Source organism: Lycium barbarum, chromosome 11 (assembly GCF_019175385.1).
Source record: "Lycium barbarum isolate Lr01 chromosome 11, ASM1917538v2, whole genome shotgun sequence".
In the NCBI taxonomy this organism is placed as follows: domain Eukaryota; kingdom Viridiplantae; phylum Streptophyta; class Magnoliopsida; order Solanales; family Solanaceae; genus Lycium; species Lycium barbarum.
Genome location: NC_083347.1, coordinates 39116539 through 39188627, shown reverse-complemented (window position 1 = coordinate 39188627; position 72089 = coordinate 39116539). Strand labels below are relative to the sequence as shown.

The 72089-nt window shown below is 35.7% G+C and overlaps 3 protein-coding genes and 1 pseudogene across 21 annotated transcripts; 2 read left to right on the top strand and 2 right to left on the bottom strand.

The window, feature by feature from the left end:
- Positions 1 to 29195: 29195 nt before the first annotated feature.
- On the bottom strand, positions 29196 to 39916 carry LOC132619754 (bidirectional sugar transporter N3-like; annotated as a pseudogene).
- Positions 39917 to 41214: 1298 nt separating this feature from the next.
- On the top strand, positions 41215 to 47394 carry LOC132619945 (uncharacterized). 19 transcript variants are annotated; one of them, XM_060334691.1, is made up of 18 exons: positions 41215 to 41381; positions 42061 to 42134; positions 43012 to 43165; positions 43286 to 43589; positions 43660 to 43750; positions 43836 to 43963; positions 44058 to 44136; positions 44221 to 44347; positions 44433 to 44562; positions 44702 to 44825; positions 44906 to 45219; positions 45315 to 45358; positions 45471 to 45567; positions 45704 to 45742; positions 46169 to 46288; positions 46378 to 46571; positions 46711 to 46824; positions 47179 to 47394. In XM_060334691.1, the coding sequence occupies exons 2-10, from the start codon at positions 42070 to 42072 to the stop codon at positions 44716 to 44718; spliced, it is 1095 nt and encodes a 364-aa protein (XP_060190674.1). In that variant the 5' UTR covers positions 41215 to 41381; positions 42061 to 42069; the 3' UTR covers positions 44719 to 44825; positions 44906 to 45219; positions 45315 to 45358; positions 45471 to 45567; positions 45704 to 45742; positions 46169 to 46288; positions 46378 to 46571; positions 46711 to 46824; positions 47179 to 47394. The 19 variants fall into 19 exon arrangements, with proteins under 19 accessions (XP_060190674.1, XP_060190680.1, XP_060190675.1 ...); XM_060334697.1 differs by having other exon boundaries at positions 44906 to 45358; positions 46190 to 46288; positions 46471 to 46571; XM_060334692.1 differs by having other exon boundaries at positions 44906 to 45358; positions 46190 to 46288.
- Positions 47395 to 47435: 41 nt separating this feature from the next.
- Positions 47436 to 50081, bottom strand: LOC132619948 (uncharacterized). The gene is made up of 2 exons (XM_060334708.1): positions 49884 to 50081; positions 47436 to 48822 (listed from the first exon to the last, which is right to left on the bottom strand). The coding sequence occupies exon 2, from the start codon at positions 48247 to 48249 to the stop codon at positions 47575 to 47577; it is 675 nt and encodes a 224-aa protein (XP_060190691.1). The 5' UTR covers positions 48250 to 48822; positions 49884 to 50081; the 3' UTR covers positions 47436 to 47574.
- A 120-nt stretch (positions 50082 to 50201) lies between these two features.
- On the top strand, positions 50202 to 53370 carry LOC132619949 (uncharacterized). The gene is made up of 2 exons (XM_060334709.1): positions 50202 to 50405; positions 52812 to 53370. Exons 1-2 carry the CDS (start codon positions 50300 to 50302, stop codon positions 53051 to 53053), a joined length of 348 nt encoding a protein of 115 aa, XP_060190692.1. The 5' UTR covers positions 50202 to 50299; the 3' UTR covers positions 53054 to 53370.
- The last annotated feature ends 18719 nt before the right edge of the window (positions 53371 to 72089 follow it).

The window sequence follows — 72089 nt, the reverse complement described above, 5'->3', positions numbered from 1 at the left end:
GTCTCATTTTTTTATAATGTCGGCAAAGGATTTTCGTTTGTGAATTTGGCTATCGAAAAATAATACTTTGATTGCCACGATATCCTAAATTATATTTTGAGCCATAATTACCATTTTGGAAATACTTTTGTGAAATGAACCCCGTTTTGATTAATTGTTCGAACTATTTTGACTAATGAGTCAACATATGATTTTATCAAGTTTGCAAAAGTATTTTGATATATATAAATTGCATTGTTTGCTCACGACTCCGCTCGTGCCCTTATTATGATTTCGTCCACCGGTTCCCGGGCCGGTTATGGTTCGTGCGCCCTATGATAAATTCGGCCGTATGCTGTGTTACGGTTCCCGAGGCCTCGCCATAGGGCCGAGTTCCGTTTGGAGTTATGTTGTGATATGGCTGGTGATATGTTATGATGATATGTGTGTTCGGGGATGTACGGAGATTTGAACCTTCAGGTGTTATGCTGTGTGTGGCACCTGCGTCGGAGGGGTGACCACGTTCCTGAGCTTTGCATGATTTTTATCTGCATTATGTACATACGTTTTTGGTATAGATTTTGATATACTGGTCAGTATTCCCATTTTTGTATCCTGTTTGTTTTCAGTTGTGGTTTACACTTCTGCACTCTTTGCTTTACATACTCAGTACATCTTTCGTACTGACCCCCTTTCTTCGGGGGCTGCGTTTCATGCCCGCAGGTACAGACGTCGGTGATCCACCACTGTAGGCTCCACGTCCTGCTATTACAGAGTGCTCCTTCTGATTCGGAGCCCATATGTCGGAATATATCTTTTGTGATGTATATGCACCTGTATATTTGACTATTTGGGGTACGGCAGGGCCCTGTCCCGACATATGTTTTCGTTTTGTATTTGTAGAGGCCTGTAGTCATATTTGTGGGTCGAGGGTCCGGTATGTGTCTGTTTGATTACGATCTATGTCTTAATGTGGTCTGTTTGTTATGGTGGCCAAAATGGCCCTTATGTCTATATTTGTACATATGATCGGCGATGTGCATTCCGCCGCTTCTATCTGTTCCGATATTATATCTTGGTATGCACGACCGCTTAAGACCAGTTTTGATTTAAATTATGTTTAAAATAACTATTGTGAACTCTGAGCTAAGTTTGGATATGATAATTGGATAAGTAAGTCTAGCTGGGTGCCCAAGTAGGGTGCCAGTCGTGGCCCACGGGGTTGGGTCGTGACATATATATATATGTACTCATGTTCATGATCATTATTTCATTCAGTTGTCTTACATACCAGTACATTCAATGTGTTGACGTCCTCTTTTTATTTGCCCGGAGGCCTGCATTTCATGATGTAAATATGGATTTATAGGACGACGCATCTGCTCAGTAGGATTTGCTCATATCAGCATATTGGTGAGCCCCATCTCCTTCAAGGTTTATTCAGTCGTTTATCTCATAGTAGGTTATACCTTAAAGGTATGCTGGGGGCCTTGTCCCGGCAATTATGATTTCCATTACAGACTCATGATAAAGGTTTTATAAACTAAACCAATCAGTTATGTTATGTCAGATATTCAGAGTTGTTTAGCCATCTTTGGCTTGATTCACGGTATTTCTGCATTCATGTTTTAAACATGTATTTTACAAATTATTATGACTTTATGTGTTTTCTTAAAGCCCATCATGTTTCATGTTACATTCTGTTCATGTATGCCTCATGATGATTCAACAAACCATGTGGTTTGCTCGGTCACATGTAGTAAGGCACCGAGTACCGTAATTCGCCCAGGCCATAGCTCGGGGCGTGACAAAGCTTGGTATTAGAGCCTTAGGTTCAAGTGTCTTAGGGATTCTATGAAACCGTGTCCAGTGGGGTCACTTTTATATGCGTGAGTGCCCCACACATATAAACAATTGACCACCAAGACATTTAGGATTGTCTCAGTTCTTTCATACTCTAGATCGTGCAGTTAGAGCAGTACTCTCAGGATGCCTTTCTAATTCGTGTGTGTACGTATTTTCAGAATCATGCCTGCAAAGAGGAAGACTTATAATAGCCAAAGAGCAGTTGCTAATGCTGCAAGGACAGAGGTTGTCTGAGCCACTCGGGAACAGGCACCTTTGCTAGAGACTACGCCATCTACGACTACTACTCCAGCAGAGACTCTAGCTCCTCCACCCGGAACTAATGATACTGATGTTAGAAGCGTTATTAACATGCTCACTCAGTTGGTAGCAGCTCAGGCCCAACTTCAGGAATATGGGTCAAGTTCAGGGAATAATGGAGAGTCTTCTAAGATTAAGGACTTTCTCAGAATGAATCCCCCAGTATTCATGGGGATAAAGAAAGACGAGGACTCTCAGGATTACATTGATGCCATCTAGAAAATCTTTAGGGTTATGACTGTCATAGAGACTGAGGCAGCTACTTTTGGAGCTCATCAGCTGGAGGGCATTGCTAACACTTGGTATGAATTTTGGGAGTTTTTTCGAGGGGAGGATGTGCCTGATGCTACATGTGATGAATTTACAAGCACATTCCTAGACTACTTCATGCCAATAGAAGTTAAAGAAGTTAAGGCTGAGCAATTCCTGAAGCTTAAGCAGAATGGCATGTCAGTTTAGGACTACTATATGGAATTTGTTAGTCTATCTAAGCATGCTCCACTTATGATACCGAACATGAGGGAAAGAGTGAGGAGCTTTTTTTAGGGTCTTGATCCCCACTTGTACGATGGGGGCAATATTGCTTCACAAAACGGGGAGATCACTATCTCCAAGATGGTTACTTTCGTACAGGGGAATGAGACAAGGCTAAAAGAGGTGGAAGCCTTGCAGAAAGAGAAAGATAAAGAGTTCAAAAAAGGGGTCAAGTCTACTGGACAGTTCATCAGTAATGGGAGCAGGAAATTCTTTAAGAATAGGTCAGCAGGACCTGCTCCATCCACAGCAAGTGCCCCAGTCCCAAAATTCTGAAATGATAAGAGGCAGAGTTTCAGACCATCAAGTTCTTATTCTCAGGCTAGTGTGAGGCAGAAGACATATGATATTTCGAGTTGCAACAAGTGTGGTAAGAGACACCTAGGTGAGTGTCGTGTGGGTATGGATGTATGCTATGGTTGTGGCCAGAGAGGTCATTTTCAGAGAGATTGCCTGTCAGCTAGGCAAGGTAACGTGGCGCAGTCCACAAACTCAGCAGCTTCTCGTAACAATCAGGCCCAACGGGGGCACAGTGTAGCTAAGTCTGGAAACACAGGCGGAGGACGAAACCATTTGTATGCATTGACAGGTCGTCAGGATACAGAAGCTCGTGCAGACGTGGTCACGGGTACATTAACAGTCTTCAAATTCGATGTTTATGCCCTTATTAACCCAGGATCAACTTTATCTTATATAACCCTATTTATTGCTAAGAAATTTGGGATTGAACCAGAAAAATTGCATGAACCTTTTGAGGTGTCCACCTAGTGGGTGAGTCAGTCATAGCTAGGCGCATTTATAGGGGTTGTCCAGTTTTAGTCTACCACCATAAAACCATAGTTGACTTAGGAGTCCGGAACCAAAATGCCCCCCAAAAAAACATTTTGAACCGAAATACCCCAACAAAAAAAATGTTACCAAAATGCCTTTAGCGCAGTAATTTACTGCGCTAAAGAAGTTAACGGGGACGGCTCCGTTAACTGCTATAGTGCAGTAAATTACTGCGCTATAGTCCCTCCCTTTTTTTTCGGCCCTTTTGGTTAACCCTTCTTCCATTACACTTTTTAACGTACTTTGACCATAGATTAATCATGCTTCGGGACCCCGAAACTTCAATATTTTATATAGAACCCTACTTATTTTTGTGCGATTAATAAGGTAGGACCAATACATCAAGGATACACAAAAGTTCGGATGACCGTTTTAGTGGTTGAAAAGTGCTCGAACGCCATTTCCGTTTGAAGGCTCGGTGACATTATCTTGAAGTTCTTTACAAATACTTAAACTTGTTCAATAATAATTAATCAAAATTTAGTCAAAATGGCAGCATTCATACAAAAAAAAAAATTAAATTGCATCATTCATTCATAACCTTGAGTAGATGAAAATACTTAACATACTAATATTCTTCAAAATAACAGCATAATCATAAATTAAACTTAAAACTAAAATCACAACATTCTTAATCATTATCAGAGTACAAGTCCTCAATATCGTCCTCAGAAAAATATTGGCGGTTTCTTAAGACACATCTTTTTTCAGTAGCAGTTAGTTCTCTGCTGGTTGATGATGCTTGTTCTTCGGCCAACTTTAGCATGTAAAATCTACATCGTCTTGCCAACATTCTGTTATTTTATTTTCTAATCATTTGCACGGCAAGCTCGCAAGTTTCTGGACTTACTTGAGGCATGGTTAAGGAGTACCTTGTTGGGATTGGAGCGTTGAGGCTTTCCAAGTCACGAACAAGATGTTCTGATTCGGCAAGCCGATGTGACCATTCTCAGCGTAAACCGCAATAATATTCCCAGGGATCTGAATATTTCACACTGCAAAAATCATCATTACGCTCTATAAGAAGGTGGGGATTTAGCTCATCTAGTTTGAAATCACTGGTATCGCTTGAAAAACTGCTATGATTTGAACTCTCATCATCACTGCTATTTGGTTCTTTTGGAAGGAGTAAAGACCAAGCTGAGTTTCTACTACTCGACATTGAATATGGTGTAGTCTAATAACAAAATAAAGGGCTACTTATATAGTTGCAAACCCCCAAGTACCCTCGGAGGGGGGGGAGGGGGAGGGTCTTTATGACCCTACCTACTTATCTTATTGTAAGAAAAATATTAATCTTCATCGGACATTTCACAGTCCGAATCCCACTTGGATCTAAATCTTGTGCTACCATGTATACTATATTCTACCCTATGGTAACATATTTGCATCCGATTTTTCTCTTCGCGAAAACGACTAAGAGCCAAATTAAACTCTTGTGGAGTTCCGTGAGGCATTGACATAGCACATTTTTTTGGGAGTTTAAGCCCTACTGACGCTAACTTGTGCTCTAGTGCTGCAGCTTCCCTAACACGTCAATCCCACTCCTCTCTCATTTTATTATTGTATTCTCGATTGAATCTGTCGTTAGGGTTATTTGAGTAACGAAAATCATCATCACCTAGTTCCCAGGTCCTACCCATTGCTTCAAAGATGTTTGCTGGAGTGAACGATATAACACGATTAATATTTCTAAATTGGTCAAAAAATGACATCGTAACTCAATTTTGTGTGGAATGTTGTGTTGGTAACAGTTATTCGTCAAATTACGTTATATAAAGTTTGATTCGAATCATGGCTTTTTTTTGTTTGACAGTTGAGGTGACAATATGATGCAGCGGCATAGCGCAGTAAAATACTGCGTTATACTAGTATAACGCCTTAAATTAGTGTGTTATTCTGACATAACGCATTATTTTACTGCGTTGTGAGGCGCTGTGACAGAATAACACAGTAATTTACTGCGCTATTCTGACATAACACAGTTATTTCATGCGTTATGCAACACTCCATACTTAATTTGATTTGACGTAACACAGCAATACACTGTAATTGCATGCATGCGTGGTTCTATATTCAAACTTCAAATCCTATTAATACCGAGTTCATATAACGCAAAAAAAAAAGCTAAAAATTCTAAGTTTCAACTAGTTTTAGCATTTTGTATTCCTCCTCAATTATTCAAAATATAGCAGATGTTCCAAGAATTAGAGTTTCTTTATTCTGGGACGGACAAATTATATTCGAGGAAAATAATTTGCGTTGTGATTCTCCCCCAAAATACCATGTTAAGTTTCCACTTGACTTAAAATTCTCAAAACTACTCCAAGCCTCGTATATTAGACTACAAGTTAGTAGAAGTGATTTTGATCTAAATATAATTGGAAAATATCCAATGTCATTTACGCCGCAAGGTGTAACTAGTTGTGGACAGTGGTACATTCAAGACGATGATTCTTTGAATGATTATTTGAAGGAGCCTTATGATTATAGGCAATGCATAACTTTAAACGTCCTTGAAATGTATATAGAGAAAGTGCCCATTAATAGACTTGAATTCATGGCTAGGGCTCCTCAAGCGGAACCTACTTATCAACACAATTACCCTGACATGAGTACCTATGAAAGCATTTTGACTAGCCAAATGCCTCTGGATAGTTTAAGTTAGCAATTTGACGGGCAGTGGTAAATATTCATTTTTTACAATATTATTATTATTATTATTATTATTATTATTATTATTATTATTATTATTATTATTATTATTATTATTATTATTATGTGTAGTGGCACTTGAATGGTACTAATGATGTCGATTATACTATTTAAGGGTTATACACCTGATATGGATCATATCGGATGATCTCCTCAATCGAGATGGAGGAATCAGGTTGGAACATCCTCAGCCTATCCAACAACTCAAAGCGATGGTCCTTCCTCAAGTTTCGATGCAGTTGATTACTATCAGTACGTCTATTTTTTTAACATCAATAGTGTTATTTGATGTGTAGTAGTTAAAACGCCCTAATTTCTTATGTAGGGAGAATGTGGTGGTTGCACCAAATTATAGGCAAAGGCCTGCTATGGATGGTCCGGATTATCTGAATTATATAGTGACATCATCCAGCGATCGTGAGGAAATACCTAATACGGAGGAAAGTGACGATGAGCAAAGTGACGATGAGATTGAGGTTGGAACTAATCCTCAACATCAAGTAGAACTGTTGCAAGACATGATGGACAGTCTGGCATACGAGGAGGAACTGAATTCACAGCAACCATTTGAACAGCAAGAGTCGACTTCGGTTCAGTCGCAAAGCCAATTTCAACAGCAAGAGTCGACGCCGATTCAATGGCATTCCGATGAGATCCCCTATCTTGATCATCTTCAAGATCGCCCAGATGCCTTTGTCTTTATTAGGGATGATGATCATATTCGGCGAAGTTTGTGGAAAGAGCCAGTGGATCTTTTAAAACAAAAGGCTCATATTGAAAAAGGGATGATTTTCAGCTCGAAAAAATCATTGCAAAGGGCTGTTAAGATTTATTGCATCCAGGGGATGAGGGAGTTTAAAGTTGACGATTTCACACGAAAGCTTTGGCGAATTGTCTGCAAGCGAAAATATCAAGGCTGCGAATGGATGCTCCGTGGTAAGGAAACTGCTGAAAAGATGTGGACTATTTCAAAGTTATACACAAAGCACACTTGTGATATGGGTGACCTCCCAGATGATCATTACAATCTAGATACTAATTTGATTGCGCGTGTATTAGTTGGTGACATTGGAAAAAACCCAAGGTATCCCCTACGCCTAAGTTTATTTTATTTTTGGTGTTAATATAACGTTCCTCGTTGTTAAATGCTGATATTTTAACTTTTTTAGGTTCCCTATTAAAGATTGTATTACAGCCGTCCTGAAAGTATATAGCAAAACTGTTACAAGGAAGAAGGCATGTCTTGGGCGTAGGCGTTCACATGAGATAGTCTACGACAATTGGGAGGGCTCTTTCAAGAAGTTGCCGAGATACATGGTGGCTCTACAACACTTCAATCATGGTACTGTTGTTGAATGGAAGCTCAAATCAAAGCCTGGTGTGCCCGGTAATATTTTTGATTTTGTGTTTTGGGCATTCAAACCATGCATTGATGGTTTTGCTGATTGTCGGCCTGTAATATCAATAGATGGAACACATGTGTACGGGAAGTATGACATAAAGCTGCTAATAGCAGTTGGAATGGATGCAAATGGAGCTATATTCCCTCTAGCTTTTGCAATTGCAGGTAATGAGAGCATTAGTACGTGGGGTATGTTTTCGGACTACTTAAGGAAACACGTTATTAAGGATAGCATGGGAATATGTGTGATATCAGACAGAAATGCTGGCATATTGCACAATATGTTCAATTTTCAGGGGTAGCAGCCACCCTTTGCCTACCATCGTTATTGTTTAAGGCATTTGAAGGCAAACTTCCAAAAGGCATATCGAATCCCGGCACTTTGCAATTGGATGTGGGCGGCTGCAACAGAGCATCAGGAGAAGAAGTTTAACCTGCAGATGGACATTATTAGACGGGCGAATGAGGAAGCCTTCCACTGGTTGAATGCAATTGATAAAGACAAATGGACATTACACCAGGATGAAGGTAGGTGATGGGGTATGCTGACAACAAACAGCTCTGAGTCATTCAATGGCTTGTTGAAATATGCACGCAGACTACCCGTCACCGCAATGGTGAGAATGACAGCAGGTTGTGGAGCGGTTCGTCAGTAGATCAAAAGAGGCCAAAGCACATGCAACAGATGGTCTAAGATGGATGCCAAAACCGTCAAAACTGTTCGAGTACCACAAATATAAGGCTCAGAAACATGACCAGATGGAGTACAACCCTGCAGAGTGCATATTTGAACTCACAACAAGTGTGCACCAAGGTAAAGGAGGTAACGTCCACACAATTTGTGAGATTCCAAGAACATGCACATGCGGCAAGTGACAATCACATCACATGCCATGTTCTCATGCCTTCAAGTGTTTTATCATAATGGGAAAGAACGCCTCCTCGTACATAGCTGAGGAATATACAGTTGAAAATTATGCAAGAAAGTATGCTGGAAGATTCTACCCACTTGGCAGTGAGAGTTATTGGCCACCGGATCCATTTTCAATGGTTGCAAATAAAGCATTTATCCGTAAATTCAGAAAGAATGCATACTAGCGTATTCATAATGAAATGGATGTTCCACCGGGGAGATACACTCGAAAATGCTCATTTTGCAATTATGTTGGTCATGCTAAGCGCAAGTGTCCCTTACGGCATGGTGGTCAAACTACATCTCGCGGTGGAAGTACCTCTCGTGGTGGAGAAAATTTTCGTGGTGGAAGTACCTCTATTGGTGGTGGCACATCTCGCGGTGGTGGTGGAAGATCAACTCAAGGGCATTAATTGATGAATGTTTTTTAAGTTTTTTTCTTACTTTGATGATTGTATTTTAAAAAGTTTGGGTTTCTTATTAATTAGTATGTTAAGTATTTTCATCTACTCAAGGTTATGAACGAATGATGCAATTTAATTAAGTTTATTTTTTTTGTATGAATGCTGCCATTTTGACTAACTTTTGATTAATTATTAAAGAACAAGTTTAACTATTCATAAAGAACTTCAAGCTAATGTCATCGAGCTTTCAAACGAAAATGGCGTTCGAACACTTTTCAACCACTAAAACGGCCATCCGAACATTTGTGTATCCTTGATGTATTGATCCTACCTTATTAATCGCACAAAAATAAGTAGGGTTCTACATAAAATATTGAAGTTTCGGGGTCCCCAAGCATGATTAATCTATGGTCAAAGTACGTTAAAAAGTGTAATGGAAGAAGGGTTAACCAAAAGGGCCAAAAAAAAGGGGAGGGACTATAGCGCAGTAATTTATTGCGCTGTAGCAGTTAACGGAGCCGTCCCCGTTAACTGCTTTAGCGCAGTAAATTACTGCGCTAAAGGCATTTTGGTAACATTTTTTTGTTGGGGTATTTTCTTCAAAATGTTTTTTTGGGGGGCATTTTGGTTCCGGACCCCTGACTTAGCAGAGTTAGAGATGGTAGACTTTGATGTAATCATGGGTATGGATTGGTTGGCTACATGTTATGCCACAGTATGTTGTAGAACAAAAGTAGTGAAATTCGAGTTTCCTAATGAGCCAGTTATAGAGTGGAAGGGTAATTCAGTGGTACCCAGGGGTAGGTTTATTTCCTATTTAAAAGCTAGCAAAATGATTTCCAAGGGTTATATCTACCACTTAGTTCGAGTCAAGGATTCAGATGTCCAGACTCCAACTCTCCAGTCCGTTCCAGTTATAAATGAGTTTCTAGAAGTCTTTTCAGAAGATCTTCCCGGAGTCTCTCCTGACAGGGAGATTGACTTTGGAATTAATTTACTTCCCCAAACTCAACTGATATCTATTCCACCATACCAAATGGCTCCAGCAGAGTTGAAGGAATTAAAAGTCCAGTTAAAAGACCTTCTTGACAAGGGATTTATTAGGCCCAATGTTTCACCTTGGGGTGCACCAGTCTTGTTTGTCCGCAAGAAGGATGGATCTTTGCGCATGTGCTTTGACTATAGGCAGTTGAATAAGGTCACCATTAAGAACAAATACCCCCTTCCAGAATAGATGACTTATTTGACCAACTTCAGGGTGCCCAATGTTAATCCAAGATTGACCTCAGATCAGGCTACCATCAGTTAAAGGTTAAGGAAGTTGATATTTCGAAGACAGTTTTCAGAACCCGTTATGGTCACTTTGAATTTCTTGTTATGTCATTTGGGTTGATAAATGCACCAGCTGCTTTCATGGACCTTATGAACAGGGTTTTCAAGCCTTGCCTTGATCTATTCGTCATTGTCTTCATTGATGATATTTTGGTGTATTCCCGTAGTGAGGTTGATCATGCAGAACATCTCAGAATAGTGTTGCAGAATCTTAAAGATCGCAAGCTTTATGCAAAATTCTCAAAGTGCGAAGTTTAACTCAAGTCAGTGGCATTATTAGGCCATGTAATTTCGGGTGAAGGCGTGAAGGTTTACTCTCAGAAAATTGACGCTGTTAAAAGTTGCCCAGACCTATCTCGACATTAGATATCAGAAGTTTCTTGGGTATGGCAGGCTATTACAGACGTTTTGTAGAGGTTTTTTCCTCTATCTCAGCTCTGTTGACTAAGTTGACATAGAAAAAGGTTAAGTTTCAATGGTCAGATGCTTGTGAGAGAAGCTTTGAAGAGTTGAAGAAGAGATTAATGTTGAAGAAGAAATTAACTTTTGCTCCAGTTTTGTTGCTACCAGAAGGAACCGAAGGGTTTGTGGTTTATTGTGATGCTTTGGGAGTTGGTCGTGGATGTGTCTTAATGCAACATGGTAGGGTTATTGCTTATGCATCTAGATAGCTTAAGATTCATGAAAAGAATTATCCGACTCATGACTTAGCGTTGGCAGCTGTAGTTTTTGCACTTAAGATATGGAGTCATTATTTGTATGGAGTGCATGTTGATATATTCACAGATCATAAAAGCCTGCAGTATATCTTTAAGCAAAGAGAGCTGAATCTTAGGCAGAGAAGATGGCTCGAGTTTCTTAAGGACTATGATGTGGATATTCTTTACCACCCGGAGAAAGAGAATGTTGTAGCCGATGCTCTTAGTCGGCGCTCCATGAGAAGTTTGGCACACATTGATGCAGATAAGACAGCTATGACCAAGGAAGTCCATCGTTTGGCCAATCTTGGAGTTTGAATTTTGGACTCGAGGATGGTGGTGTAGTTGTTCAGAATAGAGCCCTTTCCTCCTTAGTCATTGAAGTTAAAAAGAAAAAATATAAGGATCCCTACTTGTTATAGCTGAGGGAGGGGATTCACAAGCATAAGACGACGGCTTTAAACAAGGGGGAGATGATGGTACCTTGATGTACCGAGGCTGATTATGTATCCCAAATGTAAATGGGCTCAGAGAGCGAATCATGTCAGAAGCTCTCACCTCTAAGTATTCCATTCACCTAGGTTCCACTAAGATGTATCATGATCTTAAACAGATTTACTGGTGGAATAAAATGAAGAAGAATATAGCAGATTTTGTTGCTAAGTGTTCGAATTGTCAGCAAGTGAAAGCCGAACACCAGAGGCCCGGTGGCTTGGCTCAAAATATTGATATTCCTGTATGGAAATGGGAAATGATCAATATGGACTTTGTATCAGGTTTACCTCGCTCAGCTAGGAAGCATGACTCTATTTAGGTAATCGTTGACCGACTCACTAAGTCGGCACACTTCTTGCCAGTCAAGACTACCGATTCAGCAGAAGACTACGCCAAGTTGTATGTTAATGAAATTGTCAGATTGCATGGGACCCCAGTGTCTATTATTTCAGATTGCGGTGTTTAGTTCACAGCGAACTTATGAAAATCCTTTCAGAAAGGATTGGGTACCAAGGTGAACCTCAGCACAGCCTTTTATCCATAGACAGATGGTCAGGCAGAGTGTACAATTCAGACTCTTGAGGACATATTGAGAGAATGTGTCCTATATTTCAAAGGTAACTAGGATGATCACTAACCTCTCATTGAGTTTGCTAATAATAACAATTATCATACTTGCATTAGGATGGCACCGTTCAAAGCTCTGTACCGGCGAAGGTGTAGGTCACCAATAGGTTGGTTTGAGGTTGGTGAAGCAGAGTTGTTAGGACCAGATTTGGTCTACCAGGCTATGGAGAAAGTCAAGTTAATTCAAGAAAATTTGAAGACGGCTCAGAGTCGCCAGAAGTCTTACACAGATGTCAGGTGAAGGGACTTAGAATTTCAAGTTAATGATTAGGTGTTCCTTAAAGTCTCACCCATAAAAGGTGTTATGAAATTTGGGAAGAAAGGGAAGCTTAGTCCTATATTGGACCTCACAGAATTTTGTGAAAGGTCAGTCAAGTAGCCTATGAACTTGGGATGCCACAAGATTTAGCTGCTATACACCCAGTGTTTCATGTATCCATGTTGAGAAAGTGTGTAGGAGACCCGCCCTTGGTTGTTCCTGCTGATACTATAACGGTTAAGGATGGCCTAACCTATGAAGAGGTTCCCGTAGCCATTCTTGATCGTCAGGTTTGCAAGTTGAGAACTAAGGAAGTTGCCTCAGTTAAAGTTTTATGGAGGAGTTAGAAAGCTGAAGAGGCTATATGGGAAGCCGAAGAAGATATGAAATCCAAGTATCCATACTTGTTTAACGAATCAGAGGAGAACGTCCAAGGTAACTAACCTCCGTACCAATGTCTTGTAGCTTATGTATCCATGTCTCATGTTTCACGTTCATGTTCAAGCGTTCACCAGTCATGCTTCATTATCCATGTTTCCATGTAACCATGTCATGATAATTCAGTCTCCATGTTTCATGTAATGTTTCCTTCACGCTTATGTACTCAAGCCATGTCCAGTTCTACTCTTAGCCATGTCCAGTTCTACTCTTAACCATGACCGATCATTCGAGGCGAATGATCCTAAGGGGGATATATTGTAACACCTCGTACCCCTAACTAGCTTACGTTCATGATTCGAGACTTAGAAACTATGATAGAAGTGTTGGAATCCAAAAATTTCCTTCATCACGATGAAGGTACGTGTTATGACCAAAGTACGGGCCGTACAATGATGTATGGGCCGTACAATGGTGGACGTACTTAGAGGGGAACTGGCAAAGAGCATTGAGACCTTTTTACCCAAGTACAGGTAGAAAATTACGGGACGTACCTTGAGCCCGTACTTCCCCCGTCGAAATTAAAATATCATTGGACAACTTACCCAATGTACGGCCACATTGTATGGGACGTACTTTGAAGTACGAGACGTACATTTAGGCCGTACTTCTCCCGCGTCGGCCAAAAACTTTAAAAAATGAGGGTTCCGTTCTATTTTTCACTTTTCACATTCCCTCCAGCCCTAGGACGAAATCTTCTCCTCCATCCATTGAAATTCACAAAGTTAAAGTCATTCTAAGCCACCCCAGTTAATTCTAACATGTATCCATGATTCCTAAACAAGAATTCATCTTTTTTAACTTAGGGTTTTCAAGAAAACTCATTTAAAGGATTCAAGACTGAAGCTTTGGAATTCTTCTACAAAGTTCAGATTTTTATTATGAGTTTGAACATTACCAGGTATGAAGGGTTGCTATCTATGTGTGGGAACATCATTGTGCTTCCCTACGCTTCTTTTTCCACAAAGTATGAAGCTTTACGTAGACTAGGATTTTTAACCGTGTTCATGATAACCCTAGGTCCATGCCTCATATTATATTATGTATTAAATTGCTATAAATTCTTCATTGTGTTCTTGATACATCATTATGATTATTGAGAATCTGTCTGTATACCTTGCATTCCATGGGTTCTTACATGCAAATTTATGAACTATTACGATATTTTCAAGAAAAGTTATATATGTTTTACAAGTTCATGCAAGAATAATACGAATAATATCCATGTACATGCAAGTTATGATTCATGAAAATCCATGGGCAGCAAGTGCCACTTATTTTCCATGTTCATGTTTTTGGGAGTTGCATTAATTACCAAGAAGGCTTCAAACAGCCTGAAACTACGTAGCCACCGTAGGATGAGGATCGCTCCACCCATGCTTAGGAGGATCTCTCATAATGACTGGATCCTTTCATAATATTATTAAATCTCATGTCCCTGGAAAGGTATGAGTATTCTGCTGGTAGGACGTAAGTACCAGACCATGTTATCGGTTATATTTACTACTCTCCCTACTCACGATACTTTACATATGTTATATATGCATATGTACTCATGTTCATGATCATGTTTCAGTTCATTCTCTATTATGTTATTTTCATGTCCCGTGTTATTTCATTCGGTTGCCTTACATACCAGTACATTCAATGTGCTGACGTCCCCTTTTTATTTGCTCGGGGGCTTGCATTTCATGATGCAGGTACGAATTTACAGGATGACGCATCTGCTCAATAGGATTTATAGTCGTTTATCTCATAGTAGGTTATACCTTAAAGGTATGATAGGGGCCTTGTCCCAGCAATTATGATTTCCATTACAGACTTATGATAGAGGTTTCATAGACTAAACCAGTCAGTTATGTTATGTCAAATGTTCAGAGTTGTTAGACATCTTTGGCTTGATTCATGGTATTTCTGCATTCATGTTTTAAACCAGTATTTTATAAATTATTATGACTTCATATGTTTTCTTAAAGTCCATCATGTTTCATGTTACATTCCGCTCATGTATGCCTTATGATGATTCAGCAAGCCATGTGGTTGGCTCGGTCACATACAGTAAGGCATCGAGTGCCGTGTTTCGCCCAGGCCATGATTCGGGGCGTGACATATGAGTTAGCCATGTGGCTCACCTAGATATGATTATGAGCGTATGGTAAGAGGTGCTCGGTAGATTAGCTCCGAGTGCCCGTCATGGCCCTCCGGTTGGGTCGTGACAAAAGTGGTATCAGAGCAGTTCGTCCTAGGATATGTCTACGAGCCATGTCCAGTAGAGTCTTGTTATGGGTGTGAAGCGTGCCACACTTATAAACAGGAGGCTGCGGGCATTTAGGAATGATTGACCTTATTCTCCATCATATATCATGCGATAGAGCCATGATATAAGAATTTTCCTTTTCTTAGCCGTGCATTATGCTTTCAGCGTTTCCTGTGAAGAGAAAAGCTACAGCAGCCCAGAAGGGCAAGACATTGACAGGTAGGAGGACTGAGGGGGTACCGCCGACAAATATAGAGAAGGGTGAGTCTCAGAATGAGGTTCCATCTCAATCCTCTCATCCATCGCCTACTTTAGAGGAGCATAAAGGAGCCTCAGCTCCAGCTCCAGTGCCCCCAGTTCCTCTACTAGATGCCTCAGGCCAGGAGATGAGAGAGGCCATCTCTTTGCTGACACAGTTAGTCACCGCACAGGCCCAGCGGCAAGGCACGGGTCATGGTGATAGAGCTGTCAATACCAGAGCCTGAGCCTGTAACTTTATTAGTCTTTAGTTTGAACCCTTCAGAATTCTTTGGGTCAAAATCGGATGAGGACCCACAGAGCTTCATAGATAGAATGTTGAGAACATTGCGGGTGATACATGCTTCGGATGTTGAGTTGGTAGAGTTGGCCTCTTATATATTACGGGATGTTGCGGTTCATTGGTATGCTGTCTAGATTTCTTCTAGAGGAGTTAACGCACCTCCAACGGTATGGCAAGAGTTTGTAGATGCTTTTCTCCGACACTATTCACCACCAGAGGTTCGACGGGCTAAAGCTGACAGGTTCTTGAATCTTAGACAAGGGAATATGAGTGCCCTAGAGTATAGCCGTCGTTTTAATTCTCTAGCCAGGTATGCTCCGGCCATCGTAGCTGATATGGGAGATCGCATTCACCGGTTTGTGAATGGTTTGGGGTCACGTTTGATGGATGAGTGTTTGACAGCCTCACTTCAAGAAGGTATGGATATTTCTCATATTCAGGCCCATGTCCAGAATTTAGAAGAGTGGCAGCGACAGCGGAAGAGCGAGGATGAGTATGGTAGGGGTTATAGTAAGAGAGCTAGATCCTTAGGTCCTATTAGTTAGTTTAGAATGGGTCAGAGGTAGCAGTATTCTAGGCACTCAGATCATTCAGCGACTAGTGCGCCTCTACGATATGCGGGCCAGAGATTTGATAGACCTATTCACGTCGGATCGGGTCAGCGTTTCAAAGCTTCGGGTTCACAGTGTACTCAGTGTGGTAAGTTACATTGGGGAAAGTGCCGATTAGGTTTTGACATTTGTTATGCTTGTAGCCAGTCAGGACATATTATCTGTGAGTGTCCATTCCGGGGTGGTAGAGGTACGGTTCAGCCTATAGGGTCAGCAGCTGATTTTTCATCTTTTGCACGTCCTCCGGGGAAAAGGTCACAGACACCGGTAGGTCATGGTAGAGGTAGAGGAGGAGCGCCCAGTTCGAGTGGTCCTCAGCACTATATTTATGCACTGGCTGGGCGACAGGATCTCGAGTCTTCCCCCGTTGTTGTCACAGCTATATTATCGGTATCTTCTCATGATGTATATGCATTGATTGATCCAGAATCTACATTTTCATATATTACTCCTTATATTGTCGATCGTATTGGGGTGAACCTGAGCAATTAAACCTTTTGAAGAGTCTACACTCACCGGTGACTCAGTGATAGCTAGTCGGGTATATAGAAATGGTATGGTTGTGATTTGTGACTGTCATACTATGGTTGATCTAAATGAGCTGAAAATGGTAGATTTTGATGTTATTATGGGTATGGATTGGTTGGCATCTTGTTATGCCAATGTTGATTGCAGAACAAAATTGGTTCATTTTCAATTTCCGGGAGAACCAGTTTTAGAGTGGAAGGGAAATACGGCATCTTTGAGAGACAGGTTTATTTCCTATCTCAAGGCAAGAAATATGATTGCTAAAAGTTGTATTTATCATTTAGTCCGGATCCAAGATACAGAAGCAAAGTAGCCAACTCTTAAATCTGTCCCTCTGGTGAATGAGTTTTCAGATGTGTTTCGGGATGAGCTTCCAGGCCTTCCACCAGAGCGAGAGATTGATTTTGCCATTGATGTGCTATTGGATACTAAGCCTATATCTATTCCTCCTTATAGAAGGGCTCCTGCAGAATTGAGGGAGTTAAAGAAGCAATTAAAAGATTCGATAGAAAAAGGCTTTATTAAGCCTAGTTCATTGCCGTAGGGAGCACCTGTGTTGTTTGTAAGAAAGAAAGATGGTTCCTTGTGGATGTGTATTGACTACAGGAAGCTGAATAAGGTGACGATCAAGAATAAATATCCGCTCCCAAGAATTGATGATTTATTTTATCAGTTGCAGGGTGCCAAATGGTTCGCAAAGATAGACTTGTGATCGGGTACCACCAGGTGAGAGTTAGTGAGAAAGATATTCCGAAGATGGCCTTCAGAACCCGATATGGTCACTTTGAATTTCAGATAACGTCGTTCGGATTGACTAATGCACCAGCAGTGTTCATGGATTTGATGAAAAGTGTGTTCAGGCCTTTCCTATATTCATTTATGATTGTGTTTATAGATGATATCCTGGTATACTCTCGATCTTAGGCAGAACATGCAGATCACTTACGTATTGTCCCTATAGTTCTTAAAATGTGAGTTTTGGTTGACTTCTATGACATTTCTAGGACATATTTTTTCAGCTGATGGTATTCAGGTGGACACCCAGAAGATTGAAGCTGTAAGGACTTGGCCGAGACCTACAACACCTACAAAAGTTTGTAGTTTTCTGTGCTTGGCAGGTTATTACAGAAAATTTATAGAAGTTTTTTCTTCTATTTCTACACCATTGACGAAGCTAACTCAGAAATCAGCTAAATTTCAATGGACAGATGCTTGTGAGCGTAGTTTTCAGGAGCTGAAGGGTAGATTAACTTCGCTCCCGTTCTGACACTCCCAAAAGGTTCGGAGGGCTATGTTGTTTATTGTGATGCTTAAGGTGTGGGTTTGGGTTGTGTGTTGATGCAGCACGGTAAGGTTATTGCTTATGCATCAAGGCAGTTGCGGAAACACGAGAAAAACTATCCAACCCATGATCTAGAGTTAGCTGCTGTGATTCATGTATTGAAGATGTGGAGGCATTATTTGTATGGTGTTCATATTGATATTTATACAGATCACAAGAGTCTCCAATATATTTTAAAGCAGAAAGAGTTGAACTTACGACAAAGGTGATGGTTGGAGCTGTTAAAAGATTATGATGTTAGCATCCTATATCATCCAGGGAAGGCGAACATCGTGGCTGATGCTCTCAGCCATAGATCTATGGGTAGCTTATGTGATATTCAGCCAGAGAAGAGAGATTTAGCTCGTGAGCTTCAGCAGTTAGCTAGCCTGGGAGTTCGATTAATGGACTCGGGCAATATGGGAGTTACCATTCAGAATTCAACTGTTTCATCATTAGTAGTTAAGGTGAAAGAATTCCAATATGAGGATCCTATATTAGTTCATTACAGGAATACACTTCCTTAGAAGAAAAATTCATCCTTTAAGATTTTAGCAAATGGAGTTCTCAGATGTCGAGGCAAATTGTGTGTCCTAGATGTTGCAGGATTACGTCACCATATTTTGGAGGAAGCCCATTGTTCTCGTTATTCTGTTCATCCAGGAGCGACAAAAATGTATCATGATCTTAAATCCATATATTTGTGGGACGGAAATAGGAAGCCTGGGGGATTGTTGCAAGCTATGAAAATTCCGACTTGGAAATGGGAAGTGATTAACATGGATTTCATCGCAAGCTTGCCTCATTCTCAGCGTAAGTATGATTCTATATGGATAATTGTGGATAGACATATGAAGTCAGCTCATTTTCTACCAGTCAGAACTACATACTCAGCTGAAGATTATGCGAAGCTTTATGTCAAAGAGATACTACGACTCCATGGTGTTCCAGTATCTATTATTTCTGATAGGGGAAACCAGTTCACAGCTAATTTCTAGAAGTCCTTTTAAGAAGGTTTGGGGACTCAGGTGAGTCTTAGCACAACATTTTACCCGCAGACTGATGGACAAGCTAAGCGCACCATCCAGACTCTCGAGGATATGCTACCGGCATGTGTGTTAGATTTTGGATGTAGTTGGGATGATCACTTACCGCTTATTGAATTTGCTTATAACAACAGTTATCATTTCAGCATCCAAATAGCCCCATATGAGGCTCTATAGGGGCGCAAGTGTAAATAACCAATTGGATGGTTCGAAGTGGAAGAAATTAAATTAATAAGGACATACTTGATCCAGCAAGCCATAGAAAAGGTCAAGCTTATTCAGGATCGATTATTGGCAGCTCAGAGTCGTCATAAATCTTATGCATATAATCACTGATGAGACTTAGAATTCCAAGTTAGTGACTGGGTATTCTTGAAGGTATCACCTATGAAAGGTGTGATGAGTTTTGGTAGGAAGGGCAAGCTTGGTCCTCGGTATATTAGGCCTTACAAGATTGTACGCAAGGTAGGCCAGGTGGCTTATGAGTTAGATCTATCTTCGGACTTGGAATCCGTAAGAGACTAACATTCGAGGACGAATGTTCTTAAGGGGGGAAGAATGTTACACCTTGGAAATTTTGTGGCATTTGTATTATGAGTAAACTAACATAAGATAAAAGTGGAAATGAAACCCTTATAAGGTTAAGAAGGTTATTTTATAACTTTAATGGTGCACCCTAAGGTTTTGGAGTCACATGAATTGGCGAAAGTAAGTTTGATGAAGAAATTGGAACTTGAGATATGTTTTGGGGAGATTTTGTATCATTTGAGTTATACATTGCTTAGATTTGCCTTGAAGGGGAGCTATAGGTCCCCTTAGATGATTAATGAAGTTTTATACAAGTTCCAAGAAGGTACTATAAGGATTGGAGGTCAAACGAATCGTGAAGAACACATTTTTGCGAAACCGGGGAAAATGGGGCAATATGCGGCCGCATACTCAGTATGTTGGGCCACATATTAGAAGAAAACTCCCTATTTTGCTGAGATTTTTTCCCAACACCACACCTATGTTGTGGAGGGAGTATGCTGCCACATACTCAGTATGCTGAGCCGCATACTCACCGCAACACGGAGCGGTGGGGCGAATTGGACACCTTTTTAAATCCCAAAAGACCCTATTTTTCACATTAACTTTCCACACTTATTTCCCCACACTTCTAGAGAGTTATTGAAGGTTCCATAACATTCCAAAGCTTTCCATATCATCAAGAGAGAAGATCAACATCAAAACCTCGAGTGAATCCATGGAAGATGAAGGTTCTTGCTTCCCTTCAAAGTTGTGATGAACTTGGTCTTGAAAGGAGTTAAGTGAGGTGAGTTATTCTATTATAAGGTATTTTCTTCCTATTATTTACACGGTTGAGTTGATGTAAAGGCTTAGTAACTCTTGGAAAGGAAAATAATTAAAGTGGAAAGTTATAAAGTGTTGAAGTGAAGAAAATGACTATGAGATGAACTTGAAAAGGGATTTTGGGTAAATTCGACATTAAATTGAATATAACCTCTTGAATGTGGTATTGTGAATGTTATTATTATAATTGTTTAGGAGTTGATTTGTAATTTGGTGAAAGTTGATTACATAGGGGAAGGGCTGCCCAATTTCTGTTAGCTCAATAATTATACTAGTTGGAACTTAAGAGTGTTTTCGAGACCTAACCTTAGTATGAATCCTCTTGAATGTAGATTTTGCGGACTTTAGAGGAGAACATTAAGTAGTTAAGAAGACGTAAAGGTATGTTAAGGCTAACCCTTGTTTTCAAAGGCATGATTTCCTTATTATGAATCCGTCTATGATATCCATAGTGTCCTATTTCCTAGAAATGCTAGAAGCTCATGACTTTCAATATTCTTGAGATATTATTGATAAAAGTTCTTCATAGTGATGATGATAAGGATAATGATGATAGTGATTCCATAATAGAAATCAGGGGTTTACCGACTTTATGTCACCCCGATAGAGTTGTAATGTTTCCTTTGAATACTCATGTATGTCATATATGTATATAGCTATTTTTGTGACACCGAGCTTATATGGACAGGTATGATATCTATTGCGCGCGCACCACTGCAGCTGGGTATGGAAAACACCGAGTCTTGTTATGGTTGGGTATAGACAATATCGAGCCTTGCTATGGCCGGGTATAGGTGACCCCGAACCTACATGGTCGGGTATGGTATAGTATAAGTATATGTATGAAATGATTCCTCTAGAGAAAGGTTAAGTTTGCATGACAATGGTCTTGAGATGTGTATGAGGTATAAATTGCTCTCTTTATCTTATGGTATCTTCATGTTTTCATCATGTTACTATTCATGCCTTATATACTCAGTACATTGTTCATACTGACGTCCTTTTTTTGTGGATGCTGCGTTCATGCCCGCAGGTAGACAGGGAGACAGACCAGACCTTTAGGTTGCTTCGTCAATGATTGCATACGAGTGCTCTATTTGATCCGGAGCTGCAGTAGTTGGTATTATTCTTTTGTGTACATATACGGGCATGGCGGGGTCCTGTCCCGTCTTTATGATATTGCATACTCCATGTAGAGGCGCGTAGACAGATGTACATAGCTAGGTGTTCTATAGCCTTATCGGTTCATATTTTGTATATTATTTTGAAAGCATTGTCGGCTTGTACATATGGGCTTAATTACGGATGTTTATATAGACGTGTATTTGTTTGATAAAACTTGTGACTCTTCAGTTCGTAGTAAATATGAGTTAGCCATATGGCTCACCTAGATATGATTATGAGAGTATGATAAGAGGTGCTCGGCAAATTAGCTCTGAGTGCCCGCCATGGCCCTCCAGTTGGGTCGTGACATTATAGCCCGACTTGGTGTCACAAAATAGATACATATATATACATCATGCATGAATGATAAGAAGACAATTGAATCTATCGAAGTGATGTAAGGTCGTTGCACCTCCGATTATCATTATGGAACTAACATTATCAACATAACTTTCTTCAAAGATCAATGGATTATAAGATAGCATAACAATCGCCGTATAGAACAAGAACATAATCTTCTAACACTTTCTAAGAATAGAACCATTATGGATATCGTTCGTTACGGTTGTTTCATTCTGATCAAGCCAAGATAAACGAATAGCCTTAACATAGTTTGTAATCTCCTCCTCAATGTAACGACCTGATTGGTCGTTATAGAGCTAATGACCCTTTTATCCCTGTTGACCTTTCCCTAGGTCATCGGGCGGGTTTTAAGTGACTTTTGGAGGTTTGAGCCACAAAGTGGAATTCGTTTGACCCAAAGTTGACTTTTGAGTAAACGAACCTTTTTCAAAATTTAGTCGATTTTGAGAGGTACGAACAGTCATTTATGACTTGGTAGTGTATTCGGTTCAGTTCCACATGCAATTGGGAGCATTTTAGAACTTGGGTTGGGAACTTGGCTTTAGGCCAATGGGGGTTGACTTGGTCAAATAGACCTCCGTTAGAAAATTCGAGGCCACGGGTGAGTTCGTAGCACAATTTTATGTGTGTTTGGTATCTATGGGGCCTCGGATGATAGTCGGATTTCGGGATGAGATTGGTCAAAACCAAAATTTTATGGTTCTAGTGGAGGCACTACAGCGGTACTATAACCACTGCAGCGGTCACGCTATAGTGCTTGGGAGACGGCTATAGCGGATAGGGGAGTTTTGGTGACTAGTTGCCATAGCGGGTTTCTTGCCTCTATAGAGGCATGCTAATTTTGGTGAAAGATACCATGGCGAGCCATCTATGTGCCATAGCACATGCTCTACTGCGGCTCCATGACTGCTGCAGTCGTATGCGGGCAGAATTATTTCTGTTTTCTCAAGTTAAAACCCTTAAACCCTATCACTTCTTCTCATTACCATTCTAGGCACTCTTTGGGGGAATAGAGCTAATTGTGAACTGATTCTGTCACGGCCCAACAAGAGGGCCATGACAGGTACCCGGTACTAGCTACCGAGCACTCCTTATCGTACTATCTATCATAGTTCCCAACAGACTTGCAGTGAAATGGTCACTAATTATCTTCACAAAACATGCATATATACATAAGCTCTCGAAGTGTGAAAAGTGATATACAACAATATACACTAAGGTGATCATGAGATACTTATTACCCACACATATGAATCTACGAGCCTCTAACTGGAATACTGAACATTTGGACGGGACAGGACCCCGCCATGCCCCAAAACATATACACAAAAGAATGTACTGATATGCGACAACTCCGGAGTAGTGGAGTGCTTCTGCAAAGCTGCTGACAAGGCTCCTAAGGATCTGTACTGTCTCCCCGTCTACCTGTGGGCATGAACATAACATCCGCAAGAAGGGACGTCAGTACGAGTAATGTACCGAGTATGTAAGGCATGAATGATAATATAATAAGGGATACAAGTATGAATAATAACATAATGGAAATATAGAGCATATCGTAAGATAAAAGAGTAACTTGTACATATGAGTGCCTCTTAGGGAGGATGTCATGCATGCTTAGCTTTCTTTGAAAAACATTTCTTGTTCATGCATACAGAAATAGAACATATCATTTGGCCGAGGAACGTCAACTCTGACTCATGTAACCACATATGTCCCGCGTCCGAGATGATAACATGTCATATATTACCAACTGATCAGGTGGCCATGCGCCTATAGCGCCTCGCCCTTTTCCCCATATTCCCCATTTACATATACATATATCATATAAGCAACATGCAGGAGAACCCAAGGAAAGTTATGTATCTATCGGAGTGACGTAAGGTCTGTAACCTCCGATTATATTACGGAATAATCATTATCGCTTTATCTCACCTTGAAGGAACAATTATTATAAGGTGAGACTATCAATGAAGAATAGCATCAAGAGAAAACATAGAATAAGATCATAAATCTTATAAGGCGTCAAGTCATACACTTTGGAATCTTTAAAAAAATAGTCATCATCCATGAATAAAATTGAGAAATCAAGAAATAGCTCAACATTCTTATATCGTCATTGAAATCATAACTTGGAACCTTTAAACATGAAATCGTTCTCATCATAGTCACATAGAAAAATATTCTCATCTTTGGCATCATTGTCATCATGATAAAAACATCTCCATCCTTGTTGTCATAAGAGCTTACAAAATCATAAACCTCTGTTTTGGAAAAATACGGACATTTTGGAAAAAAAAATACGGGTTATCGGGAAAGGAATCATGCCTTGGAATCATAGACTTTTAACTTTTGATAACAAGGAAGATATGGAAACATTTATAAAATCATAACATAGGAATCATGCCTTTGAAAGAGAGGGACGAGCCTTAACATACCTGCTCGACCTCCTATTGGCTACGTTTATCCGCCCGATCTCGTAAATCTACATTCGAGAGAATTCACACTAAAGTTAGTCTCCTTATCACACACTTGTCCTAAGTTTCAATTTAAACTATTTAATATTCTGTCGAAAATCGGACAGCATCTCCCCTGTTTATGTGCCTAGCCCGAATTCTTAGTTCAACAACCAACAACAACAATACCAACATTAATAATATCACTTCCCATATCAAAGTGTTCCATAAAACAGCCCACACGCTGTTTTCCAACTTCCATAACTAATTAACTCGCTATACAATCATTAAACCACTCTATCTTCGTAAATCAACCGGTATTAACATAAATAGGAAGAGATCCATACCTTGTTCTTACTAAAACAGCAATATCTTCGGTGTTCTCCTAGAATCCAAACCAAAATCCGCCGCAAAATGACACTACAATCACAGTTGCGCGCTATCCGAACCTAAACTACACTCCGCCTCTTAAAATTCCCTCAATTTTATGCTATGCTCACCCCTCAACTATTTTCTAGAATTTTCTTGGTAAAATCTGATGAAAAAAGGGGGTTTTACTCTTTATATAAGGTTCAAATTCGGGCCGGGTCACTATAGCAGGTCGGTACTGTAGCAGTTACTGTAGCATGTGTTTCTGCTTTGTCAGCCGAACTTGTAACGTCCATAATTCTCTACTCCAATGTCCTATCGACAAGCGGTTTACTGAGTTGGAAACTAGACTCGACGAACTTCATTTTAGGCTTTTGAAACACCTAAAAACTCCTAATATACTAGGAGATATACCCCTCCAATTTTGACTAAAAATCTACCCAAAATTCTGCCAACTTTTTTTTTCCAAACTTTTCAACGAATTTATTTTCTTCGATTTGCTTGGTCCCAGAACCTTTGGGCACTTTCTTGACACTTTTTAAGAGTATTCATTAACCTTATAAGGGTTCCATGACCTCTCCGAGCTTACTTTAGCTTACTTACAACGCAAACAATGTGAAAATTTTCGAGGTGTAACAGATTCTTCTTGGAGGTAAGATATATGACCCTAGACTTGTCATTTGCCTTCCTAGATTCCTATTCCATGCCTAGAATCACTAGAATCTAGATAGAGAAGATGAGTTATGTGTTAAAATTCTTGAAATGGGTTTAGACCTCTAAAATAGAAATTGGCGGTGAAATTGACTAGAATAACCATAGAGTTTGATCAATTTCTTGTTATTAAGCTTATTTTTTCAATTTTTAATGGTTAATTTGACGATTAAAGAATTAGGGTTCATACCTAAAATTGGGGGCTTTTCTTTGAATTCGAATTAGGCTTAATCTTGAGTTGTTTTAGCAAATGATTAGTGGGTTTAATCACCTAGAGTTTGAATTGCATGTTCCATCTTTCGATTTCCCGTTTGACCCTTGTGGGCCCGTTTCCCCAATTGTCTTGGGTTAGAATTTGAACTAGCTAGAAGTATAGCAATATGGGTGTCATTATACATGGTTATTAATATAGAATTCGGTTGTGAATAGACTTTGAGTACTTGGAGGCGTTACGGAAAGGCAAGGCCAAGGTGTGACGGTTCAAGGCTCCTGTTCGGCCAGTCAATTTTGTTCCACTTAATCCCTCTTTCATGGCCACATATCTTTCTGGCTAAAGAATGGGAAATCCTTCTCCTGTTACATGAATTCAATTTTCATTTCATCCGGGAAAAGCCATTTTTTTCTCAATAATGTCTTTGTCATTTGATCTAATAGCGCTTGCTGCCAACTTTCCAGACGAGCGGACATCTGAGCTCAGCAATGCATTTACTATTTGGAGATGGATAGCGCCAGGCAGGGTAAAAAGAAGGCTTGTTTCCATTAGCCACGGAAAGACCCTTTCGGTTAGCGAATTATAAGTATAGTTAATGATTGTTGGAGAAAGTAAGTAAACCTTCGGGTATGAATTTGGGATGGAAGACTTAGGTTCGTATTGTTGTAATTTATGGCTTGTTGCCTTATTGTGTTCTATTGTGTTGTGGATTATTGTGAGTTGTTGTCTCATCGCCACATGATTGATTCTGGAGAGTTGATGTTTAGTGATTACTTATGTGTCGGAAAGCATATTTACTCATGAATGAAGTTGTTGGGAAGTAAGGATGTGATATTGTTATTGTGAGTGAGATTTGTGTCCATGTGTGGCACCGTTGATTATTTAATCTTGTTGGCTCATCCATTCACTCTTTCATACATACATACATACATACATATATGGATCGGGTTGCGGGCCGCAACACTGACTGGGATCGAGTTGCACGTACCGCAACACTAATTGGGATCGGGTTATAGGTTCCGCAACACTGACCATTGGATCAAGCTGTGCTCTCTGCAGCAGGTACATGGACTTAGTGGTCCCCCATTGGTCATGACTGTCGAGGTGATGAGATATGCCGCCTAAAGTGTGTGTGTATCATTGCATATACATTGCATTCATCTCATATTTATTATTGTCATTGTTTGGGACTTGTACATTGATTATTGGTGATAGGCGTTCTTGATAGTAGTTCTTGAGATGTGTATCGGAATTATAGTGGACTTGAGGTGATTTACTAGACTTGGTGGTTTGGTACTGGATTCGGCAATTGGATTGTGTTAAGTTTTATCTGATTGTGAGCATGCCTACTTTTTCAGTCTCTTTCTTATCTATATGATTTTCTAACTGTTTTCGGCCTATGATGCCTACTCAGTACGTATGGTTGTACTGATTCTACCTTGCTGCATTCTTTCTGAGTGCAGAGTTTGTGACCTGATCGACTTCTACGCCCCGTGACTGAGTCCTGAGGCCTTCTGATGAGTATTCCAGGGTGAGTATTAGATGTATTCTCTACCGGGATGCCTCTTCTTAATTACTTATCTTATCTTGATATTCTTAGACAGTATTCAATTATCGGACATGTATTCATATTCAGACTTATAGTACTTGTAGTAGTAGCTCTTGTACGACCTTAGACCAGATTCCTTAGGATTGTTGTATTATTTCCGCACTTATTCACTATCCTTATTATTATCTATGTTTGAGACTTATACTCGATTGCCTTGATTAGTTTATTGGTGTTGAATGAATGATTTGGGAAAGGATTCGCCTACCGAGGTAGGAAATGGTAGGTGCTCGCATGATTTCCCTGGTTGGGGCGTGACATTCAATAAATCTCCAAGCTTAACACAATTTTCTTGCGTCCACAGTAAGTAAAACGATATTGTCCTCATTATAAATGTTATAACCATCACGTGTTACTAACCACATATCCTACAAGAAAACGGGCAGCACCTCCCTTGTTTATACTACATCCTATAGACCACTAAGGGTCATCAAACAGCCCAAAAACAATACAAATCAATATAAGCTTTCCGATTACTTCAACAACTATATTGACCAGCAAGCTTGATTTACGTACAATGAAACATAATCTGAATTCAATTCTTGTTTCATAAATCTGTCTGCACTACTTGTGACATTATACTTAGTCTTACCATATCATTTACAACTCAAAACATCCAAAAAAACAACATTCAAAACAGTCCACATGCCTACACTTCAACCTTCACTTTCAATTCATAGTTTTTACATGTTTTCTTCTTCAGTTCACTTAATTAATACACGAATAATTTTAACAACATCAGCCACAACATATTCATGTTATATTCCATAATTTCCAGCCATCACAAATCATATTTATCACCTCAAAAGAGCCCAACAAAATAGTAGCTATATCTTAGGCTATTTCAATGCTATCTTGTAGTATTTTGCTTCAAACAACCTAACCAACATGGAATTAAGCTTAAGAACAACAAAAGGGAGGTTATACATACCTTACATAGAAGATACAACCTTAAATCCAAACTTGATTCTGCTCACATCCACCCTTGTTTACTTCATAACATCCTAGATGTGGTGTTCTTTACTTTAGCTAGCTTTTGGTGTTGGATTTGGTTATGAAGCCTTGGATTTTGCCTTGAAATATTTAGGAATCTGTTCAGAGTTCTTAGGAGAGTATTTGGGTGAAGTTTGGCCGAAAAATGATGAAAGATAAGCCCCCAAACGTTTTTAAAACAAGCCAAGGTTAGCCACCGCCTAAGTGGGTCCCAGCGAGGCTGACTACGCAGTCTCGCAAAAATGAGAATATCTATCTATTCCGACATTGTATAGATGAATGGTTTAATGTATTGGAAACTAGACTCGTAGACCTTCAATTTGAAGGGTGGAACACCCTGTTACTCTAAGTACAATCAGAGAAAAGCTCTGTGACATTCGACCCAAATTTCAGCAAAATCTATGAACGTAACTTGCGATACTTTTCCCTGACTTTTATTTTACAACTTTCTTGACTTCAGAACTTAACATATGAATATTATATGGTTCAATTACCTTAAAACACGACCTCCTTAGCATATTAAGCACTACTAGTTTAACCTCGAAAGTACGGATTATAACATCTTTGATTCATTTAACCCCGAAACCTTATGCTACATGCTTAACATTTATTAAAAGTCTTCCTTATCCTTATAAGAGTTCCATGGACTCTCCGATCTTACGTTAGTTTACTTGTGACCCAAAAGACACAACAATTTTACGAGGTGTAACACATAGGATGCACGGGATGCATGTGCGGCGCATGGGATGCACGTGTGGCGCACGAGATGCACATGTGCGGCATGCAGAAGCTAATTTTATTGAATAATTATGCTTTTGAAATAATTATTTATGATGTGTGAGTAATATATATGCATATGATGTGAAATGATTTTAGAAATTATAAAAGATAAAGTAGTATATTAGTACTATATAAACGAGAATCATAGGCGTTGTCGTCCTCACAAGGTAAGTAATGAAGGGAGTCAAATAAAACATCTTATCATCAACATTTTCTTGCGTCTCTACCACCACCGCTTCAATGTCGTGTAGGACTTTTTGGTTTTTATTTCTGAAGAACGCGTACAATATCATTTGTGCAATTTCGAATAAAAACCCTAGGATGTTTGACATATGCTCATCCAATAACAAGGAAAGTTAAAGATAATTTTTCATAAAAATTAAAAATTAATTGTTCATAAAAATTGAAATGAGAAACATAGAAAATAAAGCTGGTTACTTACTGCAATCTAGAGGTTCTTCATCAAAATACCATAGAAAAACCACATGATACTGCATATTGTGAGGAGGAAAGAAAGAGGGAATGGCATGAACTCAACGTTTTTTTTTTTGGATAAAGCGTCTCTGCAAAAAAAAAAATATGTGTATTAGGCGAAATGTAAAAATATATATTTTTGAAGTGGTATATAGAGTCGGTTTAATTTGATTCTCAGTTAACCAAACCATAAGAAAGTAGAAAACAGCAAGTGTGCTAATTTATCACATGATAAACGTACCATAATGCTTAAAGGAGCAGCAAAAACGCTGACAAAAAATACGGTACAGTTCCATTCGACGATGATGAGTTGTGGGTCACTTTTGACGAGTATATATGTCAGGCCGACGATTTCTCTATATGATCCCGTGTTAAACAAAAAAAGCAGCTTCGCGGTGCAAATCTTGGCCTCTCTCGTGGCATATATGAAGAAAATTATGATATATATATATATATACCTTTTGTCTGTAAGTGTCTTGGGTTGAGGCTATGCCTTTTCCCTTGTCTGCTGTCTGAGAACTTGATGGTCTCATGCTGTTCAAATAGAAAATCAGTTAGATGTGATTTTTAATCTACTTAATTGGTCTGCTATGTTATTATTTTTTCCTTTTATATGTTCGAATGTTAAATTATAAATTGAAATAGTATCCATAAAGTTTAACCATCTTCGTCTACTACTACTTTTATCATTAATCTTTTGATAGAATTTGACTATAGCTTCACAGTCTGTTCTTACTAATATTTCTGATTTATTTAGTATATATAGTCTAAAACTATTTAAGCCATATATTACAGCTAAAATTTCAGCGTCTATATTACTCATATTTCCTTTTTCTCGGTACTTACCACTTTGATAAGCACATATCTTTTCTTCACGTTTATTGCTATATTTATTTGGTTTTGCCTTTAATACTGCTCCCCATCCTTCGAAGCTTTCATCTGTTTCTATAATTAAATAGTCTGTTTCTAGGGGCATATTTAAGTCTGGAATATTTTTTATTTTTTCTTTAATTTCTTATACTAATCTAATATCTTTTGTATTAAAGTGTTTTTGACAATTTGATCCCGTTTTCGAATATAATGGTCCCGCTATTTTTCCTAAGTCTTTTATAAAACTTCTAGCATAATTTACTATTCCTAAGAATTTTTGTAATTCTTTAACATTATTTAATTTATCTGGCATTTCTAAGGCCTTTTTAGCTATATGAGGTTGCAATTTTATTTTGTCATCTCCTAGCACTACTCCTAAAAAGTTTATATAGTTTTTACACAATTCCATTTTCTACAAATAATCTAAATATTATCTGTAGGTGTCCTAAATGTTCTTTCATGTCTTTATTAAATACTAATATATCGTCTACATATACTAGGACAAATCTTTTGTAGTCTCCAAATATACTATCCATTTTTCTTTGAAAAATTGGTGGAGCTGTCTTTAATCCAAATGGCATTACTAACCATTTGAAATGTCCTTCAGGACAAGTGAATGCAGTCCATTCTATACTTTTTTCATGCATTCGTACCTGCCAACATCCTGATTTACAATCAAATTTTCTAAAGATCTTTTTACTTTGTATTCTATTTATTAGTTTTGTTTTGTGTGGTAACTTATATCCATCTGTTCTGGTGTTATCATTAAGTCTTTTGTAATTTATTACCATTCTAGCTTTTCCTCTTACTATCTCACTATGATTTCTTACCATAAATGCGGCAGATCTATGTTTAGAAGTAGATCTTCTCATTACTCCAAAATTTAATAATTCTTTTATTTGTACTTTAAAGTCTTCCACATCTTGGTTAGTTGCTTCTATTGAGGCTATTTTAATTATATATTCTGGATTTATTATGTCTAATTTACATACAATTTTGTTATTTTTCCAATGTTTTAAAGGTTTTTCTCCTATAATTTCTATCTCATCTAGTATTCTTATTATATTATCTAAATCTTTTTGGTTTTTTATTACTCCTATCCTTTCTATCCCTGTTTTAAAATTATATAATTCTATTTCTATGTCTATTAAAGTATAATTTTTTCCTATTAGATTATCGTCGTCTAGTATTTCTTCTTCTTCTAGAATTAAATTTGTTATTCTCTTTTGCTTTTGCAGCATGTATTGTTGTCTTGACAATCCTTACAGCAACTCTCTTCTTTCTTTTGCAGGTTTATTTGGTCTGGAGTAGAGATCTTCTTATGTCTGATTCTAGTTTCAGTTTTATGAGCTTGTACTGGTGTATGAGTAATATTTTTTAGAAAAATTACTCCATCTCTTGTAATCATGCAACTTCCATTGTTATGTAACATAAAGTCTAATCCGATGACAAAGTCTATATTTATATTCAAGTCTCTTACTCATATCTTATCCATTTTATAACTAGGTTTATAAAATTCTGAACAAGTGTTAATAAAGCTAATGTATGCCTTATCAACATAATGTTTATATATATTATGAGTTACATCCATTTGCATGGCTGCAACTGGTTTGTCTAGAACTTTTATTAAATTTGGTGGAACTATTCGTTTATTTATTATACATTTAGTACATCCCGAATCTACTAATGCTAATGTCTCTATTTCATAATCATCTATTTTAATTCTTGCAAGTATTTTTATTGTTCCTAATTTTTTATCTTCATTACATACTAGGGCTCCATGATCTTCTATACTCATTAGTTCCGCTGTTGAATCTTCTGGTATTGTTCTTAGCGGTTGTATATTAGATAAACCTATTTCTTCATCTTCGCTATCTGCTTCTTTTTGTTTTCCTTTTTCTAATTTATATAACCTGGTTTCTAATTCATTCATTCTAATTTCTAATGTCATTATTCTTATACTAATAGTAGGGTCTTTTATTTTTTAATGTCTTTCTTCTTTGTGTATATTTGTCCTAAATTCTTTTTCTATACACATGATACATCCTTCGATAAAACAATTTTTACATTTTGCCCTTTTATCTCTACTAGGAAACCATTTACAAGAGAAACATGCATTACTATCTAAACCTTTATATCTTTCAAAGTCGTGGCTACAGTCTTCTGATATATTTGCCAAATTATCCATTTGAATTGGTTCTTGATCTAGTTTTTCTAATCCTATTTCATTAATTAATTCTTCTGCTTCTGAGTCTGATGAGTCTGTTTTAATTTTTTCTTCCGTATCTACACTTACTATGGAATATATACTTTTTGTGTCTGACGTATATTCATCTACATTTATTAAGGTTTCTTGAAAGTCTTTAATTAGCTGTGAATTTCGTGTCTTATTATTTATTCTTTTTGGACATGTATTTGCTAAGTGTTCTACACTTCCACAAGTAAAGCATTCCATTTTATTTTTGTAATTTCTATGTGTTCTGTATTTTCTTATATGTCTATTTCTGTTTAAATAGGGTTTTCTTGCCGATGATTTTCTAAGATAATATTTCTTTCTATTGTATTGAGGGTAGTTTCTATTATATTGGGTTCTATATTTTTTATACTTTTTCTTTTTATAATTGTCTTTATCGTAACTCTGAGTAGTGTATACCTCGCTTTTACAAAATTTATTTCATTTTGTTTTAATTGTTTTTGTATTTGTATATGCGTGCTTTTTTCTTTTAGTATATCCATTATATGTTGTATTCTATGTCCTATTGACCATTTTAAATTAGGATTTTTACTACTCCGCCTCTTTTATTCCATCTGTCTTCTATTTCTCTTCGTAGAGCTCCTGGTAGTTTATTAAATAAATTCTTTTCTAGTTCTTGATCAAAAGCGTTTCCACTAATTGTGCAATAATAAAAAATAATCATTTTAAATTTTTTTAATATGAAACCAGCTACTTATACTTAACTGTTCTAATTTAATTAAAGCATTTCTTTGTAGCATTACTAATCCACTATTTGGACCTTCTCCTGTAATTAGAGTATGTATTTTATTAGTAAAATTGTATGGATTTGCTCCCATGGATACTAAGTATTGAAATTCCATCGAAAAATCTTCTTTATATGCTTCCCATAGAGCTTTAGCCGGTTCTCCTAAAAATGTCTCTAAGTATTTATACATAGTTTCAGCATCTGTATCATTATAAGTTTTTATATAGTCTGCTACTACTATTCCTTTCCAAAGGTCTATTACTGAATTTCATCTTTGTGGATCATGAGCTGCTATATTTAATATCTTTCCTTTATTACCTCCTTCTTGGAGAATAATAGGTTCTTCTATAGGCATTCTTTTTCCTGATGGTTTTATATTATCTATAGGTTCTCCTGCTGTTCTAAAAACTCTTCTTCTAGGTACATTTCCTGTGCTCGTGTCTACCGTGTATTGTTCTCCTGTTGTTCTTTGAAATCGACTAGAACTAGATGCACTAGATTCCATTAATTCTTTTTGGCTTATTATTGAGTCTAATTCTATTTCTTCATCACTATCTTGTATATCTTCTAATATTTTATCGAAAGCGTCTGATTTCTTTTGGTATATATGTTCTACTCTATATCCCCAATTATCAGTTCTAGCTTCACATAATTTAAAGTGACTTATAGTTTCTTCTATTGTTAGATCTCCTAACTTACATCCTTTACATCTAAAACTTATATTTTTATTTTCTTTATAAAGTCTTTTTGCTTCTTCTATAGCTATATCTACTTCAAATTCTTCTTGTATTAATTCTATGTTCATAAGGGTTGACTCAGTAGTTTCATTATCATCTAGAGTACTTTCTTCTTCTATGTCTCTTTGTGGTATATAATTATAATTGGTAAATCTTATAGATGTCTGTCCTTTAGAATTAGTGTACATTAGGTGTGACTCTGGCTGTAGAAACTTCTTTTTACCAAAGTCTTCTAATTTCCATTCTAACCCTGCATATTCTTCAGGATTTATTTTTATGGGTTTAATTAAATTTATCCTCTATTTCCCATTAATTCTACGGCATCGTCTACTTTAATTTTAAACTTGGTATTACTATTATTAGTCATTTTTCCTAAAATCACACGCACATTAATAAATTATTACCATTACACATTTCTTCGTATCCTTTAGTCTGTATTCCTATTTTTATATGTCTTCCAAATTCTACTAGATTCATTACAAAGTCTGGACTAATATAAAAAATTCCTCCATTATTTGTCATATCTACAAAACACAAGAATTAGAATTAGAAAAGAAAGTCCAGACTCTAACTAACAAATTTAATCTAGAAAAAGTACCTACAAAGACGGAAATAGAAAAGTTAGTTAAAGTTATTGCAGAAAAACCAAAAGAAATAGAACTAAAGACAACCCAAATAGTCTAATAACGCAACAGGTACAATTTTTAACTAGTGACATTAAAGAATTAAAAAAGACAATAGAGGAACTAAAAAAAATCACTCTTTCATGAGTAGACCAACCTTAGCTCAAGAAGAAGCCTCAAAATTAATAGAAAAGTCTATACCCTTACCAGCAGACTATAAAGATTATATACCTAATGCTAACTCGGATCAAATAACACTACAACAAAATATTATGATAATTTCATTAATATTAGAAATAATAAAGAAAATAGAAATAATAGTGCCAAGGTTAGAATTAATAAGTGAACGATTACGGTTGTTAAGTGAACAAAAAGAGAAAAACAAAGAGACCTCTAAAAATAAAGAAGTTGAAGAATTAATAGACCAATTAAAAAAGGTAGAAATAACATCTCAAAAAGAAAAAGTCAAAATAACTAGAAAAGTGCAAAAATGGATCTTCTTTCAACTAGATCAAGAAACGAAGGAGAAAGACAAGAAAGACCAAGAGTAAGTTTTTCAAACAGTAGAATAGGTAATAATTTCTTATCAAGAATTTTAAGTAGAAAAACGCCAGAAGAAAATAACCAACAACTAAGTGAGGTAATAGATGTAGACCGAGACATACAGTTTTTCCAACAAAATCAATTAAAACTAATAAATCCAAAGACTTTATACAACATATGACAGTTCTCAAGAACAGCACAATTATATAGACATTAGAGAGAAGAGCAGTTGTCATCCATAGGAACTAAAGTTACTACTATAAATCTAATAAATCCAGAAGCCTTAAGACAAATAAAAAACACTGGAAGAACGTTAATGCATATGGGATTAATAGTAATAGGATTAAAAGGATTAACTAGAAAAAATTTAGGAAATAAAGTCCTAATAGTAATTTACGATGATAGATGGTCAGACATGAAGAAGTCAATAATCGGAATAACAGAAGTAGATACGACAAATAATGGAGGAATTTTTTATATTAGTCCAGACTTTATAATGAATCTAGTAGAATTTGGAAGACATATAAAAATAGGAATACAGACTAAAGGATACGAAGAAATGTGTAATGGTAATAATTTATTAATGTGCGTGGGGTTTTTAGGAAAAATGACTAATAATAGTAATACCAAGTTTAAAATTAAAGTAGAAGATGTAGTAGAATTAATGAGAAATAGAGGAATAAATTTAATTAAACCCATAAAAATAAATCCTGAAGAATATGCAGGGTTAGAATGGAAATTAGAAGACTTTGGTAAAAAGAAGTTTCTACAGCCAGAGTCACACCTAATGTACACTAATTCTAAAGGACAGACATCTATAAGATTTACCAATTATAATTATACACCACAAAGAGACATAGAAGAAGAAAGTACTCTAGATGATAATGAAACTACTGAGTCAACCCTTATGAACATAGAATTAATACAAGAAGAATTTGAAGTAGATATAGCTATAGAAGAAGCAAAAAGACTTTATAAAGAAAATAAAAATATAAGTTTTAGATGTAAAGGATGTAAGTTAGGAGATCTAACAATAGAAGAAACTATAAGTCACTTTAAATTATGTGAAGCTAGAACTAATAATTGGGGATATAGAGTAGAACATATATACCAAAAGAAATCAGACGCTTTCGATAAAATATTAGAAGATATACAAGATAGTGATGAAGAAATAGAATTAGACTCAATAATAAGCCAAAAAGAATTAATGGAATCTAGTGCATCTAGTTCTAGTCGATTTCAAAGAACAACAGGAGAACAATACACGGTAGACACGAGCACAGGAAATGTACCTAGAAGAAGAGTTTTTAGAACAGCAGGAGAACCTATAGATAATATAAAACCATCAGGAAAAAGAATGCCTATAGAAGAACCTATTATTCTCCAAGAAGGAGGTAATAAAGGAAAGATATTAAATATAGCAGCTCATGATCCACAAAGATGAAATTCAGTAATAGACCTTTGGAAAGGAATAGTAGTAGCAGACTATATAAAAACTTATAATGATACAGATGCTGAAACTATGTATAAATACTTAGAGACATTTTTAGGAGAACCGGCTAAAGCTCTATGGGAAGCATATAAAGAAGATTTTCCGATGGAATTTCAATACTTAGTATCAATGGGAGCAAATCCATACAATTTTACTAATAAAATACATACTCTAATTACAGGAGAAGGTCCAAATAGTGGATTAGTAATGCTACAAAGAAATGCTTTAATTAAATTAGAACAGTTAAGTATAAGTAGCTCGTTTCATATTAAAAAAAAATTAAATGATTATATTTTATTATTGCACAATTAGTGGAAACGCTTTTGATCAAGAACTAGAAAAGAATTTATTTAATAAACTACCAGGAGCTCTACAAAGAGAAATAGAAGACAGATGGAATAAAAGAGGCGGAGTAGTAAAAATCCTAATTTAAAATGGTCAATAGGACATAGAATACAACATATAATGGATATACTAAAAGAAAAAAGCACGCATATACAAATACAAAAATAATTAAAACAAAATGAAATGAATTTTTGTAAAAGCGTGGTATACACTACTCAGAGTTACGATAAAGACAATTATAAAAAGAAAAAGTATAAAAAATATAGAACCCAATATAATAGAAACTACCCTCAATACAATAGAAAGAAATATTATCTTAGAAAATCATCGGCAAGAAAACCCTATTTAAACAGAAATAGACATATAAGAAAATACAGAACACATAGAAATTACAAAAATAAAATGGAATGCTTTACTTGTGGAAGTGTAGAATACTTAGCAAATACATGTCCAAAAAGAATAAATAATAAGACACGAAATTCACAGCTAATTAAAGACTTTCAAGAAACCTTAATAAATGTAGATGAATATACGTCAGACACAGAAAGTATATATTCCATAGTAAGTGTAGATACGGAAGAAAAAATTAAAACAGACTCATCAGACTCAGAAGCAGAAGAATTAATTAATGAAATAGGATTAGAAAAACTAGATCTAGAACCAATTCAAATGGATGATTTGGCAAATATATCAGAAGACTGTAGCCACAACTTTGAAAGAAATAAAGGTCTAGATATTAATGCATGTTTCTCTTGTAAATGGTTTCCTAGTAGAGATAAAAGGGCAAAATGTAAAAATTGTTTTATCGAAGGATGTATCATGTGTATAGAAAAAGAATTTAGGACAAATATACACAAAGAAGAAAGACATAAAAAAAAAATAGAAGACCCTACTATTAGTATAAGAATAATGACATTAGAAATTAGAATGAATGAATTAGAAACCAGGTTATATAAATTAGAAAAAGGAAAACAAAAAGAGATAGCGAAGATGAAGAAATAGGTTTATCTAATATACAACCGCTAAGAACAATACCAGAAGATTCAACAGCGGAACTAATGAGTATAGAAGACCATGGAGCCCTAGTATGTAATGAGGATAAAAAAATTAGGAACAATAAAAATACCTGCAAGAATTAAAATAGATGACTATGAAATAGAGACATTAGCATTAGTAGATTCGGGATGTACTAAATGTATAATAAATAAACGAATAGTTCCACCAAATTTAATAAAAGTTCTAGACAAACCAGTTGTAGCCATGCAAATGGATGGAACTCATAATATATATAAACATTATGTTCATAAGGCATACATTAGCTTTAACAACACTTGTTCAGAATTTTATAAACCTAGTTATAAAATGGATAAGATATGGGTAAGAGACTTGAATATAAATATAGACTATGTCATCGGATTAGACTTTATGTTACATAACAATGGAAGTTGCATGATTACAAGAGATGGAGTAATTTTTCTAAAAAATATTACTCATACACCAGTACAAGCTCATAAAACTGAAACTAGAATCAGACATAAGAAGATCTCTACTCCAGATCAAATAAACCTGCAAAAGAAAGAACAGAGTTGTTGTAAGGATTGTCAAGACAACAATACATGCTGCAAAAGCAAAAGAGAATAAAGAATTTAATTCTAGAAGAAGAAGAAATACTAGGGACGATAATCTAATAGGAAAAAAATATACTTTAATAGACATAGAAACAGAATTATATAATTTTAAAACATGGATAGAAAGGATAGGAGTAATAAAAAACCAAAAAGATTTAGATAATATAATAAGAATACTAGATGAGATAGAAATTATAGGAGAAAAACCTTTAAAACATTGGAAAAATAACAAAATTGTATGTAAATTAGACATAATAAATCCAGAATATATAATTAAAACAGCTTCAATAGAAGCAACTAACCAAGATGTGGAAGACTTTAAAGTACAAATAAAAGAATTATTAAATTTAGGAGTAATGAGAAGATCTATTTCTAAACATAGATCTGCCGCATTTATGGTAAGAAATCATAGTGAGATAGTAAGAGAAAAAGCTAGAATGTTAATAAATTACAAAAGACTTAATGATAACACCTGAACATATAGATATAAGTTATTAGACAAAACAGAACTAATAAATAGAATACAAAGTAAAAAGATCTTTAGTAAATTTGATTGCAAATCAGGATATTGGCAGGTACGAATGCATGAAGAAAGTATAGAATGGACTGCATTCACCTGTCCATATATATATATATATATATATATATATATATATATATATATATATATATATATATTAATTCAACTGATGTTCCGAAGCTGTTAATTGTTATCAATAATGTTCCATTTTGTTGATATCTCTCTTGAGATAAGCTTAGCACAAATACAGCTTTGCATTGAATAGCAAAACCAAATAAGGTATCTACTAAAATTATTTTGTCGATTTTCGCTTATATATCCTATAGAAAGTCGACCTGTGATTAAGAAAAGTTAGCACTTAAGAATATTCTTAGCGCCTCTTTAGTATAATCTTCAGAATGAAAGGAAAACTCTTGCAGTGGGGACAAGTACTCCAAGAACGACACAACATTTCCTGAAATAAAACAAAGCAAAAATTATCAAAATAGTTAAAGAAGTGAATTATAATTGAAAATGAACAGGTAGAGGATAATGAATAATTAATTAAGTGCCAAGAATGCCAAACACAACGGCTAATTGAGAAGCAGCGTAGAGAGTCATTCTTTGTTGTACAAGAGCCGGAGAAAATACTCAAAGCAATGAGGGACACAAATTATTTTGCCAACGTTCATATTAGTATAAGTACTATTCTTATTTCCCTCATAAGAATAGGGAAAAATATATTTTTTTTTTTTTGTAGTATTACTTTATTAGGGGTTGGGAAGGAAAATGAGGAATGACAAGAGCCAAGAGATACAATGGAAAATTAAGTTACAGGGAAGGCCAAGTTATAATGGCGCACTGTCCATAAACGAATATACTAAAAGAAAAAATTTAATTGGGATGGTCCAGTGTGCTTTAATTAGCTACAGTTTAATGATATTGAGAACATATTTTTTTTTATATATATTGGTAATAGTAGCCTAACTTTTCTATTGTAGTTAGCAATATATATAAAAAAAAATTACAAGTTACATAGTACGTGTGAAATAGTAGCCTAATTTTTCTATTTCGAAATAGGAATTCATATTTTGTACTACATGAAGGAAATCGAGAGTGAAAAAAAAAACAAAAAAAACAAATGAGAGTGCACGTGACTTATTTGTGTGTTCACTCCCACTTCCCCCCTCTTCCTTTTGTTGATGAACTTTTCTCCACGTATTGAATATATTCCGTACAAACTAATCATTTGGAAAAACGAAATTTAAATTGACACGTCGAAAAATGAATAAATTCTATCATTGATCTTGAAGTTTTCTCAATTACTCCCTCTGTTTCAAATTATTTATCATGATTACTAAAAATAGTTATCTTAAATTATATGTCGTTTTAGATGTTTAAGGCACAATTACTTACTTTTTCCCCATTTTACCTTAAGTAGACTTTTGTTATTAATGAAGATGACACATAAAGAGTAAAAAATTAATGAAGATGACACATAAATAGTAAAAAATTAATGAAGAGAGATTAAAACTTAGACATAAATAAGGATAAAGTTACCTTTCTCTCAAATTGTTTTTTTTTTCTTAGAAAAAATTGATGTTAAAAATTATTTTTTATTTTTTAAACTGAAAAACCATTTTTTATCATTATTTTGAGCCCATGTGACACATGCCATCACTCATTGTCCAACAACTGACTAGGTTGTTGCAACAGATTCAGAAAGTTGTTGCAGCAGATTACAAAAGTTGTTGCAACAAGTAGTTAACTATTGTAAAATATTTAGGGCTATAGAAGTTAAGTTTTTTTAACTATATAATAAGAGTGAGTCTATGGGTACGACGAAGGGTATTCCGGTAATTTTATATATGATCCAACTTCTTTCTCCTTCTAGATAAATCCTACACAAATCCGTTTCTGCACAAAGTCCAACTTCTTTCTCCTTCTAGATAAATCCTACACAAATCCGTTTCTACACAAATCCTTTTCTGCACAGATTTTCTCTTGCATCTTCCAATTTGTGTCTCTGGAAGTGTCCATCTTCGTGTTCACCCTCAATTTGTGTCTGTCCAAGTTCACCCTTGAGGTATGCTTCTCCCTCTTGCCCTAATTTTCTTCAAATTTACCAATTTTATGCCTTAAATAAATTCATTGTTATTGCTAGAATTTTCATGAATCTGCCGATTTTCTGGTGGGTTCTTTTGGTTGCTTCCTTTCTTCTTATTCTTTTTGTTTGTTTGCTTAGCTTTCTGGTGCCGGGTCTGCTTAAAAAAATCAAAATTTGTAAAATTTTGAATTAACAAACTCGGTTGAAGAAAACACAATAGAAAGATGAATTTTTTCCGGCATTTGCAACAATCTCCAATAGAAAGATGAATTTTTTAATATTTTTCCTTTTAGTTCAAGGTATACTGAAACTAAATTGTGAACCTTCGATCTCTAATTTTGCAACAGAGGAATGGCAGTGGCTCCTCTCAACCCCTTATTTTTTATTCCGATTTTGTGCTAGAAGTAATAGGGCTATTTTTTAGTCTATTAAAATTATTTTTCTTCTGTGCAAGTACTCATTTGAAGTAATTTCTTTGACCTTTTATATGAAGTTCATATTTGTTTGACGCCCGGCTGATTTTTGGTTAATTACCTTTTAATTTCTAACGTCAACCAACTTATGTGGAATTACTGTTTTTTTCACAGAATTTATTAACAGCTTTTGTTGTGCAATACAACCAGTGCGTCTTACGACATTCTATTTTACCATTCTCTAGGTGTAAATCATGCGGGAATATAATGGGCAATGTCACATTGCATATGTCGAACTATTTGCCATTAGCATTAGCATGTACGCCTAATCATTTGAAATGCCTTTTCAAAATTTACCTTTTTGGTGTAGTCATATTACTGATCTTCTTACAGCAATTTATTTTCCCTTGACCTTGATCCACATCAGAAGCATAAATATACTTGCACAAATTCATCTATGGTGCTTTCCAAAGAAATCTTCTTTCCGGCACGCAGGAGTTCCATCGAGCTCTTAAAAGGCCTCAAAAGTCTAAAAGCTATAAACTTCCATTTAGCTATGTATGTTGTGGTTATGTGTCTGTTTTCCTCCTTTATTTGTTTATATAAGTTTCAAAATAGATACTTAGATACATGTTTCGGTTCTACAAAAGTCAAAATGGTATTTGAGCATCAAAAATGGGTCCTTTATGATCCTTATTGAGAATGAAGTTGGTGTCTCTTAACCTCCAAGAAATGTACCAGAAGATATCCCTGAGAAATTGTTACAAGGGGTTTCTATTTAATGGTTTCTCTTGTGCATATGCATTATATGATAAAGACAGCTGTTGTGGTTAAACAGATTTGGTTATTTTGACTAACTGAGGTTAGGTAAAATAATGTTTCTCCTCATAAATAAAGATGTATAACTTGGCTGTTTTGTATCGACCCTTTTGGGAATCAAAAAGCTTGTTGATTTTTAGTACTATAATTGCTGTTGTTGTTGAATTTGTGCCAAAGTTGTAGTCTTTATTACGCTTGGTCCGTAGAATTCAATCCATGTACTTGCTGCTTTTCACAGATTAAGTTGTGCCAGTGACAAGGCTGACTGTTATGCTATTACCTTATTTGACTCTAATTTACATTTCTCTTCATCATTTGGATAATTTCGCAAAATATAAGACATTGCCAACTTTTAACCCACTTTAATTATTTTTCAGGGGATATAAAATGACACAACGACTTGGCATATATGCAATCACTCCTGAAATACCTGACTGGACCTGTAAAGTGCAAGTTGTGGACATATGCAAACCAGGAGAAGGTACTCATCGAAAGATAAAATATTTGAACATGATCTTTCAAGATGAACAGGTAATTCCTTTTTCTAGCAAAATCATTTATTTATATCTATGTATGTATAACATTTTTGAATCAATTACTTCCATTGCCTGCGTATATCTGTTTCGTTATTTTTTTATGAATCATTCACAGGAAGACCAAATAAAAGCTATTATTTATGGTGATGAAATCTCCTCTTATCAAGATATATTCAAGCTGTTCCACACCTATTTGATAGCGGGTGCGCGCATACAAGTACCAAATTTGAGATATGAAAGACCCTTGCATACATTTGAGTGGATTATTGACAAAAAAACCATAGTTGATCCGATTGAAAAAGATAATCCAGATGAGGATGAATTGCCACCGCCCACAAAGCTGAATCTTACATCATTTGAAGACATCAACAATCAGGCCTCCCAGTCTACCAAAGAGCAGCTTAAGGACGTAGAATTTAGTAATATTACTTCTTTTCAGTTTAACTTTTAACACATTCATCTATTAAATACAAATTGTTTTGCCAATAGATATACTCGCAATTGTTGTCCGCTGCTTCCCGCCAAGGTTTGTTGCAAGAGTCCAAAAAAGATTGCAAGAACTCATTCTCATCGATACTGAGTAAGTGCATTTGTAAATTTTTCAAAATCCTTATTGTTTTACAATTAAAAATATACAACATATTTCCCTTTTTTTATGTAACCAGCAAACAAGCTTTGACCTTCACACTATGGGAAGACACTTTTATTGAGGACGAAGGCAAGAAACTCCTTGACCAATTCGAAAAACGTCCTATTATCTTTGCCAGGCGTATTGGGGTATCCAAGTACAATGGTAAGCTAAATTAGTAACATAAGTTTGTATTTCATAAATAAAAAATATTATTGCAATTAATTTAGGTATATTACTTTGTACTTTGTTAATATAGGTACATCGTTGACAACAAAATTTAACACCACAATACAAATTGATCCCCCTTATTCCCAATGCCTACAATTGCACACATGGTACTGTATTACTCCAATCTATATTCTACTTGATTTTTCCTCATTATTGTTATCCTAAAGTTTTTTAATTTTTTCCTCGAATAGGGTCAAAGAAAACAGAGAAATGCTTGCTTCTTTCAGCCTGAGGAGCACATCTGAATCTGGATCTCTTATTAGCGTTTCAGTAGATGAACAAATAGTCCCAATTGCAAATGTTCAATCACAACAGGACGTTAGTATAATTTCTATTTACATAACTCATAATTTCTGCCCATACTTATCCATATAATAAGTAGTCTCATTTCCATTCAATGCAGGGGCATTCCTTCTCCATTGAGGCAAAAGTATCACTTCCAGATAAACTCAAAAGTTGCTATGTTTTATTATGTCCCGACTGCAAACAAGAAGTCAGAGGCTTAATAAAAAGAAAGTTTCTGTGTATGACTTGTAAGCAACGAAATATGTTAATTCCCAAGTATTTTTATCTCTAAGTTTACACATACATCCAAACACAATATTTACCATAATCCTTCTATTCTTATAATTTTTTTTATTTTTTTTATCTTTTGCACATATACACTTGCAGGTGCAGATTTGATGTAAATCTCCAAGATGCTTCCGGATAAATAATTGGGATAATTATGGACAAAGAAGCAGAAAAATTATTATCCCTTACCACAGATGAGATTTACGACCTTGCTTCAAATGAGGTGAGCATTCTAACTGAATAATTTACACAATCTGACTTTTCAATTGATCAAACAAAAAGCTAAAATATATTTCTCCCCAGGATGAGTTGCTACCAATGCAGAATATTCAAAGCAAGCTAAATCAGAACTTTTACATAATTCAAGTGAAAAAATTATTCTCCCGCACTTCTCATGCAACATCTGGAAAATTGTACATTTTGTCTTGCACTGAAAAAGGAAAAATGGTGCATTCTCTCCCTGAATCATCAAAAACTGACATTGAAGAAGGCAACAAAAGGAAAAAGAAACATTTAGTTTCTTTTGATGAAGAAACAGAAGTACCAACCGAGCGACGTCACTCGCTCAAGCTGAAACAAAAACTGGAGCCAACAACTCCAGTAAAAAAGAAATAAAGGTCACCAAAAAATTCTCTTTCTTATTTCTTGTATGAATATATTTATATTATATCTTTATACCCTCTTTCATTCTTTCTGGTAAACATATTTGCAGGATAACCCTTTTTTGCAATCACTTTTGCGTTTTGCGGAACAAAGGTAATTTATATCAAAACTTATTTACCCTATTCCATTGCTTAAATGTCCCACAATTTTCTTTTTACAAATTTTTAACATCAACCACAACTAAAATTTATTCATTCTTAAACAGCTCTTTTGTAAGGAAATCAATTCTCTTTTGAAGCTTGCTTTTGACTTTTTGTCTTGCAACTACATGTTCCAACAGCATATACATCCATCAAACAAAGGTAATAAAAATTACATTTATTCAATTAATCTTAATTTATTTTGCCCAATTTACTACTTTCTTATTTCTAAATTTTTATTTCTTCGACTCTATTTAATTATTTATTTATTTATTTTCATATATTACTATTTCTATAGGGATTTAGTCTGTCAATTCATCCTCTATGAAATTCCAATGTAAGTCTCCACTTTAAACAAATGATTTTCTCTTTCTTTTATCCATATTATGCATTTGTCTTGCCTGCTCCTGCTTCACAACTTAAAGCATGACATATATAGCATGAGAATAGAGCTATTTTTACTAACCCCTCTGCTATCTTTTTGCAAAAATCATTTTCGCTATGGCTACATTTCATATAGTCAACATGCTTTGTAATTTTCTGGCCTCACAATGGTACTGGCTTCAAGGAGCTAAGCTTTCTCTTCTTTTGGGTTTTACAAAATGTACTGGAGATAAATGTTTTTCCTCAATATTGATTCCTAAATATTGTTTACTTAGACAGATCTCCTTTTATGTTACAACGCTTCTAAATGAACATGGCATATTAAATGAGAGTACACAAACTAACACACTGCAAGTTTTTCTTTCCTAAATCTATGTAGACATCTTTCTTACTGTTCCAGTTCATGGAAAATATGCTGCTGGATTCCTTAAATTCTGTTGTAATGACACTTTATGTTGGCTCAAGAGACAACTTGAGGATTCTTGTGAGCCTGCACAAGGTATTGATCACTTTTCATGTTCCTCATTATCATTGTTATTTGTTTTAACCCGTATGTCTCTTATAATACAACAACAACAACATACCCAGTATATTCCCACAACTGGAGTCTGCGGAGGGTACATGAAACACAGAGGACATATCTTGAAGTACTTCTGAATAATCCAAAAGTGCACTTTGCAGCTACCACAATTATATGGTTGCACAATTATGAATCCAAGCATAAGTTTTTGAAGTAAAGTTTCTCAAGATGGGAAAGGGTATTTTGCATATGACCATAATAGGTAATTTTCTCACTAATCCAAAATCCTAAATGAAGCTTTCTAACTGCTTTTGATTTCTATGTAGTATTTTTCTGGGCACTTTTTACAATTTGTTGAACCATCTTAGTTTCTCTTCTTTTCTCTTTGCAATTGGATGAAGATCCAGTTTCTTATGAGGATTTTGCTAGAATTCAAGATTTTTTAGTGCAACCACAATCATTTTCCCCAACGCTGGATGGATCAGCATGTGAAACTATCAAATAGTGGACTACTGGTATTGTTTTCATATCAAGAATTGAAGCGCTAATTGATGCAATCAATTTCTCATCCATTTTTTAAACACAATTGCTTCAACTGAAAGAATTAGTTACCACCTTTGATCCTTCACAAAGGAAATGTAAAAACTGGCCTTCTCCCTTGTTCTTTCGGAATAATATGAATACTAATTGTCAAGTAAGAAGGTGAATTCGAAGATGATTAAGTAAAACATTTCCAACTTAATGTGTTAAGTTCCAATTTCCTATCATGATTTAGACTTTATGTGATACTTTGCAAGTTTATCATTCTATCCGTATTTCTTTACACGTTTGTTTCAACTTTCTAATTTGGGCACCATTACAATTTGCAGGTTTATCGGGATATTGTACAAGTTTCTCCTCTCATTTCCACACCAGATCGTACCCGCTTACACCAAGAACATCAAAAATTTCACAAACTTTTCTCTTTCTAGCAAGCTTGGCAATGTAATAATATAACTTTGTTCCGTACAATATGAAGCATATTATGTTATAGGTAATATATATTACCAATAAGAAAATGCCTTGCAAAGGTCAAATCACTTTTATATTACCAGTTTTCACCCGTGCCTTGCACGGGCTCGGGCCAACTAGTATTATATATACATGTGTTCTAAGGCTTGCCTCTTCCTTATGGGGGTTAAAAAGATCAACACTCAAATTTGTGTTGTTCTTGGCAATGAAAGCCCAAGGGAAGCCATATAGGTTGACTGTCTTCACTATTGGCTTCAAATCTCTAAATAAATTGTCAACCTAAAGCTTTCTCGACCCCATCCGTAGTTGTTGAATGCCTCATAGTCCTCCGCCAGTTTAATCAAACCAAGTGGTATGTTGATGTTTGTGTCTTTTGCCCAAAGAACACTATGTACAAACCAAACTAAGCACATTGACTCCTTGTGCTTTTTTGACACATTTTTGGACTGCAAATCTTTAATCAACTTCTCCTCTTTGTAGCTCTTTCTCACTAAATCCACCAAATCAACATCATTCTTACCTTTTCTACCCTTTGCTTTCTTGGTTGCCTTGACTTCTTTGGCTGCCTTGATTGTCCGCATTGGCTTCGCTAATGTAACAATAGGAACCTCACAAGGATGACATCTCAAGCCGGTAACTATAACAAACTCCTTTATGTCAAAGCAAACCGGCATACCACATAAATTTATCCAAACCTCATCATTTTCTTCACAAATAATCATACATTTCAAAAGTCCATATACCATGGCCATTTGAAATCGTGCACCGGTCTCTTCAGACAAATCTAAATAAAACCCAAAATAGCTAGACCTAAAAAAATCCTCCAACCCTTGCTTTTTAAGTATGACCCTAAACTTATCAAAACTCCTACCTATGGCTGATTTGGCCACAATATCACCGGCCAAATCATTGTGTACATTCATGGGCATTCTCACACCGTATTTTTAAATACTAAAACATTTGATGACATCATCGATGAAAGGTCTGTTAGGATCTTTGTAAATACTAGAACACTCAACAATATTGGCATTCACATTATGTCGATTTTGTTTCTTATTTCAGCTACGATCGTCGACCTTTGATCTGTATTTTCTTCTTCATCTTGATCTTCTTCATTATCCTTTTCATCTTATTCATTATCCTTTTCATTTTCGTTTTCTTCTTCATTATCCTTTTTATCTTCTTCATTTCCATCATCTTTTCTTCATCTTCTTGATCTTCTTCACTTTCTTGATTTTTATCTCCTGCTCCTTGGCCATCTTCAGGCTGTTCATCATGGCCATCTACATAAACTTCTACTTGAGAGGTTTCCTTGGACCTTGAGCCCTCTTCTCTATCTGAAGATTATTTATTAGTTTGATTATCACTTGGATCTACATTTGCTGATTCAGAAATAGCATGTTCAGCAAGCTCTTCTAATGGTGTTTGCCCCTTGGGTCTTTTACTATCTCGTGATGCCTCAGTTGATTACTCTCTTTTTCTTTTGCTTGGAACCATTTTATCTACACACAGGAGATAAACAAAAACAACAGTTTCAATTGATTTGTGCATCATTGAAAGTAAACAGGGAAAAAAAACTACAGCAGTTGATCAAACAAATACAACAAGTGATAAAAATTTCCAACAACTTATTAATCTGTTGCAACTGATAAAGTTGTTGCAACAAGTGTATCAGTTGTTGCAGCAAATTCTTCAACTGTTGGAAAAAAATCAAAATAGTGCACTAGCTTTCTCAGGTAAAAAGAATTGCAGCAGTTTATCAAACAAATACAATAAGTAATGGATTTTTCCAACAACTTAGTAATATGTTACAACAACTAATGAAGTTGTTGCAATATGTGTATAAGTTATTGCAGCAGATTCTTCAGCCGTTGGAAAAAATCAAAACAGTTGCAACATATTACTAAGCAACTGTTTTGAATTTTAGCACAACTTCTGAATCTGTTGCACCAATTGCTTCAGTTGCTGCAACAACCTCAACAACTGTTTTGACTTTTACCAACAGATGAGAAATATGTTGCAACAGCTGATAAAGCTATTGGATAGAATCAAAACAAAGGCAAGACTCTTTTTTATAAACCTTACAAGGACAACAAGAACAATAACATCAACAAAACCTATTTCACTACCAGTGTACAATATTTACAAATACACAACCATCACAAGTTAAACAAAATACACCAAATAAGGACTTTTTAAGCATGGAACCTCAATAGATGTTTGCTTTTGTCAAACAAGTGTTGAAGCTGTTGCAACAACAATTGTAGCTGTTGGAAAAAATCAAAAAAGTGCAAGTCCTATTTTCCGTAACCCTAGAGGAGAACAAGAACAAAAATATCCAGTAAAAACCAAAATTTCACTTCTAGATACACTATTTACAAACACACAATCACAACAAGTGAAAGAAATACCCCAAATAATAATTTTTTAAGTATGAAACAACAAAACAAACAGCATTGAAGAGGAACTCATGTTCTTCTCCTTCTTCTTTAACCAAAATCATCATTTTCAATGATGAATTTCAAAACCTTAACTTTTGAATCAAGTGAAATAGAAACTTTACCTAAGAAAGAATGAAGAAGCAGCAACAACAATGAGAGACAACGTGAAGCAGCAGCAGCGAAAATCGCCGGTTTTGGGAGGAAGAACGTGAAGAAGAGGGAGACTTGAATGAGTTTGAAACGGTTTTGAAGATGATAGGCTTTTTTGATTTTAAATAAATGGGTTGGTGCTTGGGGTTAATCTAGGTTTTTTTTTTTTTTTTTTTTTTTTTTTTTTTTTTTTTTGTATTTTTCAAAAGTTTAACAATTTTTGAAAATTACATTTCGAACCTTAATTAGCTTAATCAAATTTTTAAGTGTGTTTTGACCTTAACTGGTCAAACTTGTGGGCATTTCTAATTTTAAGACTTAATTGGTACCTTTATTAGTTGAATCTTCTCTCGAGTCTTGGTAGAAGGCAGCAAAACTGGAAGGAAAGATGGATCCCGCTCCTCGTCCTTCGAAAACAGTAGAGATACTAAATAGCTACCGTGGTGCCAAATTTATATGGCGTGCTGTTCTCATCTTCAATCTTGGCCTTGGAGGTAGCAACAACAATACTCCCACCCTTAAACCCTCCCTAAACCCCCACCTTGTATTATTCATTCATAAGTTTCTGTCTGAATGTCGGAACTGGTTTTTGGATTATAATTTAGGGTTTTAACGTTTCTTGGCTGAAGAATGTTTTTCACTTGATATTGTTATGTACTGTGCAAATGGTGTGTATGTGGATGGATTACTTGTGTCCTTCATTATGTCTTTTTTTTCCCCCTTTCGCGGACATTGTTTCTTGTTGGGTTTAGTCGGAGTAGAGATGGAAACGCGGCGGGTTTGATCGAACCCACAGTATTTTCAACCCGCCCGCCCACCCCGCCACACTAATATCACGGGATACGTGCCGCCTCCTTCTAGCAGTTAATAATAGGTAATTCTGTCCACCAAGGCTAGAACATATGAGAAGAAATCAAGCCACCTAGTGTTTTTGTCTCGGTTGGCATTTGAACTATCAACCCACTTCATTGACCACTTGATATTGTCATGTAATGTGCAAAAGGTGTATGTGGATGGATTACTTGTGTCGTTCAGTATTTTGTTTTTGCCCGACATTTTTTTTTTTTTTTTTGGATAAGTGGTATCCGTGCTAGTTTGCACGCATCTTGACTAATTCCACGGGATATCTCCCACTTCCTACGTGCAACAGGTACCAGGTAACTCTATTCACAAAGCTAAAACTGATGGGAAGAAATCAGTCACCTAGTGTCTTTGTGTTGTTGGGATTTGAACCTGAGACCTCATGCTGCTCAACCACTTCATTGACCACTAAGGCACACCCTTGAGTTTTTCTGGACATTTTTCTTGTTGGGTTTAGTGGGTGTAAGAGTTGTAGCACAGTTTTCTAAGTGTTTTAATGCCGTTGGTTGATATGTGCCTAATCTGCTTGTTTACATGAAAGTGAAAGAATTTTAGTTGAGTTCTGGGTTGCATTTTGTTGTGCATATCATGTATTGGAGGATAAATAAATGTGGTAGTATTTGATTTTTGTGAAGATTCTTGCCTTGTGTAGATCGAATGTTTTACTCTCTCCATTTCAAAATACTGGTCATGTTTTTCATTGACACGCCCCTTGAGAAAATATTAATTAGGAGGGGTGTTTGACTATTTTACCCTTATTAACGTCTTGAGGTATAACCTCTCTTCATTGGATAGTGCCATAATTAAGGTGGTTATAGTCTTCAAGAACAATTACTTCTAACGATAAAATGGGAATAAATAATTAATATTGTCTTGAACTTCTAAAATGACAAGTATTTTGAGGCAGCTATTTTTAGTAAGGACGACAAGTACTTTGAGACAGATGGAATATGACTTAAGAGACTGAAAGTTAACAAGCCCCAAGTGTTGCTTATTTTAGTTGCTTCATGATCTACAGATTCTGACAGAGTAGCCTGGATGGAGTAGTCGCTTGTCGTTATCCATTCAGAAACATGTTACTTTAGTATGGAGTAACTATGTTTAGTTCCTTAGTTGATTACAGCAAAAATTTGGGCCATTTAGCTTTTTGGGGGTTTCAAGTTGAAGTTCATCTTCTTCCATAAGTCATTTAGTCTAGAAGATAAAAGGAAATTCACTTAAGTTTCCCTTGGTGGTTGTCTATGTAAATGAGTTATTCGAAGTGATCGTTGTAGATTTAGAGAATTGGCGGTGTTTCTGCTTATTTAACTTTACTATACTGCATTTTGTTTCTCTCTAAAACCTGGAGTTGGACCTGTGATTTGCCAGGCATATCGTCTTCAATTATTTGGAGTTTCTCTTTCTTGTCTCTGTTCATTTGATACTTGATTCAATTATCAGAATTAGTTAACCGTCCAGCTTGCGGTAGGTTACTGCTCCTCCTATTATTGTTGCAAATTAGGTCTTGGCTAATACTGCATACAAGAGCATACATACGACGTTTAGTCTAGGAAGAGGAGGCAACGGTACGAACTATTAATAAAATTATTTGCAGCGGATAAACTGGACTTATGTACTTATTTGTTCTACTTGCCCTTAGGCAATGGGTTACCATGCAGCAGTCTGAACATATAGGTGGGGACTTCTCAACATGACCTTATCTTAGTTTATGATGTAGATACTTTGCTTAATTACTATTTTTGTGTGGGAAAAACATCTTGACTGATTCAATCTTTGTAGTACTTTCTCAACTGCTATTTTTTCTCACTGAAGTGTAACGTTATAGTTTTAATCATGAAGTATGGAGCCATCCTCCTGTTAAAAAAAAAAGGTATGGAGCCATCTATCTAAAATACTCCATATCAAGTGCATCATGGAAGGTGGCATGAACTTGCATTCCTCTGGCTAGCGTTTTACGTAAAGTTGTCATTCTCTACATGTTCTAATGGCTCGGTTTCTGTGACTTCCTAACAAATTGAAAAATATTTCTGCTTTTGCAGCTTACCTCTTTACAAGACCTGCTAAGGAGAAAAAAGCTACCACTAGACAACCCATTGCTCCAGCTGAGACTACTACTCCCACTGCACCCGTTCCTCAAAAATTTGAACCCATGTTTTCTCCTATTCCAGAACCTGTGAAGATGCCAGAGCCCCTTTCTATAGAGCAGCTTTTCGAAGTGATGCTAGAAGAGAAAGAGGAAGGTCAAACCTCAAAACCAACAAGAAAAGAAGAGAATCAATGAAGAAAAAGCTCTACTGAAGCAGTTCATACGAGCAGATTCCATCCTGAAGATCTGATGTAACGTAGATGTTTCTTGATTCAAAATTTTCTTAGGCTGAGCTTAGTTTTACTGAACCATCTACGACTTGGCATTCTTTTTAGATCAGTTCACCTTCAATCTAATTGATACTACTGCTTTTTGAGTAGGCAATATAGATAATAGATGATTTGGTATAGTAGAAATTTTTATTGCTAGTGGAGGGAACTACTGGAGCTAATGGAGTTCCATGACTGTTTCATTTAATCTGAATGAGCTCTCTTGCACCGCACTTCATAAGATGGTCATTTGTGTTGGCTATTTCATGAGTTATCGAAATGCTTTAGTTGTTTATTCTTGATAGTTAATAGTTATAAAATGTTAAAAAAATTATCTTCACTTATTGTTTACCAAACAGCAGATATACACCAAATATGCACTTTCCATGTCAAATTTTGTCTTCAGCCATGAAGAAACAAACCCACAAACTCAACTTCCTTCAAACCCCTACCGTCCAGACAAATTTGAAAGACAGCCAGCCATAGCATGAAAGTAGTGCATCAATGTGGACCCTCAATTTTGGACCAAAAGTAAATGTTTATTTATAATATCTAGTTGTCACTTGCCAATCTAAGAGCCCATTTGGATTGGCTTATAAGTTGCTTATAAGTTGTTTTCAACTTTTTTTAGCGTTTGGCTGGTCAGCTTAAAGTCATTTTGTGCTTAAAATAAGTCTAAAAAATTAATTGGGCCCGTTTAGCTTAATTTATCTAAAGCAACTTATAAGCTGGAAACAGCTTATAAGCTGCTTTTTTTAAGCCCATCCAAACAGGCTCTAAGATTCCAAGCACGTTTTATACTAATTCAGTTTTTCTCAAATTCTCATATTCCTTTATCACAACTTAAAAGCTAATCAGTAAAAGCGTTTTGCACTCGCAGTGTATTGCAGTTTTGGCAGTTTGAACCCTGACCTTTTTCTTAGTCTTATTTTTGCTTAATGATTTTGCTACCTAAATCTGGCCTTTGTTGCATAATCCTCAAAAGACACCCATGCGACTCTTGCCCATTTTTTAGAAAGGGATGTCTCAACTTTAAAGTCCCAAGCCCCACTGCGCAGATGAGAATAAAAAGTATTTGCATTATGGCAATATTGATTCATAAGTTCTTGCATGTCTGTGTGGATGTTGGAACTGGGTGTTAGATAATAATTTAGGTTTTGCCATTTCTTGGACAAAGGTGGATCCAGGATTTGAACATTATGGGTTCCAGTTCAGAATTCTACCACGATCATACGATTTACTGTATTCGGAATCTATTATTTGTACTAGTTTAGTGAATTTTTAACACAGAGGTTCTCAGCCAAAGTTACAGGGTTTGGATGAACCAATAACTACTGCACTACATCCCCTTTGTTGTTGGATTTCTGTGCAGAATGCTTTGCCGCCTGAAATTGTTATGAACTGTGCAATAGCTGTATGTGGATGGATCGTGGCGTTTACTGTCGATACTTGGGTCAGCCACCTTGATATTCTTGGAAATTACATCTTATCAGGTGTAGGAGTAAGAAGTTTAGTGCAGTTATCTAAGAGCTTTAATGCTCTCTGTCCTTTGGTACCTGCCCAATCTGTTCTTTTGGATGAGAATGAAAGAAATTCAATAGGGTTGAAAGAAATTCAATAGGATTTTGTGCAGCATTGCCAAGGTGCATTTTATAGTTCATACCATGTATTGGAGGATGAATAAATTTAGTAGTAGTTGACATAGTGATAGATTCTTTCCTTATGGAGATCCATTGTTTTATGATTTATGGGACTAAAAATTGACAAGGCCCGTGTTTTGCTGATTTCAGATGATTCATGATCCTTTTCTATAGATTTGGACAGAGTAGTTTGGACAGTGTAGTTGCTTCTTTCTATCCATTCAGAAACATGCAAGTCTAGTATAGCAATGTTTAGATTTTCGTAATGACAGAAGGAATTTGGGCCTTTAGTTTGGTGGATTTCAAGTTGAACTTCATCTTCTGAGCAGTCATTCAGCGTAAGAATATACAAGCCTCCTTCATAACTGAAGTTCCTCTTTCTTCATAACTGAAGTTCCTCTTTCTGCTTGTCATCATGGAATATGAATGAATTCTTCACGATGAATATGCAAGTTTAGGAAACCGGTGGTGTTTCTGTTATATTTTTATCTTACTATGCTGAAGTTCTATTTTAATCTGGATTGGAAGTAACCAGTGATTTACCAGACATACTGTCTCCAGTTCTTTGTGTTTTATCTTTCTTATATCTGTATAAACATGTTGTTTCACTGGCTTATTTGATTCAGTGTAGAAACTATACAATCTTGACTTGTTCCATTCATTCACCAAGAGAGAATATATATAGGATACAATCTTGAACCCTAGTGAAACAAGGAAACTAAGATCCTAGTGAAACAAGGAAACTAACTAATATATGGTAATTATCTCCCTACAAATATGCTACCAAATAATATCAAATAATATAAAGATATTATACCGCAATACCCCCTCAAGTTGGAGCATGGGAATCAAAAATGCCCAACTTGGAAAGCAAGAAGTCAAATTGAGTTTTGCCGAGAGCTTTGGTAAAAATGTCTACCAATTGTGAAGATGTTGAAACGTGTGACGGAGAAATCAAACCTTCATTAATTGCATCACGAACAAAGTGACAATCTACCTCAATGTACTTTGTTCGTTCATGGAAAACCGGATTTTTTGCGATGTGCAAAGCAGACTGACTATCACAAAACAATTTGATCGCCTTGGGATGTTGTATACCTAAACTCAACAACAGACCTCTCAGCCACTTCAACTCACAAGTGACCGCAGCCATGGACCTATATTCAGCCTCTGCAGAAGATCTAGAAACTGTGTGCTGCTTCTTTGTCTTCCAAGAGATGGGAGATTGACCTAGAAATACTAGCCAACCTGTCAACGAACGACGAGTAAGCGGACAAGCCACCCAATCAGAATCACACCATCCCTGCAAAGTCAACTCACTGTCGGCACGTAACAAAATACCCTGTCCTGGTGTGTCTTTCAAATAACGGACCACTCGTAAGGCCGCTTCCCAATGTTCAATCCGGGGTTCTTGCATGAATTGAGACAAAATATGAACAGAATATGCCAAGTCTGGTCGAGTGACCCCCAAATAAATCAAACGCCCGACTAATCTACGGTAGACCTCCGGATCCGACAACAAATCTCCATTTGCAAGGCCAAGTTTATGATTTTGCTCAATAGGGAACCCACTTGGCTTTGCACCTAACAATCCTGCTTCAGAGATAATATCAAGAGTATACTTGCGTTGACACAAAAACAACCCTGATGAACTACGAGCTACTTCAATACCCAAAAAATATTTGAGAGACCCAAGGTCTTTCATTTTGAAACAATCACTCAAATAGGCTTTGAAAGTTGCAAGTGCAGCGGAATCATTCCCAGAAATAATAAGATCATCAACATAAACCAAGATATTAATCTGAATATTCCCTCTAGTAAATGTAAAAAGAGAATAATCAGAATAAGATTGAAGGAAACCGTACCCTTTCAAAGCAGTTACCAATTTTGCAAACCAACATCTAGGGGCCTGTTTCAACCCATACAGCGATTTGTGCAAACGACACACCAACGTAGGATCTGGACTTTCAAACCCGGGAGGGAGCTTCATATACACCTCCTCATCAAGGTCACCATATAAAAAGGCATTATGAACATTCATTTGGTGAAGTTCCCAATTTTTGGATGCTGCAATGGCTAGGAAGGCTCGAACAGTAGTCATCTTGGCGACCGCAGCAAAAGTTTCATTGTAGTCAATCCCCGCTTGTTGATGATTTCCCAACACAACCAAGCGCGATTTGAGCCGTTCCACATCTCCATTTGACAAAAACTTGGTCTTGTACACCCACTGATTACCAAGTGCTTTCTTACCCGGAGGAAGATGTTCCAAAGTCCATGTACCATTGTCTTCCAATGCACGTATCTCTTCTTTCATTGAATGTCTCCAACCTTCGTGTTTCATGGCTTCTTTGAAGGTCTTAGGATCCTTACCCGAAATAATAGCTGCAAGAAACTTACGATAATTTACAGAAAAATTGTCACAATTAATATAGTGTGTCAAAGGATAGGGAGTACCTGAGGATTGATTGTAACAGACAGTGATCAGAATTTGATAATTGTAGAGACAGACGCGGAGTTCTGCTACTATTTGAACTGGAAAATATTAGGTCCTGTCTCGGACTATGTACGAGAATAGGCAGACATCCTGCAATGCTAAATTTAGTTTATGATGCAATAATGCAATGCTTAACCACCACTTTGATTTGCTGTAGATCTTTGTAGTACTTAGTTTTTGATGCAATAATGCAATGCTTAACAACCACTTTGATTGCTGTAGATCTTTGTAGTACTTGTTTCAAATGCTAGTTTTTTCTCACTAGACTAGATATGTAACTGTATAGTCCTAATTATAAGACTATGGAGCCATCTACATAATAAAATTTCGTATAGAGTACATCATGGAAGGTGACAATGAATTTGTTTACCAACTTCTGGCTAGCAACGAGAAGCCTCCTCATTCTTTATATTTTAATAGCTCAGCTTATGGGACCAGCGTTTCTACTTTTGCAGCTTTCCTCTTTGCAATGCCTGCTTAGAAGGAAAGACAAGTTGCGCCATTATGAACCCCTCTTCACATCTATATAGTGGGGAGCCAGGATTTTTAATTTATGAATTCTGAATTAGAATTCTTTTTGCTTACTGGGTTTTGGATAAATTATTTACACATTAAATAATTTTTAGCACAAATACACAGTTTGAGCCTAAGCTGATGGTTCTGCCGAACTCATTACCACAATGCTGACTCCGCCCCTGTTGATACAACGTGGACGTTCTTTATATCCATTTTTCTTACGCTGAGCTTGGTTTTACTGGTCCATCCTTTACTATTATGCATAGATTTTATTCTTAAAATCAGTTCAATTGATCTGATATACACTGCTACTGTTTCAGGAAGGCAGTATCGATGATAGATGATTTGATACATCAACAACTTTTGTGGTTAGTGGAGGAGATTAATGGAGTTCCATTACTGTTTTGTTAAACGAGATGATCTTTTCGTTACTGCATTTCATAATATAATCATCGGAAAAGGGTTAAAAAAAATGTCCTTTAACTTATTAGAAATGGCTAAAAATTATCCTTCCACCTATTAAATTAAATTTGCCTCTCATTCCACCTACTGAATCAAAAATGCCCTTCACATATTCAAAATGACTCAAAAACGTCCGCTTTCACCTATTGGATCAATTTGCCCATAACTTTATTTTTAGGCCTAAATTTTCCCTTTCATTAGCGACACAATTTTATGGCATGTAATTAAATACATAATCTTTATTTATTGATCCACACAACTCGAGCAAATCACCCAAATTCATTTCCCTTCCCTTCATTTGGGGATTTGGAACTGTGTACATTTTGGTACATGAAATTGGCATATATTAACCAAGTTTTAAGAATGTGGCACAAGATGACCCATTTCCACGTTTTGGGTTAAAAAAATTGGCATATATGACTCATAAAGTGTTGAGTAAAAATAGGGATTTTATACATTTTCTCTTCTAGAAGGTTAAATTTTTGTATATGTATACTTGTTCTCTTTCCTATATTTCTCTAACTTCTTCCCCAAAATTCTCTCCATTAGAACTCTAGAATGATTAATATATATTCTTCAAATTCTTCATTAGAGGGTTATTTGTAGTTGGGTTTGTTGTTTTTAAGAAAATAATTGAATTTTTAATTGGGTATATGTATTTTGGTTTATGAATAATAAATTATACTATTATTCGGAAATTTCTCTCCCTTAACTATATATGTGTAGATATTTGAAAATCTCATTTGGGTTTTAATTGCAACTTTATTTTGGATACGTCTATTGTATTCACTTGTTGGTTTGTTGATTAAGATGTATACAACTTAATGTATACACATGTTTTTTTATTTTCAATTTGGTTTGTGTATACATCTATTGTTATTTGTATACATAAATTGTATACACTTGCTGGTTTGTTGAACGAATTGTACCTAAAGTATGCATATATTGATTGAGATGTATATACATGTTTTTATATTTTTCAACTTGGTTTTTGTATACATATATTGTTAATTGTATACATATATTGTATACATTTGCTGGTTTGTTGAATGTGTTGTATACACCTAATGTATACATAAATTGATATACATTTGTTTGCATTAGTATCTGTATAATTTTGCACCGATATGAATACTAAATATGTGGTTTGAATTTATTATTTTTCAATTTTTCTTGTATTTCACTGAGATTATTATAGTTATACATATGGAAAATATGTTTACTTAGAGATATGAGAGTTTGAAGGAGATCATGTTTTTGCCTTTATAGACCCACTTAACAAATACAATTTTAATTATACGAAAATGATAGAAGATATGGTGATATTTGTATCCATAATTTTAGGGATGTCTAGTAAGTGAATAAATGAGAAATGAAATCCCTAGTTTTATTGATATTCAACGTGGATTAAGAGAAATAATTAATGAGATTCCTAATTTTGCTCCACATCCCTATTATTAAGCCACGTCTTTAGTTGATTGGCTATATAATGTCAACTATTTTAGACCTAAAACATGCTAAGTTGCTAACATGTTTTGGGTTAAAAATATGTCAATACTATGTACTACTTGTATTAAAATGTCAATTTCCCAATACATTTGTACAGTTACCGCCCAAGATCACATGGGCTTTAATCTTGGACTGTCACATTTTAACTCAGCCCAACCTAATTTCACTTCTTTTTATACCTGAGTTTTGTTTTTAAAATTTCTTTTATGATAATGCACTTTTGATATTGTTTTTGCGCATAAGAATAACAGTAACTTCCATAACTAGCTTCTGTTTATAGGCCCTAATCTGATATAGCTATAGTTTTGGTTATTACATTTCGTAGCTAGTATTTACCAGCTATGTAGTGTGTTCCATTGGTATTTAAATACATGAGTATATAAATTGATGTATCCTTTTATTTTGACTGTATTTGAATGTATTCAAACTATGATCAGCAAGGTCGCCTGACGTTGCAATGTCCGGCAGCGACCAGATCTGAACCCGACTGAATGTATTCAGTGGCGTACGTCGGATTTTCGATTAGCGGTGTCGACATTTAAAGAAGTGGACAACGGACTACCATAATCAATAATGGATGTAGTCTTAGTGCCACAGGTTCAACCATATCCGCTATTTTTGATACCAAACATAGATATATTTATGTAAAAGATAAATGGAATTACAGTAAATATTAGGTTCTGAACCTTAACATATCAAGTTAATAGTGAGCAACACCAGCAAAAATGGAGGAACAACTTTTTTTTTTTTTTTTTGTGAAAAGGAAGGGTAGTATTTCCAAGATATTGGGTAAGTTATACTTATAGGCTCAATCCATTTTAAAAACTTAAATAGTTGCACAAAATGCACATAAGGAGATTCGAACCCTTGATCCCAAGCTCAAAATCAACAGTCCTAACCATCAACCCATGTGTTTCATTTTATCAACTAGTGTCATCTAATACAACATGTATGTTTTCGAAAATTATTTATATATGTATTTAATAAAATTTTCCGTATAAGGGGTGTCACCCGACAACTCTTAGATGAACGTGGGTCCGCCCTAAATGTATTCGAGCTCCGAAATTAAGCGACCACCGGTGTATTCACAACGATCAGATCTCAGATTTGAAATAAAGCGACCACACCAGTATTCAACTATGTTTTGAATGTATTTGAGCTCAGATTGAGAAGAGAGTGGTGAGGGAGAAGAAATTATTCAATTCGATCGTATTCAAACAACAAAATTTCAAAAATTACACGAACATTGGACTGTATTCAATTCATTGTATTCACCCGTAACTATTTTTATATTGTATTCAATTCATTGTATTCTAATAACAAAAGTTCAAAAAAATACAGAGATTTGCCGAAAATACAAAAAATATACTGTATTTACATTCAAAAATGCAAAATACGCTCAAGTCAGGCCGGATCTGAGCTGGAAAGATCTGATAAACACACTGTTTTCTGGCTAGATTTGAAAAACCATGGCGACACCACAGTGTAAAGTACCATGACATCACTGCCAGATCTGAGCTAGACACCATGGCTACACCGCCATATCTAAGACACCATGGCGACACCGCCAGATCTGAGAAACACACTATTTTCCGTCCAGATACGTTAACTTTCATGTCGTCTAATCTCTCCGTTCCAAACCCTAACTAACATCCACCCCCACTCATGGATTCTTGTGACGACAATTTCTCTCTCTTTGGGGACAATAGTGCCACTGTCGCCGTCTTTGTCAGTGACGGAGAAGATAGAGAAAGGGGTGAGGAGGAAGAGAGAGGGAGAAATGGGAATTGGTAGACACAAATTAAAGGAATATAGCTATGAGCGGTAATATATGTTTCACTGTAGCCACGTATGGTAGTATATTTATAGTGTAGTTATATATTATACTTAAATATCTCTAATATACGTTAGCTACAGCACGTAAAAATTCCTCAGAATAATTCGATAAGATTGATTATAGTACTGTTGGCTACTCTTCCATACCATTCTGTCCTTTCCTCCTGTTGCTTAACTTGCATGTTGCTCTATCAATTTGTTTATATATGGTAACTTGCTGAGATTAGAACACCTTCATTTTGTTGCTTTATGTACCGGTGAAAAATATTTGCATATGGTAGTGTTTAATAACCCATTTTAGCAACATAAAACTGGAATTAATCATAAACCACAAGAATGATTAGACAAATAAATTTGTCTCCTCTTCGTGTGGTTGTGAAGATATTAGCAAATACTTAAGTTATCTTATCTTAGTCGAGATAGAAGAGATAAATAATTTCATGTATATGCATATAGAAAATAATCTACATATAATATAAAGCTAGGCATAGACAAGGTGATGTAGCACCTCTCTATGGCCAAGGATTCTATTTATCTTTTTTCTCCTTTTTTTTGGCTTTTTATATCATTTTTTTCAATTATGTTATTTTAAAAAGTCATCTCCATAACTTACACTCCTTTATCTTCATTATTTCTACTCTTAATTAGTATTAATAAAAATTTCATAATTCCCAAGTCATTCATGTCCATCTAACTTTTTACGTTACCTACTTTATTGTGCTCTTTAAACCACACTAATTGTAGAATATACCCATATTTATGTGTTATGCATGGTAAAAAGTCCAAAAGTCACCTTCTTAATGGACCAAGCTTGATTTGTGAAGTCCCTTTTTTCTTGCCAAAGTAGTGCACAATATCATTTTCCTATGTTGTATATCCTGCATGTTATATATCCTGCTGATCCTCATAGTTTTATCTCCATTCATTCCCTATGTATGGGTTTTTTATATTCAATATTTTGTTTGATCTTCATTTGTATTCATGTAAAATGTTGATATCTACTCAACCCTAACTTTTGTTGAAGCTAGGATTTTTGGTGCAGGTGTAAACAGTGATGCTAAAGTTTTGAGTTAATGCCGTGGTAAGTGACTAAACTTCTACAAGTGGTATTAGGTTTTCAGGTAGTAAAATTATTTTCTCATACATGCATTGACATTAGTTGATATGTTCTTAATCAATTTGTGGTTTGATTTGTTAAGAGTTAAAAGAAATTTTGTATTCGTATTCTTTTTGCATAATAAATCAGGTCTTTGTCCACTATATATTGATTTATACTCGGGCCATGACGCATGAGTATCACCGGCCATTGCTAAATTGACGGCAATGAAATACAAAGAGAATCGCTGCAGAAATATCAAAGATTAATTAGTAGAATCCTCTATTAAGAGGGTGATTGCGTAGAACCACAGTGTGTGGTCATTCATTAGGTACTTCGAATGAGTTTCAGTACTCACTTGCCAATAAGTCACGACTGAAATCGCCTTATTAAGTTTTCTTCAAAAACTATTAATGGGACATTTCCTGATTAATTTGTTGCAAAATACTTTGTTTGGTTACATTGTTTAATACCATTGAGATCAAGAATCTAATTTAGAATAATTACGAATGCATAGATAAGTTTGATTTTATTTATAATTTGAATATTTTCTTGGAGTTACAGAAATCTGCACCCAACACTTGGCTGTTTCAGCTTTCTAATTAGTACTACATTTTTTAATTCTTCTTTTTTTCTGTTTCCTTTTTCTTCTCGATAAATTTTTATAGCAATGTTATATCAAGGGGAAAAGTCATGAAGAATAGATGGAGTGGCACATTCTAGATGTGAAAATATATTAATCAGTTTAGAAAAACACAAATGTCTTTTTTCTCATTCTTAGTTTCTTTTTGCTCCTCAGTAAACCTCAATACTCTGCAAATTTAATCGCTTATAAATATTATTATTACAATTGTTAATATATTAGCTAGGAATAGCATTTAAACGGAATAAAATGCAGGAAAATTACGTTACAATCTTTTATATTCAGAAGTATCAAAATCCAATTACGAATTAATACATATTAAAGTGTTATTTATACTTAGTGAACTATTATTATGAATTGAAGGCTCTGAATCAGATGTAGGTAAGCCCAAAATTAATTTCTAAACAAAATTACTAATAAATATTAATAATGAACAATATTTAAATAGGAAAGGAAGGTTAGGGGATTTAGATTGCCTTTTTCCCCTTAATGTGTTGGAACAACTTCTCTCACCAGTGTGTCCATACTGCATGGCTAAAACTTCTAGACCTCCAAAGCAGCAATTTGGTTTTTCTACGTAGATAGATACTTAAACTTGGTCTCTATCATTAGTTAAACACTTCAACTTACAAAATGATCATCTAGATATCCTCAACTTATTTACATTGTGTCAGTTGAATGCTAACTTACAAATTGATTATCTAGACATCTCCAAATTTATATATGTGTCACATCAGGCGTGTTTAAATGTGTATTCTCAAAATTAGAGTGTTTAGGTGCTAATTGAGGTCAAGTTAAAAGTTTATCTATTTTTTATGCCTTACTTTTTTCATCAATCTATGTAATCTACTTTGAATAAATTCAGAAGCTCAAACTCTTTTAAGCAGTGTATAGACGACCTCTTAACAAAGACGATTCATGTAGAGGTTACAACTTTGGCGACATTGCAAAGCCAATATCATTATTCCACAAAATGAAAGTATATAACATCATAACATCATGCGTTGACCGTTGAGTTGACCAAGCTGTCTACAAAAAATATATGATATTTATGATAATAAGCTTACAGAATTAATATCCATATGCTTATAAATAAGAATTAAGGTAATCAATCTTCTCTTATAACAAATTACAGTTTAACGTGTTTTGCATCAATTTTAATATAGTATTTAGTTTCTTATCTTTTGTTGTCTTCTTTTTTCCTTTTCAAATTTAATTAATCTAAACTTAAGATGCTAAGACGGTCATGATGAAGGTATATGATGGATAAATTGATAATATAATAAGCTAAAGGAGTAACACCATTCTTTCTACAGGTAACAATAATTATTAGGCATCATCTATCTGTGTAACTTTTCAATATTATCTCTTTCTTATGGTTCATATATAAGTTTTTATTTTTTGTTTTTGATATTTAATAGCCAATTATAATGGGTTGTTTTTATATTTATATTGAAATGTTTTCCGCGCAGGGCCGGCCTAAGGGTACCCAAATATTTAGGGCCCCAAAATTACAAAAATCCTAGGTATTATATTATTATATATAACACATAAATTATGTATTATTATTAATAATTAAATTTTTATACTTTTGTTTAAGTTTCGTTGAGGTTGTACAGATGAGTGAGTAAACAACGGTAATGTTTTTTATTGAACTAAATGGTATATTTATATTTCTTGTTGATTCTAATTTTTCCTTCTCTATATACACTCATTTCTCTTTCATGTTTTTGATGATTTTACTTTCGAATTTCAACTCGATTTTTCTAAATTAGCTACTTAATTTCGTCATGTTTGATTCATGCATGAAGGAAATAAAAATACTCAAAGGAATAATATAAGCACAAGCGGAAGACTCAACAATGGCTATATAGAAGAAATTTATCAAACTAGAGAGAGAAGGTAGGAGACTTTACTTAATAACTCAAAACTCTTGAATCTCACTATATTAAAATATGTGACATAGCATCCCTATTTATAATACTAGAAACCAAAATAGACTAGGACTAGAAAAACCTATTCCAATATGAACTAGACAAATAAATCCTAACTAAATATGAATTAAATAAACTAAATCCTAAACAACTTAGGTTTCCTACTCTTGGTTTATTTCCTACATAGCCTCCCTTAAACAAAGATCTTCAAACTTGACCATGCCTAGCATCATCTTCAACTTTATGAACAACTCCAATTTTAGTGGCTTTGTGAAAACATCAGCAACTTGTTCTTCAGTCTTGCAATAATCAACAATTATCTTCTTATCTTGAACCAAATCACGAATGAAGTGATATTTAATGTCAATATGTTTGCTGCGGCCATGAAAAACTGGATTCTTTGTTAACTCAATCGCAGACTTGCTATCACAAAATATTTTTGTAGGACTTTCTTGCTTGTGTTGAAGAAATCCAAGCATCCTTCTCAACCATAATGCTTGTGTGGCACTACTTGTTGTAGCCATGTACTCTGCTTCAGCTGTTGACAAAGCAACAACTTGTTGCCTTTTTGAAGACCAAGAAAATACACCAGACCCCAAATAAAATGCATATCCAGAAGTACTTTTTCTTTGCATCATATCACCAGCCCAATCACTGTCTGTAAATCCAACGAGACTACTATCATTAGTCTTTGAATAAAATATGCCATCAAATTGCGTACCTTGAATATATCTCAAAATTCTCTTAGCTGCTTGCAAGTGTGATTGACGAGGCGACTCCATAAATCTGCTAATTAATCCAACTCCATAAGTAATGTCAGGTCTTGTAGAAGTCAAGTACCTTAGACTCCCTACCAATTTTCTAAAATATGTAGCATCAACATAATCACCAGTTCCATTTTTAGTCAACTTCAATTTTTCTTCAACAGGGGCCAAAATTGGCTTGGCTTTGTCCATATTAAATCTTTTCAAAATATCACCAGCATACTTTTTCTGAGAGATAAAAACTCCACCTTCCAATTGAGAAACTTCAATGCCGAGGAAATAAGACATTAGTCCCAAATCAGTCATCTCAAACTGTCTAATCATGGCCTCCCTAAATTCAGAAATTAGTGTGGGATTATTGCCAGTAAATAGTAAGTCATCCACGTATAAACACACGATGAGAATGTCTCCCCCAGAATTGAATTTGATGTATAGTGTATGCTCATAGGGACATCTATGAAAACCATGTCCAATAAAATAAGAATCAATGCGAGTATACCAAGCTCTAGGAGCTTGTTTCAACCCATATAACGCCTTCTTCAACTTGTAAACTTTATTTTCTTGACCCTTTTTGACATACCCTGCAGGCTGCTCAACATACACTTCTTCCTCAAGAACACCATTGAAGAAAGCAGATTTCACATCCATTTGATAAATTTTCCAACAATTATTGGCAGCAAGAGAAATAATCATACGAATTGTATCAAGTCTTGCAACAGGTGCAAATACCTCAAAATAATCAATACCTGCTTTTTGCTTGTATCCTTTGACAACTAATCTTGCCTTAAAGCGATCAACTTCTCCAGTTGATTTGTATTTGGTCTTGTATACCCACTTGACTCCAATTAGCCTTTTTGAAGGTGGTAAAGTAGTCAATTCCCATGTGTTATTTTTCTCAATAGCCTGAATTTCTTCATTCATTGCATGTATCCAACAGTCATCTTTCACAGCTTTCTCAAAAGTAACTGGATCACAGTCTGCAAATAGAGCAAAATTCACAATATCTTCGTCTGATAAATCATTATCATTACCCACAACATAGTCTTGCAAACGGGCTGGTAAATGGTGATGTCTTTGCGGGCAATTGGATGTCTCTGTTTGAGCAGGTTGCGCTAGTTGTTCCTCTTGATGTCTGCTAGAACTTCCTTCCTCAATGACTGGAATTATTGGTTGAGACGTGGAAGGTTTAGGATCCTTCTTTGACCAATCCCAAGCACTCTGCTCATCAAAGGTAACATCTCTGCTAATAATTATTTTTCCTGTATCTGGATTAAATAATTTGTAACCCTTTGTCTCATGACTGTAGCCAATGAAAATACACTTTTCTGCCTTATCATCCAATTTCTTTCTCAAAACATCAGGAACATGAGCATAAGCAAGGCAACCAAATACTTTTAGATGAGAAATACTTGGTTTCTTACCTGTCCAAACTTCTTGTGGAGTTTTTCCAAAATTAGATCGAGTAGGACACCTATTTAGAACATAAATTGCACAAGAAACAGCTTCTGCCCAAAAATCTTTAGGAATATTTTTGGAATGCATCATAGATCTCACCATATCCATCGCTGTTCGATTTTTCCTTTCAGCCACACCATTTTGGTGAGGAGTATATCTAGCTGTCAATTGATGCTTAATACCATACTTCTTCAAATAATTATCACACACAAGAAACTCAGTTCCCCTATCACTTCTCAATGTCTTAATAAAATATCCACTTTGCTTCTCTACATAAGCCTTGAAGCTCTTAAAAACTTCACATGCATCAGATTTATTTTTCAGAAAATATACCCAAGTCTTTCGGCTGAAATCATCAATGAAAGTAATAAAATACTTACTACCTCCATTAGAAGGAACTTCAACTGAGCACAAGTCTGAGTGGATTAACTCCAATGGTGCATTCGCCCTCCAACCTTTGCCTTTTTGAAAAGGTTCTCTGTACTTCTTTCCCAAAATACAAGACTCGCACCTTCTATCAGGAAAATCAATAGAAGGCAAACCATCAACCAAATTCTTTCTTGCAAGAAAATTCAAACTCCCAAAATTCAGATGCCCAAAGCGTAGATGCCACAGCCACGTATCATCACAATTCACATAACTAAAGCAAGGTAAATCACCACGATTGAGATAAAGAGGCCATAAACGACTATTATTCATCTTTATTCTTGCAATTAGTCCTATTTTATCATCACTGATAGTTCTCATTCCGTACTTAAAGCGCAAATCATAACCTTTTTCTGTTAGTTGCCCCAAACTCAATAAATTGTGATGAAGACTCGGAACATAATATACCTCAGATATAAAATAAGAAGATCCATTTTTCGAAGTAATTGGAATTTTTCCCCTTCCAACAGCAGGCACCTTTGCATTATTGCCAAGTCTTACTGTAGCTTTAAATGATTCATCCAAATCAACAAATAATTCCTTATTTCCAGACATATGATTGCTACAACCAGAATCAATAAACCATTCATTCCCTTTATTTTCTTCGGTCGTGGAGCTAGAAAACAACAATGTCTCTTGTTTATCTCCATAATTTTCAGCCATCTTTGCATGTTCTTCCCTATTTTCAGATTCATTGTACCAACAATCCCGTTGATAATGTCCATATTTTCCACAATTATAACACTGAACATTTGATTTATCACGTCTTTGAAAATTTTGATTACTCTGTTGTTCCCTCCTGAAATTATTATCATTTCTTTGTTGATAGGAAAAATTACCTCTACCACAGCCTCGATAATCACCTCCACCACCTCGTCCTCTACCTCTGAAATTGTGACCTCGTTGATTTGCTTCAACCAGATTTGATGTTTCTTCTTTTTCTTTAGGTTGATTCACCTTTGCTTGCAATGCCTCATCTACTTTTTCAGTTGTTTGTTGATTCAGGGACATCTCATATGTCACCAGTTCACCTTCTAAATCATCAAGTGTCAAAGTGCTAAGATCTTTGGTTGCCTCAAGAATTGTCTTCTTAGTGTGAAATTTTATACTCAAGGACCGCAATATTTTTTCAGCAACTTTAACTTGGTCTAATGCTTCTCCATTAGTCGTCATATCGTTGACAATATTAATAACTCTCGTAAAGAATTCTTTGACAGACTTTGTAGGTTTCATTTGGGCCAACTCGTACTGTCTTCTAAGCTCTTGCAATTTGACTTTTCTTACGTCTGCGGAACCTCGATGTGAATTCACCAAAATTTTCCAAGCCTCCTTTGCCGACTTTGCATGTAAAAATTTATTGTACACATGCAATTCGACCTTGCTGTCAAGGTAGAAACGTGCCTTATAATCCAATTGTCTATTTTTCTCCAAATCTTTAGCTGTTTCACCGGTCAATGTTGTGCCTTCTGGGATTTCCACGAACCCTGTATCAATAATGGACCATAGTCCAACAACATTGAAAAAAATCTTCATCTGTTGATACCAATTCTCAAAATTATTTTTGCCATCAAACACAAAAACGGGACAATTTGGTAAATAGGGAATATCCATATTCTTTTATATGTGTCGGATCTCACACGAGGCTTTGGTCGGATCTCACACAGGCTCTGATACCAATTTGAAGGAAATAAAAATACTCAAAGGAATAATATAAGCACAAGCGGAAGACTCAACAATGGCTATATAGAAGAAATTTATCAAACTAGAGAGAGAAGGTAGAAGACTTTACTTAATAACTCAAAACTCTTGAATCTCACTATATTAAAATATGTGACATAGCATCCCTATTTATAATACTAGAAACCAAAATAGACTGGGACTAGAAAAACCTATTCCAATATGAACTAGACAAATAAATTCTAACTAAATATGAATTAAATAAACTAAATCTTAAACAACTTAGGTTTCCTACTCTTGGTTTATTTCCTACAATGCATCAGAAATCAAGTACATTTAGGTCATGTCATCTTTTTAAATTGAGAAATCACTGAAAGCAAGTGACGCAAAGTTAGAAACTAGGTGGATAATAGGCTTGTTTTTCAACCTTTCTGCACTTAATCAACATGCTTTTGCCCACGATAGAGTTCGGAACTGCGATGTATGTGTTCTTACCATTAGAAAAAAAAATTGGCAGTTCTTTTGTGTCTCATTATAAATTTTATGAATTTTAAGAAATAAATTTAAGGCACTTTTCATATATTTTCGCGTTAGGCCACCAACATCATTGAGCACTATTAAAAAAACAGTGAAATTCGACCAAAATTTTCGACCACACGCAGTCGAAAAAGGCCAATTTTTGACCAAATTTTCGACCACAAGGCATGGTCGCTAACAGCTAGGGTGAAATTTCTAATTTCTGAGTACAATTTCGACCTTATGAGGTCGAAAATTATCAATATCTGGGTGAATTTTCGACCGCATGAGGTCGAAAATCTGGAAAAAAAATTCCAGCATTCAGCTGCTTTTACAGCAGCCCACCTGCCAATCACACTCATCAACCAAATCAACAATGCAATTCATCAACACGTCCAATTCATCAAAGTGCTTCTACAATCATAAACTTCACATTCTAAAATCAAATTCAATCTCAAATTTCAATTTAAAGTACTTCTAAATATCCTTAAAACTACATTCAAACACTTGAACATCGTAAAGTTAAACACCATAAACTACTTTCTACATTCAAACACTTAACATCGTAAAGTTAAAACATCCATAAACTACTGTCACATGACTGGTCGGCTGACTCCATACCAACCCATTGAAGTCCTCATAATGTGGCAATGGAGGGCCACGTGGTGAGATGCACGGGAGTGGAGATCGATCTCTGCCAGGAATCCTAAGGGTTCCGGGCACTAGGCCCTCTGGTGGTATAAAAGGAGGCTTCTTTTTTTACTTTTTTGGGGCTTTAGCAATACCTTTGCCCCTATTATCACCCGCCATCTACAAAATAAAAAAAAAACACGGTTAGAAACAATGGTAAACGAGACAGACATACTAGTACATGATCTTCTAAATGGAGAATTGTAGTTTCACTATTGAAGTTCAGAAAAAATCATATACATCCTTAAACTATTTTACATTATCTTCTAAATGTAATCATGTGGTGAACTCTGCAAGTTTCACTATGGAAGTTTGCCTGGCTCAAACAAAAGCTATTGGACAAAGATGTATAATTCAGATATGGCTGTTCATGGGTTCTTGATAATGATGAGAAAAGTTTTATTATTCTTGTTTGTTTCTTTTATGTGTTTGTTTCTTTCTCTATTTCTAGAGGCAGTCATGAGAAGTAATTTGTATACTTGAATTGGATGCGACTATTTCTGGTGCTTACTGGTTTCATGTGCACTGTAGAGTTGGGAGGAACTTTTATAAGTTGCAAATCTCTCGACTCTGGAATTACACTCCCAGGCAACTGAATCTTCCATGTTTCACAACTAAAATAAGGCATCTAAAATATTCAGTTGTCGATATTAATGTCATTGTGTGGATTGAGTAGAAACTATGACACTCCTACCAAATAATTCTCTTCATTTATTCCTATTATTTTACATTTTTCTGGGGTATATAGTTGGTCTCTTTATTGATTGATGTCCAATAGAATTACCAAAAGAAAGCAAAACCAAACTATAATAGGAAAATTTATACAGCAATAGGAGGAACTCAGCAATCAAAACCGGATAAAAGCAATATTATATTTATTTATTTTTTGAAATTGAATCAAAGCCATACTATTTAAGAACATTTGTTAACGACTCGCTGATGTTAGGCTATTCATGTCAGCTGAGTGATGGGAAAAAGAGCCTCCTACTTTCCCATATTAAGAGGTTAGATTATACTCCAAAATCAACCCATAGTCACCCAAAAATCAAGACTCATAATCTGTTAATATACATGTATAGATTTGGCTTTGACCAATTCTTGTAGTAACTCATGTCGAAACGTCCAAATTTAACCCGATACCACATTTTCCACCCATTTATGCATGTCTGACCCTAAACTAGCAAACCACAGAAAGGGTATATTGAGAAGCATAGTAAAGCCCTAGAGAATAGAAAGCAAACGGAAATAACTGCACCAAAAGAATAATGGACATTGAAAGAGACACGAGGAAAGAAAAAAAAAAC

Excerpts from the sequence above, each read along its gene's own strand:
- LOC132619945 (XM_060334691.1), top strand. The coding sequence starts at position 42,070 with ATGCGGGAATATAATGGGCAATGTCACATTGCATATGTCGAACTATTT. Across the intron at positions 43,590-43,659 it reads GCTTAAGGACGTAGAATTTA|ATATACTCGCAATTGTTGTC; the intron begins GTAATATTACTT and ends TTTTGCCAATAG. Across the intron at positions 44,137-44,220 it reads TGCCTACAATTGCACACATG|GGTCAAAGAAAACAGAGAAA; the intron begins GTACTGTATTAC and ends TTCCTCGAATAG.
- LOC132619948 (XM_060334708.1), bottom strand. The coding sequence starts at position 48,249 with ATGCCCATGAATGTACACAATGATTTGGCCGGTGATATTGTGGCCAAA.
- LOC132619949 (XM_060334709.1), top strand. The coding sequence starts at position 50,300 with ATGGATCCCGCTCCTCGTCCTTCGAAAACAGTAGAGATACTAAATAGC. Across the intron at positions 50,406-52,811 it reads CTTCAATCTTGGCCTTGGAG|CTTACCTCTTTACAAGACCT; the intron begins GTAGCAACAACA and ends CTGCTTTTGCAG.